The sequence below is a fragment of the Cebidichthys violaceus genome, unplaced genomic scaffold, assembly GCF_023349555.1.
Source record: "Cebidichthys violaceus isolate CVI_PGR_0920_01 unplaced genomic scaffold, fCebVio1.0.p SCAF_16, whole genome shotgun sequence".
Lineage (NCBI taxonomy): Eukaryota > Metazoa > Chordata > Actinopteri > Perciformes > Stichaeidae > Cebidichthys > Cebidichthys violaceus.
Genome location: NW_027176329.1, coordinates 8455274 through 8509272, shown reverse-complemented (window position 1 = coordinate 8509272; position 53999 = coordinate 8455274). Strand labels below are relative to the sequence as shown.

Sequence of the window (53999 nt, the reverse complement as noted above, 5' to 3'; positions counted from 1 at the left end):
GGAGTCTGGGAGCTCACTTAACTGTCAGTTCTTTGTTCAGGTAAACTTTTAGGTCTTTTTAGATGGAAAAATTAAAATGTATAAGTGTAAAAAAACAGGTGATAACGTGTAAGAAACAGATGATCAATAATCTAATTTGGCTCCATCTGGTAAATAGTACCACTCTATTCTGCAGAAATCCATTCTGTCAGTTTGAGTATCATGCTTTAAAACCACGTGGCGTCTTTGTTAGATGCTCTAAAAGTGCTTAAAAAGTTTTCAAACTCTGCTAAAACTAAAGCCTACTTCCTGTAGCTTATAAATACATTTCATAGTTTTAATTACATATTGGAACATGACAAGTTGTCACGCTATACAAGCCCTATCGGGAAAATGTTGTATCTCACTAAAACTATTTAATGGGATTGTTGGTAAAATTGGGGTGTGTCAGTGGTTAAAATAAGTCCACAAAATGGTCCAGCCTGACTACATGTTGCACGTCTTTGTGGTTATGTGTCTTTACTTCTGCAGGTACAAGGAAATGTTAGCACTAGAAATAGAACAGTAGAACAAGCACGACAAGTCTCCAAAGTGAAGGCTGGTTTAGGATGAAAGATACAATTTAAATTGGGCAGTTTCCCATCAATCACGCAGTATAGTGGTTTAAGGTCAGGGGTTTTGTAATCAGCGAGTCCTCATAAGTACAGTTTATTCAACCAAATACCTGTATGTATGTGTGCATAGCTGCATGTTAATAACTGTGTTTGCTGTCTGTTGTAAGAATAGTACTTAGGAGAGACGGACACCAAAAAAACACAAAGAAAATGTCCAGTAAGTGTAAGATTCCTTTCTGCATTCCTGACAGTTTCATCTTCAGTGTCTGCGGTGAAGCTCAGGTGAGTTTCAGATGGTTTACCCGCCGTTTAATAACTTCAAAAAGCACAATGGAAAACCGGCCAAACATCGAAACTCATTACATTCACAAGAACAGGATTCGGCCTGCTCCACCCAAATGCTCTGGACTGTTACTTTGTTTAGTTAGTACAATTCCCCGCTCTATTTGACCCATATTACCATCAGCTGTGAGCTGGAATGTAGGACATGTGTGTACCTGTGAGGTGATCGGCGTTTAAATAGCCCTTAAGTGTTTGTGCTGTCAGAGACGGCCAGTAAACCAGTTCAGTGCTTGTTACTATCCTTAGATACAGTAGCTGCTCACTGCCTTTGACAGGTTTTTGTGAGCTGACTCTACCAGTCCAACTGGCTACCTTCCTGCTGTCTTTCCCATGGCCAGCACGCCACGGCTCAACCTGTTGTTCAATGACGGATCATTTTCAGGTTCGTCACGTACCAAAGACTTACCGGACTCATACGCACAGGGCACATGCGTGATGCAAGCACACTACCGTCATCACACACACACACGAAAACACACGCGTAGACGGGCGCATGTAGTTTGACCTGTCTGTATCTGAGTCAACATAAATATTAATACATGGTTGAGTGAGTCACTTTGTGCTTATAATGTCTCTAAATTGGTCTCAGCCTATGAACTACAAATAATTATTGCATGGTGATAATAATTAAATTCCAGTTACTAACAATAAATAAAAATGACAATTTTACTTCATGTATCTGCAATAAATAGGAAAATAATATATATTTTATTACACTTGACAGCCCAAACGTGTTTGTTATTGACTCCAGAGGTTCAGTTCAGAAGTTTGCAATGGAATAAAGTCAACCATCACTGAGACAGAAACGGATACAGGTGGAGAGTATTCCCTTATGCAATCCCTGATTAAATATCTCTCTACGTCGCTTCGTTTTCTACACACATTCTACACATGCCTCTCAGTCTCATTTGGCAAATATTCAGATTTCACCCTGAGGAAATCCCTCAGTCAAAACTGAAACATGTTCAATGAGACATACGTCTTTGCATGAATGTTTTTTTTATCTGGTATGGTTGAAGTTACTGATCAACTTTCAGAGAGACTAACTGTGGTTTGTGGAGAGGAAAGCAGATTGGCAGATTATGGACGGAGGCAGAGTAAAACTGAGAGGTGATGTGAAAAGATAACATCCTGTGATTGTGATGCTGTTTAGACCAGAGGAAGTTATCTCCATGCGGGCTGTGGGGGAGGAGGACAGCAGGACGTGTTGAAATAATTCATCAATTATTTTAATTAATTCATAAGGTAAAAAATGTCAAACACGGCAAAGATGAACCGATTCCAGCTTCTAAATGTAAGGATCTGCATCTTTTTTTTCTAATGAAATTGAATATCTTTGGGGTTTATAGTGTTGGCTTGAAAATACTAGTCATCATCTTTGGAAATAATCAGATGGGCAATTTTCAGATATTTCACTCATCAAGCAATTAATATAGTTATCATAAAAGATACAACCAATTAACTCACAATGAAAATAATCATTAGTTGCAGCACTAGAACGTTAATCTAAAGGGTCATCTGGATCTGCATTGTGTGTGTATTCATGTGTTTATTTATCCATTGCACTCATGCTCACCTGTGTGTGCAGGATCAAGTACAATGAAGGACAGCATTCTGTGTGTGGTGGAGAGAGGAAATGACTCGGCAGAGTTTCGACTGGGATGGGAGACATGAGGAGAGGGAGTCCCTCAGGTATGCAGGTTATCAGTTGCTGAAGGAGAGAGAGAGAAACTCACATTCCTTTTGCCACAACAACTTTCACTCTAAACTTTGGAGGAGAAAGACAAAAGGCATTACCTGATTCCTCCCCCTCTCTTCTGTCTTTTTCCATTTTGCTCTCAGACTCAGGCCGTGTCTTCACAGAAACCATTGGATAATCCAAAGGCACACCGAGACAGAACAGCCTAACGTCCTGTCCTCAGCTTCAACTTTAGAAACTTGGCTTTAACACAATAGATAGTTGAGATTTAGATTGTCCCTTTTGTGATGTATTTTAAACCTAATGAGAATAATGCACAATATGTCCCAATCCTCTACAAAACTCTAATTATGAATCAGTGAATTAATAAGTGGTGACTGCTTAAACGTTTGTGCACACATGAACTGTATTGTAAACATGTGATTGTGTTTTAAGGAAGTGCACCTTGAGAATGTTGTTATTTCAAGAGGTTTGTATTACTGAGATTTTTCAGTTTCACATAATGTCTGTGTTGGGTTTATATTTTATCTTTTTATAATAAGGCTGTGGACAAATTTATAACTTGTATCACTTACAAGCCATCAAAAAGAATAATTTACACAACGCCATGTTGAGAAAAAAAGAATTTGGCTTCTCATGACACATGCTTTGTCTTTATAGCTCTAGACCATCAAGACAAGCTGCAGGGCATGTGGACCTATATTCATATAACGTGGTGAAGAAGTATTCAGATCTTTTACTAAAGTAAAAGTAGAAATACAAGGATGCACAAATACTCTGTTACAACTAAACATCATGTATTGCAAATGTTACTAAAGTTAAAGTGCAACATTATCAGCAAAATGTCCATACATATAAATAAAGCAAACAAAAAGGCCCTTTTATATTATTGTATTGATATTGATGAATGGCTCTTTACTCTTGTAGCTGGTCCAGGTGGAGCTTAATAGTACTTTCCACCACTTCCATTATTATAATGACCATTTATTATTCCTTTATTATACCTTTATTATTATTCATGAACGTATTATCAAATGACTGTAGATATTACAAATTATTAGAGCGTGAGAGACCTGTGTATGGATGAATAAGATACAAAAATTTGTAAAAAGATGAGTAAATGTATTTTTTCTCAACCTGGCAACCTAAAAGTTACATTAAACATATGTAAATTATTTTTTAACAGTTCATTTATTAGACAATGACACCCCATAAGCGTAATACAAACCCTATTTAACATTTTATAATTGTTTCTTAGTTATCAATAAATCATACTCACAACTGAGTCTTCTTTTAAACATATACCATCTGTGTGTCTGGATATATGTTACTCTATAAATACTAGATGATGCAGCATGTGTTGAAGCCGTGATAACTGAATGTCCTGGTAATGTGTCATTCAGACGGACTAAAAACTACATGAAACTGACCCCATGCAGAGTTGGACTTGAAAGTACAGTGCCAGGACCAGCAGGTAGAGTCACGCGTGACAAGTAGCCCGGCAGGTGAAACCGGTGCCAGGCCAAACTGCTTCCCCTCACTCAATGTGAACTTACAACAGCAACAATTGCACGTCTAGTGCAGTAAAGTTATTTCAGGAGTCTCCTGACTTCTTCCGGTCGAACGCTCCCTCTGGTCATGTCCGCAAAGGGTCTCAATTAAAACCTTGCAATGGAATGTTTTGTTTAATTACATGGTATTAATAGCCACCGATCAAAACAGGCTGCATGCAACTCAGCGGCCCGTTTTGGTCGGTGGCTATTAATACCATGTAATTAAATAAACTATTGCATTGCATTCCTTTGCGGAACAACGTAGCTACAAGTCATTGTGGGCCTAAAGAACTGGGCGTCCAAAAATTGGAACATAATTTGGCTCTCTGGCTTGGGTTGGGTTCAGGTGATACAAAGGGCCCTTTTTTTTAATCTGTCACTGAAGAGGCGCAAGCTCCCATGGGGTATGTTGCCACGCAACCACAAGCCCCTCCTACCATCATAGTACATTCACCTGAGCAAGAGAGCTCACGTGACAGACCCTGAGAGTTCATCCAATCAGGAGTGAGGACAGGTGCTCGGAGAGGAGAGTTTCGGAGGCGGAAACCTGCTGGTTCAGTGGAAGAAAGCCGCTCCTTATAAAAGTGTCATTTGTATTGTTCTAAAGAATTGCATAAGAAGAGTAGAGGTATCCGACGAGAGGAACCGGAGAGAAATGAAATAATTTGGAAGTGGGAGATGCAAGGTAGTATGTAATATGGATACTGCTGCTACGGTCTCTTGAAGGACTGCTGTCACACCAGTGCTCCACCACTGAAGAAGAAGACACCGACTTGTTTTGTGAATTTACATCTCAGAACAATCAAAAGTGTGACACTTACACTTTGCTGCGGGTCGTTTTGAGTGTCCACACACTACACTACACTACAGTAGCTCAGGTAAGAGTTCATGAGAGCCTTGTTTTGCGCATTGTTCACCTGTGATTCACGGCTTGGGTTTGCTCCTCTGTTCTCACGACTCATTAAACCAGTTTTACAGAGAAAGTAACACTGGTTATTCTCAGGATTAGCTGGTAAGAAGTTGTCTCACCAGTGGAAAATTGCAGCTAGAGGAGAAATTAAATCGCATTCCATTTTAAAATCATGATATTCAAACAGAAAATAGGATTTGTGATGAGAGGATGAAGATGTGGAGCTTGACGAATGTAAGCACAATAATGTGTCAGTGCGATATTTTATGAAATCAAAGACATGAAAGTATTGCAGACACCATTTTTAAAGGGATAATTTGATGTTTTACTAGAAATGAGAAAGTCCAGAACATGAAGACCTCACAGATGAGATCACATGACTTAAAATAATGCTGATGCCGAGGAGAAGATCTCAGCTGCATTACTGACGCTATGTGTTTCCTGTTCCAGCGCCCTCCCTCCAGTCAAAGATGACAGACAGGGCCCCATGGTGGAAGGCTTTCCTGCCAAAGAAGAAGAGCGGAGGCTCCAAGGACACCAGTTCATCCCACAGCTTTGACGTTGACTTTGACCCTTTTGCACAACAAACTGAGAAGCAAAAAGACCCCGCAGCCTCCAAGACCAGCGGCGACCAGTCCCTGTCAGAGTCCAACAAGAGCTCCAGCATCCTCCGTGATGACACCTATGACGACTCCCGTCTGGAGTCTGTCTTCAACGAGCAGACGTGTCGCAGGAACATGAAGGTGTCACGTTCAGGCCGGTTCAAAGAGAAGCGGAGGGTGCGCTCAAGCCTCCCTATACAGGACAAAGAGACAGAGAATGTGGCATCAGGGAGGGAGGACATGCGGTGACGGTGAGGAGGAGCAGATGATCAAAGACTGCTTTGTTTTGAAAGATGCTTGAAGAAAAGGAGAGGGCTTTGAGCTCATGAAGATGCTTCATTTTTTTGAGGCATACCAAGAGGTCTGCTGTATGTTGGTGATGATGAAGATGACAAGGAGCATTCAACTTTTAGCACAATACTACAAGAATGAGGTTATGTGGTGCATGAAATACTGGAAATTTGGACATTTTTGTTGATAGACTTTTGCCAGAAGGCCACAGGAACAATGATAAATGACCTGAAATTAATTATATTTGTTCTTTAGGGTGGTTACCGAACCATTTTTCAAACAATATCCCATAATCACAGCTCAAAAGAAGATATACAGTATTATTGCTGTAAACACTTAAGAGCCTAATATGTAGTTAATGTCTTACAGTGGCCTTGTTTCAGTCACGTACTGTCTCATCAATGGACAACTCCTAAAATTACCCACAACCTTTTAAGAAAACACAAACCTCGAATGCAATTTTCTGTGTGATATGCTCCTGGAAAATATTGTCCATAAGATGTTAACATTATTTCTATAATAATAATATTATATGTTTGCTAATGAAGGATATGTATAATGCTCCTTATACAAAAAAAAGGTGATTCTAAAGGGTTAGAAGGATGTTTATGAAGGTGTAAAAGATTTCATAATTATGTGTGAAAAGAAATCAGTCAGCGGAAGAAATCAAATGATGCTTCTGAGCAACTTTTAGTCAGATGCACTTGGCAGCACAATGCATAAAATACATTGAATGAAGGAAGAAATCCAGGATGTTTTATGACATAATGGGTCCAGCTGAAGTAAGACGCTATTATGTTGTGATATCCAGCTGAATGAGCTATGGCCATGGAGCCAAAGAAGTAGGATCCAGATGTAGTTTGCTTTGCAGGACTACTTTATTTAGGACCACCTGTGAATACTTAAATGAAGGCAAAATATGAGAAATAAATCTGATAACTGCATGAATGTGTGTATGTGCATGTGCTTTATTATCATATTCAATCACAATCCAATGGCTCAACTTGGACAGTGCAATGTTAACTTAGTGTTGTCCCTCTTGGGACAGTGTCTTAATAAACACTGATAGAAGAAAGAGTAGCAGTTACATTAGAAGAAAGTCTCATGAACAAGAAAAAGTGCACTTCACTCCTCTTGGCAGCTGCATTGTTGCCTCATCAGCGATTTTCTGAAAGAGGCGATATGTGATTACCACATTGTCTGAAAAAGGCAAACACAAGGAATGAATGCCATGCATATGAAGTGTCTGCAGCGTCAAAAGGTTCAGGCTTAAGTTCTAATGCTCTGCCACTTAAAAGGGAGGAGCACGCCTGTATCACTGCATTCCTTGGTCACTGTTGAGGTTCAAGGTGTGTGTGTGTTGATGTAGAAGGGTTATGACTGGATGCGTCATTAAAAGTCACTTCGTGATTCTCAGATGTAAGTCATTGATATCTAATTATCAGCTCGTTAAGTGAAACAGATTATTCGATATTAAATGCACACCTTTGAACTAGGATGGCTTGTATTGTCATATTTGCAACACAAGGGGGCGAAAATGTGCAATCGTCGAAAAATAGAGTTGAGTGGAACCAAAATATTCTGAGTTGGAAAATAAATCCATCGAGTTCAGAAAAGTCATGGTTGCAGACCTCCTCACCTCTCAGTCCGAGCAAATTAGCATGCCTATTCATACAGTTGGTTCCATTCCACACTGGTGTAGTTCAAGGTGAAGGAAAGTTTCTTGGCAACTGCATGAGTTGAATTGAGGCGACGACACCGAGCCTAGTGTCCTTACTCCCCCCCCCTCTCTCTCTATTGGTCCCGTGTTGAGTGTGGGGCGGTGAGGTGTGGCCTTGCACTGTTCGCCTCCTGCAGGGCGCTCACAAGGGAATAAACAGCCAGAGTCAGATAGAAACCGTTGTGCGCGATCGCTATTTCATGCTTTTTTCATTACTCAATGGGCACCAACGTGAAGTAAAATGAAAAGTTTGTGGAACTTTTAGTTATTGTCAGTTAAAACGCCGGATACGTGTTGTCGACTATAAATAAATAACGCCGTGGAGAGCGCACTATGAGGCCAGTGTGCTGTGGTCTATCTCACTGAAGCTCTCTCTGCTAACAGGTGAATCTCGGATATTTCGTTAAGGTAAGACAACGCTGCTGTCCGTTATTAATGCACAGTTGTATGTGACAGGTGGCAATTCTTAATTCTGCAAATTCGAATGTGTTATAAGGGAAAGACAAGGGTTCTTACAATAACTGTTTATTCAATCGTCTTGTCTTATTACTGTCTACCCAAAGGGTGATTTTAGTGGATAGGTTTGAGACTCGTTTGTTCCTTTTGAAAAACAAATGTGTTATCTTAGTGTTGTTATTTATGCGTGGGGGGCAATTAACTCTCTGTTACACGTCCAACCTGTTATAAAACTCCAGAAATAGAAATCCAATTTATTTATTTAGAATTTGACTGGTGCAACATTAAAAGTAGGCTACTGTCAACACATCAATCACAGACATAGACTACATGAAAACCCATTGATTTACAACATTACACCCTCTCCATTCATACATACAAGATGACCGTTTCATCCTCAAGTCAGTCAGGACAGCCTCAGCTGGTGCTCCATGCCCTCAATCCTTTTGCATGTCATTCACATAAAAAAGTATAGAACTCGCTAGTTAAGGCTGCAGCAGCTGCCACTTCCAGCTGCTTGTGTGTGTGTCATCAGATCTTCCTTGTTTTTTGAAGACAGCATGAAGAACAAGACTTCCTAGAGGTCAAAGAAAAGAGGAGCATTTCCACTGAATGTCCCACGTGTTCCAATAGGGCTCAGCTGACCAGCGTCCAGCTTTGTCCCCTTTAAAGACCTACACTATAGCAGAGTCACAGAGGCTGCTTGACACAGATATGAAGATAGAAATAGCAACGGAGGACAGTCTGCCAGTTGCATAGACGGGAGGCATAACTTGTGCGTGCACACAGAGGGACATAGAGGTTTAACCAAAACAAACTTCTGTTCTGTGTTTTGTTAAATTGCTCAGGAGCAACATGTGCAAATTCCACAAAGAACCGAACGTGCACAGACCTCGCTGTGTTTTCAGTCTTTCAGAGACATGCAAGACAGCTCGTCAAGAATTTATGATGTCAGAAAAGTGTGGAGATCTCAGTGACTGTCGCTGTGGATCATTTACTCGCTGAGTTGCCAACAGCATGTGGAGATTGAAAGACGGTGATATAATCTGGGACATAAACTGTTCCTGGACAGTTGCTGTTTGGCCACTGGCGCTTATCACTTCGAACAATGAGTGTGCACGCCTTTTTCCTGTGGAGTTCCCTCAATGTGTTTTCCATTCACTTACTGCAGCGAAGGCCTTCAGTCACTGAGCGACTGAAGGCTAGGGGTCCATTACTTTTCACACAACGCTCTCCATTGTTCCTCTCGCAAGTCCTGCAACATTGGCATTGTGGGAAGAGCAGGAGGACAGGGGCGGGGGGGAGGATGTGTCAGATTTCTCTAGAGAGGATGGAGCGCTTGCTGTTTCCTGTTTTGCGCTCTATACGCTGGTGAAAGCTCTTCCTTTTCAGGGAAGAGAGCAGGAGGTCATCGAGTGTTCCCCCTTTACACAGTAGCAGCTTCTGAAATAAACGTCCTATAGAGGTGGTCATTGGCCGCAGTGCGCGGATAGGATGGCGTCTTGTTTTCCGTCATAGGGTGTGCATTGTCTTCTGCAGGTATCTGAGGCCTCATCATGCCAGTCCCCCCACCGCCTCCCCCTCCGCCTCCCCTGGCTCCGCCTCCTCCACCGCCACCCAGCGCTGCCCTGCCACCGGTAAGACTGTCTCTCTCTAACATTCTCTCAAGCAATTGCAAACACTCACTCGTGTCCTTCTCACTGACCATCAACCATCACCTGTAGGTTATTTACATTATTGATTAAGGTAATACACACACACACACACACACACACACACACACACACACACACACACACACACACACACACACACACGCACACACACACACAGTAGGGCAGACAGCAGACTCTCAGTAGCAGGAGAGTGTTATGTTTCCACAGCAGGCGTTCAGTGTCCTCATGTTAAATGAGTCGCCACTGCCAGCAAACAAGGACACACCAATATGCTGAATGCTTTCACTGCATCTTCTTTCTTTCTTTTTTTTGTTTGTATCTTTTCATCAGAGGAGCTGAGGTGAAGTTGAGAAGATGGTGTTGACGCCATACAGTTGTTCTCCCCCACTTTTATTATGTAAAAAGATCACATCAAGTAAAACTTAAAACTCTTGAAAATACACAGTGCAAGTATTTATTATTTATTCTCTGTCGATTTTTTGGGGGGATTCAATGTTAATAATTTGTTGGAAAATAGTAAAAACTTTAAGAAAATAAATGGAAAAAATAGTCCATGGTGTCAAACATCTTGCTTTGGCTGATCGTCTGTCCAAAACCCAAAGGAATTCAATTTACAATCTTCTTTATGAGTGCCATAAATTATTTAAATAATTGATTATTAAAATAGTCTGTACTACAATTAGTATCCTGAAGTGGACCCTTACTGTAAGACAGAACACATATTGGGCAAAACACTTGTCACTGCTACATAAAAGCTCTTTTTGTCACTGTGTGACAGTGTCCGTCGGAGCCTAAGCTCCAGTCTTGTGGAGGAGGAGGAGGAGGAGGAGGAGGAGGAGGAGGAAGGAATGCCCTGTTGGCCGACATCCAGAAAGGAGCCAGGCTCAAGAAAGTCACACAGGTCAACGACCGCAGTGCCCCCGCCGTCGATAGTAAGAGCAACATCGTTACCACGCCACAAACATGCACACAGACGCTCTCAGTTAAGACACTAAACGATACTCACATGCATCTGGTGTCACCGACTTCTAGTAATTCTCGATGTGGAGCTCAGAGGAAGGTGATTTAATGGTGTATGTTTGTGTGTTAAGGTGCTGCGGTGTATACGGGTAAAAAGAGAGGAGGGGTGCAGGTTGTATTTAATGTAGTTCATTGGGAGCATGTTTCTCTTTGACCTATATTTAAGAATAGACACACACCAAGTGGACTTTTCAGGAAGGAATGTCCTACAGCAGATAAAGATGCAGGCAGAATGGGAAACTGCTACAATGTATACAGGGGCAAACACAATAGGCAACACATGCATTGAATCTATACAAGATTTATATAATAATGTTTACGTATGTGCTTTATATAGCCTTCAGTATTGTCTAGTCTGTGTGCATTCGACTGCATGTTTCACCTGTTTGCAAGACAAATTTTCAGATTTTTTTTTTTGCAAAGGTCATTAAATGTAACATTAAATCTGAGTAATTAGTTAAACTTACATGTAAATAGTAGCTTACAGTACATTGTCAGTTACACTGAGCCAGGCCAGTTGAAACAGACTGCTCTGTTTTGTGAAAAGGTGTGTAATTGGCCCTCAGGGAGATCATATGATTTGGGTGGTGCAAAATATACTCATGTTCGTGCCTGAACTATTGCATCTTCATGTTGTCGTTTCAGAATTAAGAACAAAATTCCCACGATTATAACACCTGCAGAGCACATAAAGTCTTGTAAAACAATAACCTTTTGTAATAATGTGATAAATATATAATGATTAAAAGACACCAAAAGGACAGTGATGTCATTGTCATTAATCATTAGTAATGTATGTGTACTTGTGTTGTTCCCCAGAGCCCAAGGCTAGCACTGGAGATGTATCCAGCAGTGTTGCTGCTTCTCAGGGCTCATCAGGAGGGACGGCACCCATGGGACCCTCACTGGGTGGGCTGTTTGCTGGAGGGTTCCCCACTCTCAGGCCTATAGGACAAAGAGACCAAGCGGGCAAGACCCCAGGTGGGTGCAAAATGTCTTGCTCTGACTAAATCTAAATATTGTTATACACTATACTGACCACTCAAATGATTCTCTTTTTGTATGTGTATGTGTGTGTGTGTGTGTTTGTCAAAGTGTCCCGATCAAGCTCCTCGGCCTCCATGAAGCCTCTGTGGAACCCCCCCACGCCAGCAGACACGAGCAGCGTCTCCGAGCCTCACAGGACGGCGGAGCTCCGAGGCTCCGTCCACCGTCCGCTCGCGCCCTCGTCCTCTGCACCTCCCTCCCCCTCTCACAGTGGCAAGCACCCACCTTCTTTCCCCGCTTCCTCTCCCCCACCGCCTCCACCCGCCCCGCCCTCTGGTCCTCCCCCGCCTCCCCCACCCCAGGCCTTCCAAGAGCGACCGGCAAACAGGCCTCCGCCTCTCCCCTCCTGCCCTCCTCCTCCACCCCCGACCCAAGTCACCAAGCCCACCTGGCTCCCCATCCAGCACTCCTACCACACCATCATCTCCCAGCCCTCTACTCCTCCTCCGCCTCCTCCACCTTTCCAGCCTCCCTCTGCTGTTCCAGGAGATCGTTCCTCCGGTTGTTTCTACCCTCTGCCCCCCTCCCCAGTCCACTCTGAACCTTCAAGGTTCACCATCCTGCGGGACAACCCACTGGGACCTCCTCCCCCACCTCCTGCTCCACCTCTACCAGCTTCTTTCAGCCCCAGCTGCCCGTCCACGCTCCCCCCTCCCCCTCCCAAGGTGGCAGCAGTGCCCTCCCCAGCCATGCGCTCTCTGCCTCCCTCGTACCCCTGCAACGCTCCGACCCGACGTCCGCCTGCTGTGCCCAGAAGTGCAGGTAGGAGCACACCAAGATGATGAATTGTCCTTTTTATCACCCATGATCTTTCTGAAGAGGTAGATGAAAAAAATAACCTGCTGGCATATTTGTTTGAAGTGAGCTTTTCGAGGCAGTGGTTATTGAGATGGTTTTCACTCATGTTCAAACACAATGTACAGCCATAAGAATGGTCCGTAGGATGGAGCCAACTTAATAAACTGATGATGTAAATAGGCACAAACAAATGGATCTAGAGTAGACAATGGATTTTTTTCATCTCATTTACAAGTTAGGAAGGCACCCTAAAACAGTTGTTTTTGGGAACCCTAAGGGTGGCACAAGTTAAATCTTAGGCGTTGGAAGACGATTTTCATTTAAGGAGGAAAGATTTGGATAATTCTTTATTTTTAATTGTTTTACTTCTATCAAATATTTGCTTTGTTTTTTTGTGGAATACTGTTTTCTGAAAATATGAAAATAACTCTTGGTAGAACTGTTCATAACTCATATGTAACCTCAAGAGAGGTTTAAGTAGACATACATAACTGTCTTTTATAGGGTCACAAGACAAAACAGGTTGGAAACCACTGCTGTAAAATAGTCAGATGAAATACCGTCTGGAGAGGACTTAACCCTGGAATTTTTTTTTCAATTCAACAAAAATACAACAAAGTTTCATCCAAATCAAGCTGCAACAACCTATACAAAATAAAATGTACATATGAAATACAGAAGTCACATATACGATATGTATCTAATATTGTTAGAAATCTGTGGCTATACTCATGTAATACAAACCACAAATATTCATTCACAATGTATTTGTACATTCAACAACATGTTTATGGGGAGAAAAATACCAGTAGAAATATTTGTAGTAACTGTTAGTGGTGTGTCGGAAACTTGTATGAAACTTCCAAACGAGTATAGGTTGTAAACTGCGGCAGCTCTTGCAGCTAGTTATTAAAGCCAACAGGGTTTGTTTTGTGTCAGCAGCATTTACAAGTCAATGCTTATTTGTTTTCAGAGAGACAATGTGTGAATATGATCTTCCTGTCTTAGTTATGATAAAAGAGCACATTGGATTTGGATGTATTTTATTGATGTCTGACACCCCTCTGACTCCTCTGATGTTGTCACCCATGGTAACAGGTGTGGGTCGGCTGGCTCCTCCCCCAGCTCCCCCTGCACGTTCCCCCTCTACGGAGCTGTCCAGCCGCATTCCTCCCCCCCCACCACCACCTCCCCTGCCTCCATTTAGTCTCAGGAATGGACACCTGCACAGCCTGGGTGAGTGTGTCTTATGGTTATATATCTGTTTATCTTACATTTTAGAGGCCTTTTAGTGGATGTTCTTGTCCAGAGTGGCTTGATATAATAGTAAAAGTACAATAATGTAAATTTATTACATTTTATTAATTTAATTCATTAGAATTAGGGCTATCACATTATCAGATTTTTACCGCATGATTAGAGTGGCCAAAAGAATTCACAGCAGCGATATTAGTGCGATTTCTACAGTCTAATCCGTCTTAAACTTTGTCTATTGTGCATTTAGTCTAATTTTAGGCAAATAAAGAGGTGCTGGATTATGTACATGTTATTATCTTATTAGTATTATTAACATGATAACTATATTTTATTTTTCATCATTAGAAGTAAATCAGAGCTTCTTTGTGTTTGCAAAATAATATCTTGTATTATTATTATTATTATAAAGTAATTTCTCCTATTGATGATGAGAGACACTCCTGCATGTGGACAATATGAACTGCTGTTCTTAAAGTAACGACGGGTTAAGAATACCTTTCACACGCACTGAGCAGTAGAAAGTACAACTAACTTGGAAAGATGAAATAAAGTTTTCACTCTATTGTTTTAGTGCCTCACAACGATTTGTATTATACCATTATGTTGTTTTATCTACTTTTATTTAATGGGATTTATATCTTGTTGGTTTGAATATCATAGGAGCAATGTAATTTGATTGTATTGATGAAAAGTGTAACTCTTGGGGTCAAAGTGCTGTAGAGTGAAGGAGACTAGACAAAGGTGGTTTTAGGATGAAAAGGTGAGAAGTGGAGTTTATTTTTGAAAAGGCAGATTACGGAGGTAGAGTTTGGATAACCTTCTATTTGAAAATGAGAACAAAATGGCAGCCATTGATTGTATCTTTACTGTATTTTTAGGAGATGATTTTGAATCCAAGTTCCAGTTCCACCCCATAGAGGACTTCCCTCCTCCCGATGAATTCAAGCCTTTTCCTCGGATCTACCCCAGCAAAGAAAACAGAGGTTACACTCACTATTTCACTTCTTCACCCATGACTTCAGTGTCATCTATTGAGTCTGTCTTCCTCTTCGTCTCTCCTACAGTGAACCCCAAACCACCTGGGATTAGGACACACCTCAGATGAGTCAAGGCCTTACCCTGTCCTTCATCCCCCCTACACACATATCAGGCAGTTAGACTCAACCCTCCTCCTCCTCATGACAATAACATAACTGTCATGGGCTTATTTGGTTGCAGGCTCTGTGTGTATGTGTTGTTTGTGTTTAGTGTGTGTGTGTGTGTGTGTGTGTGTATGTTAGTGTCAAACAGGGTCCCGCCTTATACTGACTATGTGACCTCTGACTTTTTCCAGTGTGGAATGTTTTGAATGTGTTTGAGGAGGAGGGCTCTCCCTACTCATAAGTTACATTCACACACACACACACACACACACACACACACACACACACACACACACACACACACACACACACACAGTCTTCCAGCAGTTATATTTAACATGACACTTGACGCAGTTTGTAAGCATTTCACAGAACACACAGATAGTAAAGCTCTGTGGTCCAGCAGCAACTACTGTACAAGTAGTTCCTTAAGTGCTTGTATACATTTTTGACAATGACCGTCTGTATATAGCCACTGTTAGCAGACTGTAAACCTCATCTTAAACTGAATGTGAATACTGAGATATGCTAACCTTGAGGGTTCATATAATGGTGCGCTCCTGTTTGAGTAATTATTTTTATAAGAAACAAATGCATCTCTAAAAAGAGCTGTTGAAGAGAATATACTGATATTTTAGAAGTATGGATGAGTTTTAAGTTACACTGAGGTGTTATGAATAATTAATGAATGAGGTTTTCTTTCTCACTGTATTAACACATACTAACACCTGTGAAGACAGTGCCACCTGCTGGTTCAATGTGTACAGTATTACAAGGTGTGACCACCAAATAAACCACAGTATTTTGTTAAGTTGACTTTATTGATGACATTGGTTTTAAAATACATAAAAAAAAATCAACCCTCACCAGAATGCGTTTACATTAAAGAGGCTATAGAAACTGAACCGTCTAGATTCCAGTGTGTGAAACATCACCTTGTCCTTTCAGATACGTATTCCATGGATTGTAGCTCGTAGAGAGAATTATTCAGTTAGATAACTGAACTGTCCATGACACAGTAGGCTAAATTTGTGAAAGAAAGAGAGAACACGTATGTTGCTTATGAACAGGGCTGAACAAAATACCCTCTCAGCATCGACACTGCTGTGTCTGCATGTGCAATGCACCTTTCTCACAGTTGTTCTCACATGACACACAGCTGTCTCTAATAATAATAATGATATTGGCTGCATTCCATTTAGGTTTACCAGCGCCAGGGCCTGAGTACTGTGTATGCTGGCTTACTGGAAGAACAGAATATGAAACAGAGTGATTATATTCTTTGTTACATCTGCTTTTCCTGCTATGTAAAGTCATCGCTGCCCTATAAAAATACCCATTTAACTGCTTGATAGGAAATAAAAAATACCAAAGTTCACATTTTCATGACTTAATTTAAACTCACAATCTTATTATACAGATAGATTGGTTTGTTTATCAATCAGAAAAAAATATAGCACTACTTATTGTCTAATAGACCCCTAAAAAGGTAAACTACATTGATCTGGTTATATTTTGTTCAGGAAATAAAGACCAATAAGGGTAATTTCACAGCCAAATTTGGCTATTGGTATCTTCTCACATTGCCTGCCCACAGTATGCAACTATAAGCAGAGATGTTTAAAGACAAAATACAATTTTTGTTAAACTTAAATTTTGGTGGCTGCGTCCATTTTCTTTGTATAAAAGGTGCCATATTTCTAAAGCTTGATTTTGAAGTAATCCAGTATTTCAGATTAGATTCACTTTTTTGGTAATCCAATGGATTACGTTACTAATGACAGGAATTGCCATATAATTTGTATTCAGTAACTGACGACATTTCAAAGTAATTTAAACTAACCATGTATGAAAGACAGAGTAGAGTGTGCTCTTGTAGAAGAAAACACAATAATGCAAAAAAGTAAAACATCACTGGGACTGAGTGGTTGGCCTCAAAGCTTCACACCAGATCAAAACACTGCCTCTATAAAAGTGAAATAATTTGTTGACAATAAAACTCTGTGCCAAAAATTTCCACCACAAATCAATGAAAACTTGGAAGACAGCAGACGAGGGAGTGTTTCGTGGGACAGGATGAGGATTTAAAGTTCATCGTGTTTGTAAGTAAACTCTCTGGAGGATATGAAGCCGTCTTTGTTCTCATCCTCTTTGGCAAAGATGTCTTCCATCATGTTCTCATGTAGAGTGTCATTGGGAGCGTAGCCGTGACGCTCAAACTCTTTCCTCAGATACACTTTCACCTGGAAGATCGAGAGTGAGAGACGGGCGATTGATGAGGCAGAGACAGGTTGATGTTGCTTCTACATCTTATTTCTTATTGATTTTCGATGATCGACAGTTGACCCCGTTGGTGAAAAGCTAATTAAGTTAGGAAAGGGCCCCATATATCAGGTCTGCTTATTATTTCTGACTTAACTTAGATGTCATCTTTATTGAAAGTTGTTCCACAACTGTTTAACCCATCTTTCTCGTTGATGGAGGGCCACACACACTCAGTGCCAGTTGTTTATAGCAGTGGTTAAATATGAAGGGTCTTGAGGTGATTAACTAGTTATGATAGAAAAATTAAATAGATAAAAACCATCAAAATAACACAATCTGAGATTGGAACTGCTCCTGGGACTGTGAATACGCATTGTTTAGCTCTATAGGGTCATAAACCAAAAATGTTGGGAAGGTTGGCGATGGCTAATTCATCTACTTGTGTTTTCTGAACACTCTTGTGTATACCTCGTGCTTGGAGAGCCTCCAGTCATCGTTGAGGTCCATCTCCTGGAAGGACTCATGTGACCTCGGTCCATTTCTGATCTCAAGCACCTCGATGACGAAGGTCAGTGTGCTCTCAGGTGGGATCTTACCTGACAACACCACAGAGCAAGAGGTCAGCTAAACCTGAGACTGGCTATCACCTAAGGTTTCTGTGAGAGTACTTCAGCATGAAGAAAGTCATTTTGGTTTGGTTAGTACTGCAGAAATGATGTCCCGTGTGAGTGAATGCAGCAACACATTCAGAGTTAAATTGTGAGTAAATAAGTTAGAAAACATCTGGAAAATGTTAATGAGAAGCAAACGTAGGTTGCATTAATCGTGACATTTTTGTTTTCGTCGTCGTGGTAAAAGTTAGTTAGGCACAGAAGAGATAGATGTTCTTGTTAGGGTGGTGTGTGCTTACCAGGACAAAGCATAGCATTGTTCACATGTTCCATGTTGAGAAAAAGTGGACTAATATCACCAAATGAAACCTTCATTCAGTGTGGGAGTCCTAGAGAGCCATTCAAAACAAGACAGACAAGTATAATATACATACATGCATGCATAATACACGGGATAATATTTAATATATTCTCAACACCTCAAGCACTTTTAAGAAGACAGTGCTGTGTATCCGTACAGTAGCGTGCAGTGATGTTTGCATGCACATGCACTAAGCCACAGTACCTCTCCCTTCCGTCCCATAGGCCAGGGCTGGAGGTACGACGAGTTTCCTCTTCTCTCCAGAGCACATGTCCTGCAGGCCTTTATCCCAGCCTTTGATCACTTCTCTGATGCCCAGTGTGAACCACACCGCCTGCTTGTCACCTTCAGCTCGACTGGTGGACAAACACAAACATGGAGTGGAGTGTTACAGGTCTGCAAAGGGAGGGACTGTGAGACCCCCCTTTAGAGACAATAACAGGTAACAATATAGGAAAGTAGAGTCAATACCTCTTTGTTACCGGGCTATCTCTGGCTGTAATTTCAAAAGGTAATGAAAATATGTAATCATTCATTATATTGAATTTAACTTTGTAGTGCAAAACCACTTTTTTCATTAAATGTTGTCCAGATTGAAAACTACACCCTAGACAACATGGATATACATCACAAAATGTGGATGTGGTTTAATGGGATTATTTCCTGGCTGAAAGTTTACATTTTTTCCATTAAAGGACAATGCGTTTTGAGATCAATCGCAGAAAGAAAAGGAATAAAGTAAGAAGAAAAATCAAGAATTCTTGCTGAAAATTTCTCACATTACTGATTTTAAATCTCAGATATTAAAAAAGGTCAGTTCACCCAAATCACAAAACATATTTTCTCACTAAAATCACATTATCCCTGCAGAGATATGCTGCCTGTTTGTGGTTCGTGGTGCTTTGAGACTAACTTAACACCATGTTTGAAAAGCTGTGCTTTGCTGCTGATGTACTGTTGGTTTCAGAGACAAAAACTTTAGCACATCAAACTAAAACACCATGGAAGGGAAAACATTTGTATTCCTCTTATTCTTGCTGAACTGACCCTTTAAAGTGTTTTATCACGTGACCCTGATAAAGGAGGCGTCACCAAGGAGATTTAACACGCGTGCACTTCGAATGGAGTAACTTTGCTGATCCGGAGAAAAGGAAAACTAGCATTTTAAGTTTTTACAGTTCATTTCTATGCACAATTGTTTATCAAAATTAAATAAAAAAGTAAATTGGTTTCATCTAAACGAGGTAAAACAAAATGCCAACTTCCGTTATTAACTGCTCAGGAACCACCAGGTGTGAGCATTATAAAGACGGTCGTGTCAGTCATGAAACATACCTGGAGTGAAACATGGTCCCATTCTCAAAGTACCCATCATGATGCACCAGCAGGATGTCTCCGTACTTGGATTTTCGATGACAGAGAAAAGGTCTGTGCAGGACTTCTATCTGCACCTCCGCTTCGGGCAGCTTCCCCCCGCTGACAGACAGCAGCAGGGAGGAGCAGAGCCAGCTCAGCACGGTCAGCAGCATGTCGCCACACTCAAACCTCCAGGAGAAACGGCAGGAAAAGCAGCTCGCGAAAATAGTTTCAAGAACAAGCGGCGACGCGCGTGCAGTCGGTCCTCTACGTGGCAGTGACGTTTCATCATACAGTTTGTTGCAGGAAGTCTTTTTTTCTGGTTGGTTAATTTTTCCTCCAAAAAAACCACGCCCACAGTCGATCCCGCTCACCACTGAAAGATCCACTTTGAAGGCCCAATCTTTATTAGTGTTCAGTGATTTATGAACTTTACAGTCATGCAGGCAGATTATACACTAATCACACTACTGAATCCACTGTGGAGTCATTCTGGTGTAACTGAGCAGTTTTCTTCATGCTGCTGCGACAATCAGAGGTATTTTAGTTTTTGCATTATGACATTCGTTTTTCCTCCTGTCAGGTATTTGAACATTCACTTCCTAAAGGCCATACTTCTACAGCACTGGTTAAAGCAGTCCGCTGTGCACGAGTACACGTTTACATGCAATATCACAGCATTGCACTTCATAAATACATGTTTCCTAATACAATGCACAGGAATAAACACATTTACACACCCCCTGATTTGCATACTACAGTATATATATCGTATCAATAATATATTTGCCTCTTTTGGAATGGGCTATTTTTTCTCTCTCATTACAAAAGAAGTACAGAATACATAATTTTTCTGCATTAACAGTCAGTAAGTCATACACATTGTAACTATTTCATATGATACAATCATTAAATTATTAAAGTATTCCCCACAATCACCAGTGTCCATAACAGTACTGCAGCCGATGGAGTAACAGTAACAGGGAGCTGCTTGCTCCCTGAGGCCAGTAACAGAATTGAACCTCCAGGAGGGAGACAGTCGATTCAAAGCCGACTCTCATGACTTTTCATGGCTCAGAGCGGGCACAAGAGCGCTCCCTCAGTCCTTCAGTTATTTTTTAAAGGGGTGAGAATTCAGTACAAACCCGAAGTATAACCCCTGTGATCAGAAAGACAATTTGCAAAGTTGCAATCTGACCTTTTTTTTTTACTTTCCAGTTCAGGTGAAATACTTGCAACCAGTGGAATCAATGAGGCAAGAGTCGGTGCATCTGAGCTGCCCAAAGGACCTGCAGAAAGACACGGGAAATTATTATAACAAGTAAATGATTGCGCAAAGTGTATCCACTCCAAATCCATGGGAATAGTTCAACATTTAGCTTAAATACTTGAAACAGGAGGAAATAGTTAGCCTGGCTCTTTCCCAAAGGTAAAAAAAACCCTGCCTACCCACACCTCTAAAGCTAACTAATTAACATGCTATATTTTGTTTGTTTAATTTGTTTAATCAGTTGGGGTTATACAGGGAGTTGCATTAACAAATATTTTCTTGGCAGGGAGCACTGAATTCCAAGAAGTCACAGGATATATATATATATATATATATATATATATATATATATAGAGAGAGAGAGAGCGAGAGAGAGAGAGAGAGAGAGAGAGATATTGTATGGATTAAACAAAGAAGATATGACATGTTAAGTGAGCTTTAGAGGTGCTGGTAGGCATTTTTAAACCTTGAGACAGTACCAGGCTACTGTAGCTGTTTTCCCTTCAAAAACTTTAAAAAAACAGTGGTATCAATCTTCTCAACTCTCAGCAAGAAAGCCAGTATCTACTTTCTCCCCAAATATTGATCTAATCCTTCAAGTATAAAGCATGCAGAGCTGTGTCATTAACTAAAGCAATGTGCAGCAAGTGGTGCCAAGAAAATGCACCATCATCTCTGGATGCTTTCAGTGACACCACCGTAAGAGTACGGTAGCTCATTCAAATGACCTTTACAATCCTTGGATGGGTGCAGTATAAATGTGCTGCTGATTAAAAAGGAACTGCATTGTGCTGTCTTGGCATAGATTCAAAGATCCATAGTAGCAATGTGTCCCCAAATAAATGGAATAATAAATGGACACACTGAACGCTTCACATACCCAGGGAGATAGGACTTGCAGGTCTGATAACCAAAGTCTTTTCCATCACACTCCTCAATGCCGTCATGTCGGTAGCCATCTCCACAGTAGGCCCACTTACAGTCTGAAGTGGTGAAAGGAAAGGAGATTAGAGCGAAGTGGTGGCAGTTGGGAGAGAGCAAGGGAAAGGAGACAGACAACGTTACTGATTGCTTTGGCACTCCCGTGTGTTTCAGCGATGCCAATACAGCATTTTGCTGCTAATTTAATTGGACAGAGGAGAAGAAGGAAGTGAGAGGACGGCAGGAAAAGAGTGGGCGAGATTAATGAAAGACCATGGAAAGGTTTCACAGTGCCTACTGCTTTTATCCTGTGGGTTCAGACTCTGTGGTGCACGGTAGCTCTGCGGGGCATCTCACGAGCAGCTGGGTTGGTAACAGCATGGTGGCGTTTGTGCAGCAAAAAGCCTGACCTTAACCTATTTGAGGAATGCTTTTTTGAACTAACATAAATAGTTTATTGTTTTTTAAAATCTTAATTCCTGTTACACTGTATTACAATATCCTACGTAAAGAGGTGTTAGAATCACTGTCTGTAAATCATTCTTTACTCACTTTTTTTCTGTACCTTTACATTATGTGTGCATGTGTTCAACTCAGCCAGAGATGCATGTAACTCACCGAGACAAGCATCGGTGACAATCTGGTTTCCGTCATCGCACTCCTCTCCGTGCTGGGCCTGCACCTTTCCGTCTCCACACACGCCTGATCTGTCCGGGACTTTCTCTGTGGACTGGAACGGCTGGAAGGGCTGGACAAGTGGTAAAGAAATCTTGGCCTTAGTGTCAAGGCTTTGAGGCTAAAACAAGGCTTTATTAGGTGGAGTCATTACCTGTATGGGCCTCCATCCCTCTTTATCTTTGAAGTAGAGCATCCTCTGATCCTTCCTGAATGCTATTGCGTTGTCTAGACGTAGACGGTCCATCTCCTCCTCACTGTTTACCACAAATATCTGCACAGATACACACAGGAGAAAGCGAAAGCTGATGAGTAATTATTGATTCAGTGTGAACAACATGGATTCAGTTTGGATGGAAATATTGTAAGGAAGCTGTTTTATGTCAGTGGCGTCTTACTGCAGGGACTTTATTGAGGCCACCTCGCTGAGTGTAGCTTCCAAAAGGAGCATTATTTGCTCCAAGAGTAGAATCGCAGTCACAGCGACCCGGTGGACCTGGAGGACCCGTCTCTCCCTTTTCCCCAACTAGATAGAGACCTGCAAACAAATAAAAAAGCATGACAAAGATAAGGGTTTAACACACATATGACTACACTTTGATATTCTACAAGTGCTACCCCCCTTCATTCTTCTCTCTCTCAGGTGTTACTGATCTGATGATTAGTGGGCAGCCCTGGCCCCCAAATTTAAGGAAGGTGAGAAGAGAAGGACAAAGCTGTCTTCTGTTCTGTCTGTCGGTGTAGTGTATTTTATTTTGCTCCTTGTTTTGTGTTTATTTCTTTCAAGGATGGGGGTGTGGTAGTCCAGTTTTTGTGGCTTTGTTAATTAGTTCTTACACTGTTTTGAGGGTTGGGGGGTCTCTTATGGCCCCTGGTGTGGCTGGTACAGTTTTTCACCAATTTTTTTTTAATACACTGTAATTTGAGGCTGATTGTGCATGAGTGTTGTGAGTTATTGTACCTGAGGCAGGTGGACCGGGTGGCCCTGGATGGCCATTTTGACCTGACGGTCCTTGGGGGCCCATGACTCCAGGGGCTCCACCATGGCCCTTTGTGCCCTGTGCAAATCCAGGCAACATCCCAATATTATAAAATAAACACACACACACACACACACACACACACTGAAGGTGGCCTACATGACACTGGCACACTGTGTGTGTGCATACAGTAGTGTAGGCTGAGAAGATCTAAGATGCCAAACATCTTAGCCCACAGAGTGTCAGAGCACCACACCAGGGTTAAGTGATGCTGTCAGGATGTGCATCATTCTTCCTTGTCTTTTCTCACCTGCTTGCCTCTCTTCCCCGGCCGTCCAGTAGGTCCTCTCTTCCCCGTGAGTCCTGGCTCTCCCTTTGGTCCCTGCTCCCCCTGGGAAAGGAGTTGAGGAATTATCAGTTTAAATTAGATTCTTTAATGTCGTCATTATTGATTCATTCTTACCTTCTGTCCAAGCATCCCAGGCAAACCAATGGAACCCTAAATAGAGACGAGATGAGAGCTTGATGTGAGGAAAGACATTATCTCAGCAGAGCATGCACTTATTGATTGTTTAATCTCACTCTGCTTCTAAGATAGGGGGCTCAAGAGAGCTTGAAATGTTGAAAGAAAGTGTCACTACTTTCTATTCTAACCAGTAATTGAGCAAACTGTTGAGTTTTTCACTTTTTTTCAAGTCCATTATAACACAGTATGGTGTGAATTGCTCATAGTCAAAGCCAAGCATAAATGGGTATAAAGAATTACACAACACAATCATTTTTGTGGACTTGCAATAAATGAAGAAAATGAAAATGACATTTCTCTACCAACCTTATCACCTTTTGGTCCTGATGCTCCAGGGTCACCATAAAACCCCTTTTGCAATAGAACAGAGATTAAAAAAATTAATAACGGAGTTCATATTTTTGTAGTGACAAACGGTTGCACCGTGAGAAGTAATTCAGAACTAACCTTCTCTCCTTTGTAACCAGGCAAACCCTGAAAAGATACATAGGAATATAACAGCAGATAATAATATAAATGACTAAGATCGTTCTTCTTTTCTTTCCAAACATACACATAATTGTGTGTATTATTGTTGTAAAGATGTGACTAACCTTTGTCCCTGGTGGTCCCCTCAGTCCTGGTAATCCCATGAGACCTGGATCCCCTTTCTCACCCTAAAACCCCCACACATACATGACGGTTCATATTGTATTTGTGATATGCCTTAAACATGTGTGTAAAACCTCAAGACGGTACCTGGAGTGATTCCATGAGACTTACCTCGGGTCCCTCTGGACCAGGCCATCCTGGCAGTCCTGGTTTCCCTGGGAGGCCTGGAGCCCCCGTACGACCCTGCAGGAACACAAACACAATCAGTACCAGCACTTAGTGGAACTATTGATGCAGATTCAGCTCCCTCTTGCTGAAAAAGTGACAGGAAGCTGAAGGAATCTCTTGCTTTAGATTGCATTAAGGATTTAGTTTATTGTTCTCTTAAGTAAAAGTATTAGAAGTATTTAGAATATTACTTAAATAATTAATTCAACAGAGTTAGATGAGACTCTTGTGACTATATGGGATATAGACTGCTACAGCAGCTGGTTATATCTTATCAAGTCTTTATACAATTTGTAAAAATGTGTAAAAATGACAAGTTGTAGTTTTGCGTTGGGAATTACGTGCCAAACTATTTCTTGGCTGGGCTTAGTCTCAGTTGGTTACCTTGTAACTTTCGTTCTTGACATCTAGCTCTTGGGAAGAAAACAAATACAATGTCGAACTATTCCTTTAAATTTGGACTTATTTCTGCTTTTCTGCTAGATATTCTGATGATCTACAGCTTTTAATGTTTGTTAAGTTGCTCGTTTCATGGTCCTGTTTTCCATTACGAAGAGCTACTGACTTTTATAAAGACTAACCAGGTTAAATAGCTTAAGAAACAAATAAGTATGTCAAACTGCCTGCAAAGCTTTAACAATGCCACTGAGATTATCTTGCTCTTTCGCCAGTTGGGAGAGCCAAATGTTTTACAGCACAGCCTCACATCTCGGTGACACCTGGACGACTATCCCAGCGCTGCTGCAATGCTAGAGCAGCATGCTCTCATTTAGCTGCGCGTCATTAAAACAGCAGAATGTAGAGACACCGCGGACCTGCCGCTGTGTGGAGTGATTTATCACAGAGAGCAAAAGCACTTAGGGAGATTAAAGTGCAGAAGTGGAGTGCTGGAGAGCCTGGATCAGCAGGACTGGAGTCCAGTACAAGGGCTAATGGAGCCAGGCCAAAGAAAGGAGAAGAGAGAGAGAAGCAAGAAGCAGAGGTAAAGGAAAGAAGAGGGGGATGACAGAGAGGTGAGGAGCCGGAGGATGACTGGAGACATCCAGGGATGTGATCAAGCTTTGCTGTGCGGTTCCAGCGGCTACTGAGACTAATGCAGCATGACCCATTTAGCGGCTGCATGAGGATATTCTGAGCACATCAATAGACAAATCACATCACAGAGATTGAGGATGCATGGAGGGGACAAGGGAGAGAAAGATCCAGATCACATTATTCCAAGGGCATGCAAGATGGACTAGAGAGAGATGAGCGAGAGAACGAGACATGCAGGAGGGGAGGAGCGGCTCACCTTTGACCCCGGACGTCCAATTTCTCCCTGGAGGACAAATGAGGGAAGAGGAGATGTAGCAGTCATTAGAGCAGAGAGGGACACAAGGACACACGCACAAATATGTCTATAGCAAAAAATATTAGAGATATATTTCAAGACCTATAAAGACAAAAACACACACCTTCTCCCCTTTTGGTCCTCTTATGCCGGGTAATCCACCCTGACCCTGAAAAATGACACCGCATTTATATCCAGCTCACATATTCTAAAAGAGCGTGGTACATTTGTAGAAAAATCAATACTATAAAGGTCATTTTGTTTCATTTCCATTTAACAATACGGCTGATTACACAGCCTGATGGATATCCTATGATTTAATCTGACTGAAGAGTGGTGCAGCCGCTGTGAGGTTTCCAACACTGAGTAGTATTTTTTTAAAAGGGCTTTACCTCTGGGCCCTGGGGTCCTGGAGGTCCTGGAGATCCTGGAGGTCCAGGTGAACATCCAGGTATCACAGGTTTTTGTTTTTCCTGTACCTCTCCACCAAAAACACTTGGCTCTAACACGCTAATACCGTCCTTCAATCAAAGATACACAAAAATCCAAGAGAATAGGGTTTTAGTCAGAGACCTGCTGTGAGTGGACAAATGTGTGTAAATAAGGTGTATTTATGCAAGCAGGTGTGTGTGTGTGTGTGTGTGTGTGTGTGTGTGTGTGTGTGTGTGTTTGTGAATGCTTACAGGGCTGCCCCGCTTCCACAGCTGAGGTGGCGGAGGGAAGAGTGGCGGCGGAGGCGGTGACATGAGACAGCAGGGGTCAAATGTCAACGGCTCATCCAGAAACCTGAGAGCTGAGGGAAAGACATGATGGGCATGATGTTAAAAAAGCCCATGCAACATGTGTTCCTTCCGTTGTGAGTCTTACAGTTCACTCACACAACTCACTTGAGTGGGCTGAGAGGACGCTGTCCATGTAAGAGTGACGGGCCCACGCAGCACACAGAAGAACGTGGAAAGACACGGCAAGTTTGACCAGATCCATCCTGACGGTTTACTCTACCTAAAGCACTGAACACAACACACACACACACACACACACACACACACACACACACACACACACACACACACACACTCTATTTTTGCTGAGCTTAATACAGTTATAATGCAGCTGTCACTTTTTCTTACTTCCTCTGAGGGTGTCACTATTTTATCAGCCCCTTAACTTTAGACCTCTCTCTCTCTCTCTCTCTCTCTCTCTCTCTCTCTCTCTCTCTCTCTCCTCATAAACTTGTTGCAGCTCCACACTGCAGCAGATGCAGCCACCGCTGTAATTCCAGCCGTGCACCAACCCCCTACAGCCTTGTGCCAGGATTAGACCGGGGGTGGGGTGGGGTGTGTGTCACTCAGGCTTATTATGACTTCTGCCACTTTATGACATAAGTCATAGTAACATGCTACGGCTAGCACAGATTCATGCACACAAACATTACAGTATGTTCATATTTCCTTGGATGCAGGAAGAAAACCTTCAATCAACAACAATTATAATCGTGTGTTGAGCTACATTGATGGAAATATGCAGCACCGGGTTCAATCAGCTAATTCATACCTTCATTATTGCTCAACATTTTCCCTTCTATTTTTTTTTCTTAATAGAGACCTGATGGTCCAGATGCGTTAAATGAAAGCAATGTCATCCACATCCATGGCTTTTAATACACAAGATCCACCTTACCTTCCACTTGAAATTGTGCCGTACTTGTAGACACGCTGTCTGGCGCTCCTCCGCGTTAAATGAAATGCGCGTTGTGCAGTCCCGAGGACTGTGGCTCCTCTGCCATTTGGCGTGCTGTGGACAATCTGGACCGCTAATAAATCTGATCCACTTATCGACCCGCTTCTTTCCCTCCACCGTTCAATAACAACACAATTGAGGAGAGAGGACCTTTTTTTTTTTCCTCCCCTCGCTAAATGGCCAGCAGAGGCCACTGAGTGGAGCCAACACCGCGGTGGCAGCTCAAGTCCCTGCGGGTCTGGATCAGAGGCTCATTAACGCTTGTGTCTTCTGGATCGACTTCAGGGCAGATGTCTGAATGCCTGATGGCACTAACAGTATAAGTCGGCATGCAACACTCGCTTGGCACGTTTTATGTCCTCAGTGCTGAAGGTCTCTTCAGCAGTGAAATGGCGCCACCTGCTGGATGTTTTTGTTCAAGGAATGAATAATAGTTAAAATCACTATTCAATATCCTTACATAACTTCACTCCCCACTATTGACGTATTTTGACATGTTTATGTCTGACAACAAAGGTGAGAGACATCTGCTGTGCAAATATAGAGATGACATAAGGTGTATTTAAACTTCACTCCATGCCTAACAAATCTCACTGTCTTGTTAAATGTGTTCATTCAAACGCCTACTTAATTATATTTCATTATAACTGTACTAATGTTTATTAGCATCATGTTCTTGATGTTGTCCCCATACTTTACTGTATTGTGTTAAATACTAAAGACATGTACAATTATGTGGCATTACTGACTAAACACATTGAGTAAATTAAATGAATACAATATGACCTAAATACGTCATTTTAAAGTGGAATGAAACAATAAATGTGGAAAAAAATGACCCACTGAAATAATTCGCAAAAGAAGAACATTTTTATTGCCACGTCCGTTGACTCAAAGTATAAAAACCGTAACTCAGTTTAAAGACCATCATATAAATGTAAGCACTTATTAAACAGGCCATTATTAGACCAAGTTAAAATATTTGTTAGTGTGCTATACTTTAACCATACAAAAGCACCACTGCTTTTCCAGTAAATGACAAATTAGTTTGACCTCATTGTTCTTAAGTCATAAAGACACACATTCATTTAGAAAAAGAAGGAATACAATACACTCATTTTAAAGTGCAACTTCATAACATTAAAAGCGATTCCATTGTTTTAAAGAAAGGAGGAGGGGATAAGACAGACAGTCCAGCACCATTTAACAAAAAAGAAAACTACACAACAGAATGAGACTAAACAAGTACTTAACATAATAAAATAGTTTCTGTGAAAACAGTGGGGAAATAATTAGGTAAACAACTCTGTTTTGAGCAAATGAAAATGGATGGCTGTCTCTTTAAGAAGCCTTGACTGAGAAATATCTGGAAAAGCCACAACTTGCAAGAAGGCTGACTCATACGATAATTAAAGACAGTCTCCTACACACAGAAACAGTGTTGCAGCAATGTGGTAGCCTATATATACTTTTAAAAGTATTGCAAATTGTGAACTCAAAATTAAAACAAAGAATGCACTGTTTTCTTTCCTAAATGTACAGTGTAATGCTTCTGTCCACTGCGTGCGTTTTGTGTTTTCAGTATATTAGGAGGTGGCGTCCTTTAAATAGGCTATAAGATCATGTCTTTCATTTTTCCTTTTGATCCCACTGAAGACCATCTTGGTACCAGGAATGTACTTCTTAGGATTTTGAAGGTAGATATTCAGAGTTTCCTCATTCCATGTAATACCTAAAACACACACACACACACACACACACACACACACACACACACACACACACACACACACACACACACACACACACACACATTAAAGGCTTGCAATATATTTTCATGAACTCATTTGTGTAAATAAATGACAAATGCATTCTCTCTAACTGATGACTGTGTTTAGGTTTTCATTGCCTTCTGTTAGAGCAGAGCTCAGAGGCAGAGAGCCTGCCTGTTCAGACCCGCTGCTCTGTCCGACAGGTAGAGGAAACACAAGGACCAAGCTGCTTCTCAGCACTATATACTGTGACACAATTACTGCACACATCTAAACATGGAGATGTTATATTCATGGCAGGAAGGACAGATGGATACCATGGTAAAACCAAATTAGCATTCTCAGTTGACTGAATTTTTGGGGCGATGTGATGATCTCAGGTATTCCATTCTGCAGGCACAAGATGCATTTTATGCATAACATAAATAATCAGACTATAAATGGCGGACTGCAAACGTTTTTCCTGTGCTCTCCTTTGAGAGTAGGTTGACCATGCAACAGAGGTTACCATGATGTTCTATAACAGGTAAATGTGGACCAGGTTTTTCAGAAAAAAAGAAAAGAAAAAAGCAAGAGTTCAGTTCAAATGAGCCAATTTACTAAAACAAAAGTATTCTGTTATGAGACAGACCAAAGTAAACAGTGCCCTAGCCAGCACAAAATAATGCACATGTCCTAAAATTGTAGCTGATTGTTGCACTTTGCACATTGCAAAACCTTTTTGAAAAGAAAGAAACAAACAATGTAACATTAACAAAAAGGTATATATATGTGTGTGTGTGTGTGTGTGTGTGTGTGTGTGTGTGTGTGTGTGTGTGTGCATAAGGCCTCCGCAACTTCAGGTGTGCACCGTCTTTAAAGCAGTTTTGCCACCTATGAGTGGTGCAAGACTCTTAAACTTCATAAGAGTACACAGGGCTGCACACATACTCTTGTGTTTCTAACTGTTAGCTATATGAATCTGACTATCTGTCATAGAGATCCATACCTTTATCGATGTTGGCCTGTGTGTAGGAGAAGCCAGGTGCCTGTCCTGTCTGCCTTCCAAACAGACCCCACAGATTGGGTCCCACCTTGTGTTTTCCCCCCATCGCCACTGTGTGACACTGGGAACATTTCTTGACAAACACCTTCTTCCCTTTTTCGATGTCCCCCATGACACAACAGCTGTGAGGAGAGGAGCTGATGGCAGTGAAAGGGTGCTATAGTCGGTCACAGCCTATTAAGCTGCAGGAGTGAGTGGAAAAATACAAAACAAAACGAAACAGAACGTAAGAGTAGAAATAAGTAAACGGTCTGGAAGTATTTCAGACGTGATATAACACAGGACACACGAGTAGTTAAGTAACCCCACCCTTCCGGATTGAAGAAGTCCTGAAACACGGGTTATTATGTAGGCTACAGAAAGAACTGGAGAGGTTTAAAAACAGACCTATAAAAAATTGTTTGTTATGTGACGTTAGGCTAAAGCTGAAACTGAACAACAACTGTTTGTTTACTAGCGTGGTGTTTTTCCACCGCAGGAAGCCACTGAAAACACAACAAGACTAATAGGACCAAAAGATAAGCCTTACCGTGGGCTACCTGACGGGTAGTTCAAGTACCTCCAGGTAAAACTCTCTTCCACGTTTCAAAAGTCTTGGACTTGTTTGTTGTTGGTGTGTGCTAGCGTGAATTAAGCTTCCAGCTGTAAAAGCTTGCGGGTTTCAGGGACACGGCTGGATGTGAGTCTCAAAGCATTATCTTTCAAATTTAGGAAAAGGGAGCGGTTGGGTCGGGTTGAATAAGATGTGATAAAACACATTGCGCAACGCGGTGAGGACGACGCAGCTACAGAATGCGGGTCACACCCACACTGGCTCCCTAAAGCAGGTGAGGTATGTTTACAATGTGTGTGAATACATTTACTGATGTAGCAAATTAAATGAGATGGTTCACTGATACCAACCCAAGTTAGAATGGGTCACTTTTACTTTTTGAGGGAATTATTTGGATTATGAATGAGCGAAATGATTGTGGTTTGAAGCAGGAGAACAAGTTTCTCCACATGTTGTCTTTGTGTCACTGAGCTTTAACTGGCTCTCTGCATGCTGTGTAGACATTAACCGCCTCCTAAAGGTAGCCCTATACATATCCTAAAATTGTCATATTAAAAATATTAGCACGATTATGACTTTTAAGGAGCATAAACAAAATCCAATTGTGTCTTAGATACAGTTGTAAACTGATTTATCGATCAAACTGATTTAGCACTGGTAATTAGGACATAAGAGCTCTGAACATGCTCCTTCATCACTATGTGCTGTAGAGCCTTTTTTTCACAGCAGCATTTTAACATGTCACAGTGGTCAAAGCACAGGTGTCAATAATCAAATTAACGATTCCTGAATTGATTGTCACGACATTATTGGGACACTTAGAACGGAACAGAGCCATCGTTAATGTTATTAGCAACACCTGTGCTTTTCCTATCAAGTCAAAATGACTGCTGTAAAAAAGGCACTATAGCTCTTTTCATTGCCATTCAAGCATGAATGTGGTTGCCAGGGGAAAAGCTTTGGTCCAGCTTTACTTCCTGTGTTTTATACTGCATTAATTAACAAACATGGCAGGAGAAAAAAGCAAAGCGGCCCATATATAATGTTTATATTGTTAAGTTTGAAAAGGTCTAAAGGCAACCTACTAATGGTGCCTCTGTTCCATTTAGGTGTGTCTTAGTGAGCGTTATTAGTGAGCCAGCATAACACCCGGGCCTAGAACGGACACACCTAAATGAAATGCAGTCATCATTATGTTTTTAAGTGCTTTGCTCATCCGTGAAGAAGGAGAGCAGATACGATTCAAGTATTTTATCGAAGTAAGAGCAGGGATTGAAAATGTGTCATGTTGTGATACTTAGACACTTGATGAGTAGCCTTTGTTGTTATAACACATATCAGTGTCACTATTGAGGTCAGTCGACCGGACAATGAAAGAGGCGTTCCCTGGGCACGTGCATCTCTCTCTCTCTCTCTCTCTCTCTCTCTCTCTCTCTCTCTCTCTCTCTCTCTCTCTCTCGCTCGCTCGCTCGCTCGCTCGCTCTCTCTCTCTCTCTCTCTCTCTGTCTGTCTCTCTCTCGCTCTCTCTCTCTCTCTCTCTCGCTCTCTCACTCTCTCTCTCTCTCTTTACCTCTACAAAGATAGAGGACATTATTTTGAAACCCATCAAACTGTATATATTTTATGCTTCCCTTTGGTCCTTTGAAGAGCGTGTGATTTGTACCCTCTGTGTTGGTTTGGGGGGAACTGTGGAGCAAGTTCAAGGTGGAGACTTTGAGTTGGTGTTTGTCTCCCTCTCTTGGTAGTGAGAATGTGTTATACTATCTTTATGGTTTGAGTATACCACTTACACTTTATGGCTTCTCCTAGCAGTTAGATCTGTGGTTGTGTGTAGAGAATTGTGTCTTCATCTACAGCTTTTTTTTAAAAGAGAAAAATATTATGCAGTTTGCTGAATATAAATACTATAACAGAAAAAGTAACACTTTTGTGGAAGTATCATTCTAAAAATGTAAATCTAAATAAATGTATTTTTTTTAAATCTCTTACAAAAATGAAAAGAATATGTTCATTTTGTTAGATCCTGAGCCACCCCACTCATCTAAGTGCTTTTCACATATAATTATTAATTATATATCATTTTTCTACAGCAGGAGTTTGAAGATAAGGAGTGTCCTCTCTGGTTCTTTTGGTACTTTAAGGACCAGAAGCCTTATACAAACACCGTCCACCAATATGAGACAAAAATAGTTTTTTCAAAAGTCAAACCCAATAAAAGAGCAAAAAATAAAACCCAAACCACTTTCACAATAATATAACTTTATTAAAATGGCATGCATAAATTTAAATATTTTAACTTAATTATTTATTCTTGCACATTTGAATGTTTTTGTCTTCCCAGTAAAAACACTGTTTTTTACATGCTATAGTAGACCTCTGTGTTGGCCTTTCTTATCCTCTTTCATCCTCTGAAGGACTTGTCTTGTATCTCCATCTCTTCTGAGCTGGTTGTAAAGTCAAAATCTTTAGACCTGTGGGAAGAGAATACATAGTTGGCATTATTCATAACAAACAAAACTCATAGACATGTATGGATGTTAAATTGAATTGGAAATAAAGGGTGAAGAGTTGCCTACCAGTGCAAGTCAGTGTTTAATAACTTCTCATTGACCAGAGTCCTAAGAAGCCTCCTATACGAACTGCTTCTCCCAAATCTCTGAGGCAGCACTGGGTTTTGTGCTTCTCTGACTTTAGGGCCCTCGGCAAACATTTGAATCACCCCCCAGGACCGACCAAACCTCTGAGGCATGTTGGGAGTCGAATTTGGGGACTTGTCGTCAACAGGAACACTCTCCCGTCCGAAGCGCATGGGCATGTTGGCGTGCAGGTGGAGAGGCTTGGCGGTGGGCGGGTACAGCTTGATGATGTGCGGGAGGCTGATTTTGTTGGTTCTGGGGGCCACGAGTACGTTGAAGCTCTCGAGATCCAAACTCCTGCGGATTTCACTCTTTTTTGGAAACAAAACATGTTGAAGTCCAGATCAGACTAACTTAAGAATATTGTCACGTGTTCCTTACTGGACCTGAAACTATTAGTCGATTAATCCATAAGTCAATTAGTCAACATAATCAGTTCACCTTTTCTTTTCAAAAAAAATGCCAATTGTTTGCTGGTTCCATCCTCACAAATATGATGATTTGGTAAAGTATATGATTTAGTAAATGATTATGATGCAAAAGCTGAGGTGTTTAGTTGGTTGGACAAAACAAGCAATTTAAATAAGTCGTCTTAGGCTCACCTTGAACTTGTTGAAAAACTGACTGATCAATTTATCAAGAGAACAGTCGAAAGATGAATCGATAAACAAATCAATTGTTCGTTGCAGCTTTAGTTTTATATTCTTCTTTAAGTTTGGCCACATCATTTCATGTTATTTCATTCAGCAATCATTTTGTACATTCACAAACTATCAAAATACCCTCCAGTAAAAAGGATTTATTTGACTGACGTTGTCACTTAACATTTTATTATAATTTTATTTGCCAATGATGAAATAAAAACCAATGATGTTTTCACAGTTGCTCTATAATAATGTGTAAATGTGATACCACTGAATAGCAGTTGTTATGTTTCTTAATAATAACCCAAAAAGTTGGTAATTTTCCGTATTTGTCTAATACACTTCCTTTTAAAAAGATGTATGGCCTCATGAAAAATATTTTTAGTAAATTATAATTGGTTATATATATATATATATATTTTTGTTGACAGATGCAGTGCACAAAACAAGGATAGTAGTGCTGAAGCTAACTTGTTTTGTCTATAAAATGTCAACAAATTGTGAAAAAGTCCATCTTCAGTTTGCTTGTTTTATCCGACCAGAAGCCCCAAACCCCAAAATATTCAATTTACAAACAAAAATGACAAAGAAAAGTATAAAATCCTTACTTTTAAAAAGCTTACTCAGCAATTGTTTGGCATTTTTGCTTGAAAAATTACAATTATCAATTGACAAAATCAATAAATCGACAAGTCTTGTCAGCTGTGAAGGAAACCCTAACACGACGAATCCCGCTTCCCAATGGAATAAGAATCTCTAGTTGAATAGTCCTTACCTGTTGGTGTGGCTGTTTCTTGACAGTGTGTCCTCCATCATTGCTGCTCAGCAAAGTCTTATCACTGTTGATTGATTTCCCATAGACCTGCAAGTGAGACGCCGCCTCCCCTCCAAGACCCCCCAGCATCAGGAGCACTGACAGAAACACAGCGGTCAACATGTTAACGGCAGGAGACATGTTCTCTCAGGACAGCACCAGGACACATTTTATTTCCTGTTGACCACACTGTTATTAAAGACCCCTGAAAACATACGTCAGCTGGCTCGCATGTGATAGACACACCTACACACACACACATACAAACTAACACATACACTTATACCTTCAACCAGTAATTCAAGCTGAACAAATTCCTATCTCAATAATTATCAAGCTCTGAGAAATATATTTGAAAAGGCATGTATGCCCTAATTGGGCTGATGAATGAACCAGTTGGTATTTTTGCCAGAGGAGATCATAACTAAACTAAAAACAGAGGTTCTATAGAAATACTGAATGGCAGACCAATGCTCATGTGCTATAACTAGTATTGTTCAATTCCATAGAGGCTGCATTTTCTTTTTATGGCAGGCTTTGCTAATTATATCCTGCTGGCAATGTCATTCAGGAACACTTTTTTTTTTTATCTTGAAAGCATTGAAATTAGCTGATGTGACACTTTTTTTTTTATCTTGAAAGCATTGAAATTAGCTGATGTGATTTTTTTTGTTTAGAGTTTTGCAGTCTTTCTTTCTTGTTCTTAATCGTACTCCTAGTTGTTTGATGCATTCAATTATGTCATGTGTTGTCCCTTAAATTTATTAAAAATAAATGAAAATATCTCAAAAATGATCTGACAATCTTGCTATACATAATTTATTTGAAACATATTGTAAATTGGCCCGTTAACACCTTCATTATCCTTATCATTGACATCATTGCTTGTTTTGGACACAGTTAATGAAGAGCTGCACATGCAGCAATGGTTTGGCAATGGTTACAATGGGAAGAGGAGCACATACTGGTTGAAGGCCTTGTATAATACTCTGACCTGAAACAAAGATAAAAACAAAATTAAATGTTAGAAATGTATTTAGGGAAATCCAGTGTTTTTCCAGAATGACAATAATACTTACAGGACAAAGATATTGTATATTTTTGTTATTGTCAATTAATCCCACAATAAGACCATAAATTAACAATACATTTTTCTATCTCTCAATACTTTCTGACCGAAGCCTGTGTGTCTCAGCCCTAAGCTGCGACCACTGAAAATGTATCAAAATATATACTGTGTATATATATATATATATATATATATATATATATAAAATATAATATAATATTTACTGTTAAAAGTGGCTATGTAATTTGTATTAAAAAAACAAGTGATTTGAGATAATAGTTTGTTTGGCTTTTACTCTCCAATTTGGTGCGCTAACATTGACGGTAACAGAGTCAAAGTTCTTGTACACATATCGGCTAATAAAGCTAATTCTGATTAAGTAAAAACTTAACATAGAATTTAAAAAACAGATTACAAAAGAAGGGTCAAAATAGATGCAGCAGAGGCCGAGGTATCCAGTACCCTGAATCCTTCAGTCCCACAATGGTAAATGCTAAATGGACTTGTACTTGTGCAGCGCTTTTCTAGTCTTTCTGACCACTCAAAGCGCTTTCACACTACGTCACTATGTCATCAGTCACCCGTTCACACCCATTCATACACTGATGGCAGGAAACTACCATGCAAGGTTAGGGTTAGACCCTCCATGACTGGTGAACACCTACATCAACTCCATCTCCCCAGATTGTAATGCAGGCTTTCTATTAGATATGGTATTATATATTATATATACAAGTTTTCTATTATATATATTATATTATATTTTATATAAGTTATATACTGTATATAAGCTTTCTATTACATATATTATATATTTGAAGTACAAGCCAAACCTAAGACGACACCATCAGGGTGGTTTTCTCATGCTTGACAATTCGCCACAGAAGACATTAAATGTCACATTAAACCTTCTTCAAAAGGTACTCAAATGGGCTCCTATCCTGTTTTGAAGTTATTTGTTGTTGGTCTTACTTTGGCGCAAACCTGAGACAAACCTAATAACAGGCGGTATCCCGCTTTGCTAGAACTGCAATTCATCTATTGGAACTATTGTATCTAGCAACCGTTGGACTACTCAGCTTTGACAAGTATTTAGCAACACAGGAGTGGGGACGACGTCACTCACCATTCCTGTTTCTGCCCGTGTCAATAGTGTATTTAGATGCACAAATGACTCAGACAGAATTTGAGGAATGTCTGGTGTGAGACGCAGGCGGATAATGACAACTCTGCTTTAATTTGATCCATGCGTCATGACCCTGACATTGTTTCCATTTGCCATGTTGCCATGTCAAGTCCTACCCTCAACACAGTGGTTTGAAGCATCTCAGTGGAAAAGTATCTCAATCACGGAGAGAAGCATCTGGTTTCAGTGATTCAATATCAACCCTAAAATGTTTTTTATGGCTAAGGTTTCGGTCTATCTTTCAGTATTATCATTTACCTCCCACCTCTCCCCAGCCCTTCTCTTTGTGCTCTCCCTCCCTGACCCCAGCCCCCGGCTTGCAGACTATGGGGTTCTGGATTTACGATCCTGTCTCTGACACTTATCCAGAGTCTTATCCACAGAGGGCTTCCTATACCTCGAGCTCTCCCTTTGTTCTTTCACCGAGCTCTCCGAGCACTCCCCCAAGGACCTTGTTCTCCGCCACTGTAATTCTCTCTTCTTAATGTTTATAATGTGCATCCCTTGCCACCCTGGCGGCCTTTTCATCTTTCCATTTTCTTGCCTTTGGGCCTACTCTCCCTCCCCTCTTCTCTGCTTCTACATGGAAACAGGCACAGCTTCCTTGATAGAAATACTGCCCTGCAGGTTTGATTTAATACACCTTGAAGATCCCATTTACAGTATAACATGCTTTTGACTTATTGTGCACCCATGTTTCATCTCATTTGTATGAGACGAAGAATTTCTTGAAAAAGTTCATCCGTCTGTCTTATAATTTTTTGTGAAGTCCTGGACAACTGATCAAGAAGAAGAGGAAGACTGTCAGAGAGACACAAATGAAAATAGGCTGAAGAAGAGACAGAAACAGGAAGCAGATTGAAACCGGCCACAATGACACCATTGATCCTCGTCTGTCTGTCTCTCTGTATGGTATCTGGCAGCCTTCCCAGAATTCCTGTCCAGGACCGGGACACCCTCGGATTCCCGGGATGATTTGTGTGAATGTGCTGTTATCCCTCTGTTGAGCTGATTTATGAAGAGTTTTATCTTCCCCCTCACTTAGACATCAGGCGGGTCATCATCACAACACTTTACATGCCCGTACACTCAGCAAGGAGACACATTCATCAAGTCCTTGTGACGGGTTATAGTTTTATCAATGATCAAATCCATTTCTGCGGGATCACTGCATTATGATGTATGGCACACCAGTCAGACAGACACACAGCCTCATACCGCTGTTCGTGCAGCCGCTGTAATTTTGTGCTGTGTTGTCGTGGAGGGATGATGATGGATTTGTGTCTCTCACGAGACCACATCCAATAAGAGAAGTGACAGAGTGAAAACTTTGAGCCTACGGGAGGTTCAGGTAACAGACATGGAGAAAGACAGGAAGTGGGGTGTCTTTCTTTCCTCAGAATGTCAGAAAGTTTTATGTTAAAGTATTTAACCTACCGCACATGCAGAGGCCTGAGCATTTCCTGCCCCTCACTGAAAGCATCTCAGGAAAAGACAATAAATTATCCTGATTAGTTTCCATTTTAAAACAGGTAGTAAAACTGTGCAACACCTAATAAGACATAATATTACTCTAAAGACATTATTTTTGTTATTGGCAACAAGTCCCAAGAAAAGAACAACATGAACAATGTGTTAATCTGCAAGTTTTCATTTCACCCAGTCTGTTCGTGGCTCTGTCAGACCCAGAGTGGTTAGTACTGAAGGGATGAATCCAAAAGGCCTAATAATTGGATTAAACAGCTGGGGACTGTAGTTTTTATCAAACATTACTCCAACAGGAGAAAATAATGTGTTTGTTTGGAACTATTTTGGATTTGGTACCATAAAACAGCTCCACAACGGTAGGGTTGTCTCAAAATAAACTATGATGCCCATGTTCTTCATAAAGAAGAAACATGTCAAGAAGTGCTTGTTTCGCTGAAGTCAATTTAAATGTTTACTACAATGGAGCTCTATGGCACAGAAGAATAAGTTGTATTATATGGCTACAAAACATGTTAGTTAGGATTAATTCATTGTTGGTTTTGGTTGATTAAAGGCTTCACACTTGAGACCATTTTGAATCATTGCAAGCGAATTAACCCCTCTCAAAGTGTCTTGAATAATACTCTGAAACAAGGACATTTTTCTTTGTTCCTGAAAAGCTAAAATTACTTTTTACCAGACATCATCAATTTCTAATTTGCTGATTTGTTGCTGCCTACATGTCACCATGATACAGCTCTGTATGCAGAAAATAGAGGTATGCACATATTTCTGTGATCCTACTTAACTCAATATGATTTCATATGATTTGGATTTATAGTCAACTATGCCTTTAGTCAGCTAATCAGAATACAAAACATATGTTGTGTTCAGGTGCTGAGTCAAATAAAATTACGTTTTTGTTAGCTTTGATGAAAAGCCAGTTTGGGATTGAAAGATACTCTTTCCATCAAAGAAAGGGAGCTTTCAGCAGTCCTGAGAGTGGGGAGGCAAAAACCTTTATTCAATTGAATCTGAGACGATACTAATTCTCTCTGACTTTGATTTTTTTTAGCTCTTTATTTGTGCCACTTTCGTTCAACATTAAAAACGGACGAGAATCGTTTGGTTTTGCTGCTTTTTTGCCCATAGTTTACTTAAAAATTGAGCGTGTTTTACCTGTGAGTTCTCAGTTGTCAAAGTTTACACACACAACCACTAGATGGCCCTCTAGGTTTGGATGATTAAATCCGGGGTTCAGAATTTATAGATTTGTTTGTAAGAGCCTCTTTTCTGTTGTGTTTCTTGAACCTTTTATTTCCCGTGAAGCAGTTATTCAATTTCAAGTCAGTGTAATTCCTTTTGTCAAGGAAATTCATCTTTTGTTGTATTTAGTGCAGAATAGTCTGAGTCTTTAAACAACATGGTGCTCATTGTGAAACGTGTCGTCCACAAGGTGGCACTCTAACACACTTGTTCTCCGATTGTAGAGGAGGAGGAGCCCCTAAGAAGAGGCGGGGAGTCAGAGGAGGAGGCCGACCTAGGAGAAAGAAGGAGTATCCCTCAAAAAGGGGAGGTGCTTTCAGTCATGTTTACAAGGGGAGGCGCTGAAAGCACTGGCCAATCAGAGACTTGTTAAAATTCACCAATCAGAGATGGAGAAGTAAAAGCCAGTAGAGGCAGGCAGGAAACTGAGTAAAATGACTGTTGATGAGAGAGGGGAGGTGGAGGATGGGAAGGATGAGGGGAGGAAAAGGGGCCCTGTGAGAGGTGTGTGTGTTTGTGTGTGTGTGTGTGTGTGTGTGTGTGTGTGTGTGTGTGTGAGTGTGTGTGTGAGTGTGAGAAGCTTGGTAGAAAAATCTGCTACAGCATATGTTTTGCTTATTTTTTTATTATAAGATATATTCCTTTTCCCAAAACTATAAACGCTAAAGGTCCGTTCAAGTGTAGATAGATAAATAACGCGTTTGGGTGGAGAAGATGATCGATTGAGCTGCAGCTGCAAAATACTGTGATGAAAGAAATAGAGGTGAAAGATGTGTATTATGACAAATCAAAACTGCGAGAAGGATTGTCTGATAATATCATGGAACAAGATGCCAGCAGATACTTTTCTGCTGTTTTGGTGGGAATCTCTTTTGTTAATTTTGGTGTTTTCCTTTCTGTTACCTTATTTAAATGTTTACGCGGCCATTATCTGTTGACTGAGAGTCATGATCCCTGGACTCTAGAAACATCTTTAAACCCCGGTGCATAAATCCCAAAGACACTTGTGTCAGTGAGAAAATAAGCTTGCATTGCTCAAGTAAAGGCTTAGATTGTGTACGTAGTATTAATGAAAAATATAATAGTGAAGGGGGAAAGGGAATAAGAAGCAGAAAATGAAGTTGTGAGTAAAGAAAGTGTTTCTCCTGACCTCTGGGCCTTCTCTCTGCTCCCTGTTGGCCTGGCCGTTTGACCGCTGCTCAGCAGGTCAGTGGAGGTGAAAAGTCATCTTAGACACCCACACGGAGAGCTACACGATGACCTCCAACCTCTCTCCACCATGCAGCTGAACCCTGTGCAGCACTTAAAGCAAAGCAGGGAGAAAAGGGAAGAGGAAGAAAGTAAACAGTGCATTATGTCTCATTCAAGCCACTTGTAATTTGCCACATGGAATAAATCAGACTGAAGTAAAAAATAGAGCCCAAGAATTAAAAAAAGGGTTTTGTCCACTGTAACCACAATGATGGAGATGGGACTGTTCAACATTATCACTAATTGATAACATGAGACTTTCATACACTGAGTCAGAGACAGGAAGCATGCGCTGCCTTGATTCATTTACTGCTCACTTTATGTTGCATGCTAGATGGGGGATAACATGAGAGGAAAAAATACCAGACTTTGATTAATCATTGCTGTTTTGATAATTTCTCACTGTGTCTTTGTGCTGTGCTTATCTGCAGAGTTGTAGAAGTCAGACTTGGCAGGTCAAAGAAAAGGGCTCGGTTGAAAATAAACACGAGGAGCCTTATAGAGTGCAAGGAAACACTTTTCAATTGCCTCATAAGATACTTCATTAAGATATGGAACTTTATTATAAGAAAATTGTGTTGTTATTACACAAATAGGGTGCAGGGAAATCTATGAAAAATATCTTGAACATAATGAGCTTTGGTTAGTTCACCAACTAAGGCTGAATAAGACAATCGTAATGTTAAGTAATGCAAAATGTGTGTATAGTTTGCATTATACGTAAGTTATACCAGTGTGTATGTGGACATACTATCTATGTTGAAGTGGTGAGAAAGTCACACAAAACCCTTAATTAAATCAGATATAATATAACAGCCTTCTAAAAGTCCTCCATTCAAAAACGGCTTCAGTTCAAGTATTGAAGTGCCTGCACTTAGCTGCTTTCAGTTATAGTATAAACACTCATGTTTCCTTTCCAGGAAGCTTTCAACCTCTGATGCATTAAACAACATAAATTAAGAGCATACAGTAGTTATGCTTTATTAAGTGTGCTATTATGCTGTGATGTTAGTGTGTGATTATATGTAATTTCTATGTTAAATTAAGAAATGCTATTTGTGACATGTGCTTTTAAATTTCAAATTTGTGTATCTGGCTTCAAAAGAAAGTGGTTGGTGGGTTGTTTATCTACCTCTGTCAAAACCTTGGCTCATAGAAAAAATATTAAATATTGAATATTAAACAACAGGGCCTATTTACATTCTCAGGGAAAATTGAGCTGAGTTGGAAGAGATTGATTAACTTTCCTGGATTTTTCATGGTAACGGTGCAACATGCGTTATTCATTAGTTCATACAAAAACCTGAGGACTACATATTTTTCTGATGTAGCTTTGATAATATTTAAAAACAAATATGACTCATCCACAATTGTTTTTGCATGGTATACAGAAGCTAGAAAAGTTAAATGTGTTTTAATTTTAATAGTGATTAATTTATCTTTATCAAATTCATCACCATGATTATATTGAAACTCATTTATCCATCTCTTTTTAAGAGAAAAGCAAATAAATTGCTTTGAAACAGAGGAGGAAAAGAATAGTGTTTGACAAAACGGAATGAGTGTGTACAGCACTCAATAGGATACTGCACATATTAAGTTTCTATTTATTTCCACATATGCACAAGCTCTGTAACTATTCAGTGTGTGTGTGTGTGTGTGTGTGTGTGCGTGTGTGCGTGTGTGTGACCCGTTATGTGTGAATAAGATACTGTTATCCTCTGATGGTTTGTGATGGTTCTCTTGTAAAAGCATCCCTACTTTCCCCTCATTTCCCCTCCCTTTCCCACTCTCCCTGTGCCATTCCCGGCAGCTAGAATTGGAGTGTACAAAATGTGCGTGTGTCTGATCCACACACAGGAAACTTGATCTGGACCATAGCTTTCAGCACAGCCTGTAGATCCCCAGAGTTTTGAAAGAAGACAGAATGAAAGAGAGGGAGACAGGGAGAGAGTCCTATTTGACCTCAGCAGAGCTTTTCACACGCACACATACACACGCACACACACACACACACACACACACACACACACACACACACACACACACACACACACACACACACACACACACAGTGTAGTGTAGCACTGAGTGGTGGGGACAGCTGTGGGATAGTGACATCATCTTTAGTTGCCGGCTGGTGTACTTGATCTAGGCTGAGGGGAAGATTGAAACCGAAACACCAGACTGCTCTCTGGACCCACATCCTCTGCCAGAAAAACCCTGTGTGTGTGTGTGTCTATGTGTGTGTGTTTGTGTGCTCGAATGCACGCATTTGTGTGTGTAGAAGTTTAAGAGCACCAATGAAACCACAGCATTGGACCATTCTCCACTTTCTCTCTTTCTTTCTGTCTCTCGATGTCTCTCTCCCTTCCTGCTGATTGATGCGTTGTATATATTCTTCGGGGTAATCAGATCCTTTTCTTCCAGAGGTTTCTGTAAATACAGTCTGCTTGAAATGACAGTCGACCAGGCAGCCAGGCTGACTGTCTCTGACGGGGATTTAGCCAACGCTCCGAAAGCCTGGCATTGTGCTTTGGAGGCCCCCGAGGGCACGAATGATGCCTCCCTATGATGAGGCTGACGCACGCTAACTGTGATTAGGGCATGTGTGTGTGTGTGTGTGTGTGTGTGTGTGTGTATGTGTGTATGTGTGTGTAAGGGGGAGAGGGGTCATCTAAGTTCTTTGTTAGCGAAGATGTGTATATTCATTAGACATCTGACTTGATCTGAGCAGTAAATTAGCTGTTACATGGAAATGAGTGGAGCAGCGAGGTGGTGCACTGATGTGACTTTTTGCGGTTCGGTGAAGATGACACAAGAGGGAGCACACACACCCACACCCACCCACCCACCCACACACACACACACACACACACACACACACACACGCACACACACACACACTGGGAGCTGTCAGATACCTACATAGTCAGATCATCACCATAATCTCCCATTGCCTTCACTACCTAAATCATCTATTGCTCTCAGAATATGTGAACAAACAGCCAAACCAGCAAGCAAGAGGCATGTGTGCATGCATATGTCTGTGTGTGTGTGTGTGTGTGCGTGTCTGTGTGTGTGTGGTTTTAGTCATTTAGCCTGAGCATGGGAAAAATGCAGCTTTAAACAGCAAAACAAGGAACCGATACCACAAATAACGAAATCCACAAAACCCCTTAAACAAAACAACATGTTTTGGGGTGGCACAAAGACAAATGCAACAAACTCACACACAGAAGGAGGATTAGCTATTAGTGACTATAAAGTAACTAATAAATAACATGAGCTGACTAAATTCAACTCTGCAGACAAAGGAGAGCAACAACCAGTGGAATAATGAAGTCACATAATAATGTGTCTTTGCCCCATGATGATCATTAACTACACGTCTTGGTTTGCCCACTTTTTATGTTTTTCTCCATTACGGCAAACTAGGTAATTATTGTGACAAAACAGCCTCAACTCAAGGTGCACTTAATAGATTTCGTTGAGCTATCAACCATGTCACATGGTCTTAATCAGTGGGCCTTTTTAATAAAAAAAACCCCCAAAACAATAAAAGTGCTATGTGGTAGGAATCACAATAGTCACTGAGCTCCCATGTCAACAGATCAATCTCCATGACAATTAAAAAAAATGCTGTAATACAGTTGAAGGCTCCAGAAAGGCTAGTAAGTGAACCATGAGTTGAGTTTGTTTGGTCAAACTACAAGTTCAAGAAATAACTTTTATGTGTATAATGATGGAAAAAATCTGATAACTATATTTTGTATTTTTAAAACAGGAAATATAACCACATTTCAAACAGTAAACTTCAATGGAAATTAATACAAATTTACACAAAATATGAAAAATCAAACTTAAATATATAAAAATGCAGGGTACAACATTTGCAAGCTACATGATCTGTACTACAATCTTGTTACTTATCAGCCAACACATACCCTTATATCTATATATACATATGTTCAAAAGTATTTGGGCACCTCTGTTCAAATACTTTTGGTCAGGAGCTGTTTGCCAATGTTTGGTTCCGACCCCTTAATTCCAAATATGACAAATTGCAACGGTACAGCAAACAATAATATTTTATATGTTTGCAGTTCTGTGTCAAAAGTTTGGAGAAGGTTTTTTTGTTGTTTCAACATAACAATGACACAGATTGCCACAGATAAAGGTTAAAAAATTGAAAACTGAAGTGTTAGAACTTGACTTGCCTGCACAGAGTCATGGAATAAAACCCTATCCAACACCTGAGGGGTGAATTGGACTGCCCGTCCTCACTAATGGTCTCGTGGCATAAATGGAGCAAATCCTTGCAACCAGCCTCCAACATCTTGTTGAAACCCTTCCAAGGCCCCGTCCACATTCTTAGTTTTAGTGCCCACATAATTTTAGTCAATATAAGTAAAAACTGGACTCTTCAGTCAACAGTTATCTATATGTTTATTTTGCTTTGGCAACAGTGTTTCGAAAACTTTATGCCAATAAAGCCCATTGGAAGTGAACTGAATTGACACATTGAGAAACAAGAGAGTGAGAGACAAAGAGACAGAGAGAGAGAGAGAAGCTAATGAAAGCGAGCAGAGGGCTACCACCCACTGGAGTAGACAGCATTCACTGTCTCATTCTGCAGAAAGTCAGCATGGACACAAAAGGTACAAATACCATCTGGGCTAGGAGGCTACGCTACATCCAGAGACAATAGGGGCTCAGTCACGCTGCCTAGCCCAGCCACGGCCATCTGCTCTTGGTGAGAGTGAGTGGGAGAGGGGACCCCCTGTACCTCCAGGACCCCCGCAGGTCCCGGAATACAGCAGGATGGTAGACTGAAATGAAATCAGCATAATATTAGAATCAGGGTATGAAAATATGAATGAAGACGATCCGCTTCTCAACACGGCCACAATAGAGGTGGTGACTGAATGAGGCGTGTGAGGCTTCGTAAGCCTCCGACACTGGGAATGAGAACACGTGTGGTGGTTTTCTGACCAACAATGGTTGATAGGAGAGAGCAACTGTTACAACAGCGGGAGGAGAGGATGGTTCGGAAGGGAGAGTGGATGCATGCAAACATCTATACATACACCATGTAAGAACAGATGCACACACACACACACACACACTGCACAACAGCGGCTATTCATCCTGCAGTGGAAAATTAAACAAAGACACCAAGAGCCGAAGCCTTTGACTTTAGTTTCATCTCGTGTGTGACTGCTCAGAAAAGTTAATCTGGGATCGTTTGAGCTCAGAAGTGTGGTAGATTAAAGGAGATACAGATCCCTCTCCAGCTATGACCAGTCTATACTTTGGCACGGTGAATATTCATGCCGTGAAGTCATGTCACGCCATAGCATGACAGTGAAGCAGACAGAGGGAGAGAGCATCTCAAGAATCTAAGTTTGGGATTTGCAACTGGGGCATTGAACCCACATGGAGCCAAGCAAACCCACACTGACACACACAAGCAGATTTATATATATATATATATATATATATATATATATATATATATATATATATATAATATAATATAATATTTACTGTTAAAAGTGGCTATGTAATTTGTATTAAAAAAACAAGTGATTTGAGATAATAGTTTGTTTGGCTTTTACTCTCCAATTTGGTGCGCTAACATTGACGGTACCAGAGTCAAAGTTCTTGTACACATATCGGCTAATAAAGCTAATTCTGATTAAGTAAAAACTTAACATAGAATTTAAAAAACATATATATATATATTACAATATATATATATATACACAGTATGTGCCACACATGCACATTACAAACATGCAATCATGCAATCCATGAACACCCATACCATCTATCTGCTAGCATCAAACCAGGGAATTTGACATTTACATATCATGTCTCCCACTTATTGCTCAATGAGCCTCTTTGACTTTTTTATAGGTCGCTGTCTATGTTTAGCACGTTTAATTTCTGTAACAGTGACAAAAGTTTTATCTTAAACCTGCAATAGCTGATTTTTTTGGCCACCTGGGGGCAGCAGAAACAAGTAAAAACGACATTGACATGCCACCTTTAAGCTTGTTAGCAAACAGTTGCTTATTTAAACAACCAGCAGACACCGAGCATCATTTATTTATTTAAATAAAAATAAATTAAATTGTTGTTGGTTAATTGGTGGTGCAGTGCTTAGGATTGAAGAAGGGTCAGAACTTTCTCTGTGGAGTTTGTTTGTTCTCCCCGTGTTGGGAAAGAAAGGACGGTGTCGGTTCACAAAAATTAAATTTCCATACAGGGTCGGTCAATCGACTCTGTGTCAGCTCGATGTGCAAATGCTGTTTGCAAACGTGTTTGTCATATCTACTTCATAAGGTGATAATATGTTGATGATAATATGTCGATGTTGTGCTTACAGTTTGTTGTTCTGCAACAAAAAAAAATAAAACAGGTAACTGATTTACAGATTTTGGTCATTTATCACAACAATCTAGCCCTAGTTAAATACGTAGACAAACACCAACACTTGCCTGTCATCAGCAGCTTTTGTTAAACTGTATCAGAAGTAATGACAACATGTCAGCATCTGCTCTTCACAGATTCTTTTATGTCAACATCATCAGCTTAAAGCTTTTGTGTATCAACTTGTCTGTGCATCCTCTCTGATCTCACTGTCACTGAGTGTTTACACTCGGCGGTTTGTGCAGACAGGTTAGCAAATGTTTTAGGCCTGCATTTAAAAGTGATTTTGTGAGGATTGTTTACTTACATAGGTGCAAGTGTGAATGCTTGCAACTGTGCTGTCTGCCTTGAATTTATGAGTGTGCAGCTCAAAGGGAAACACCTGAATTAACTCAGAGACGCTCGATGTCAAGCCAGCCACTGATGAGAGATCCCGCGTCAGAAATATGCCTCGCACTAATGAACGGTTTTGTTCTCAAACGCAACCAGACACAGAAAGTGTGGAAATCCCCCTCAGTTGCTGACAGACAGTTGTCAGAGGCCTCAGATTAATGAAGGAGTCTCTCAGTGAGCCGGGTCCTAAAGGCCGACACAGCTCACCCCCGGGGCTCAGGTGACCTTTAAGCGGTTAGAGGTTTAATGGGAACACAGGACTTGTTAAAGCTGACAAATAGATATTGTAGCAAGCAAGCTTTGATGTTTTAAAAAAAAGAATATTCATATAAAGAAACATTCATATAAATAGAGTTCCATCAGTCACAGCTGATGTTAGTTGAATGCAAAAGTTTGTGTTGCTTAGAGGAGGATTGTGGTTTGTCGGATTATTATTTATCATCATAAATCATCATATCTGATTCAGCATGGGCCTCACATCTGTATGTGTATTGGCCTGATGAGATGAAGGAGAGTACAGTACAATAAGACTTACAGTACAATGACTACAAGGGTCAGATGGTTGATGTCTGATGATAGATAGTAGATGTTACGGAATTTCTTAGTTCACCAGGAAGCAATCTCCGGAACCCATCGACTATTGGTCTTATGAAAATTTAGCACAAGACGTCATTGTTTACAGTTGAATGAGACGTGAAAATGGAGTTGGAGATGAGAAATGATGTATACGGCTAATCTGTCAAAATAGTTTGTTGCACTTATTGTATTTGTTTGTTTCTACACTGTACTTTTGCTCTGGTTCATGCTCTTAGATGCTTGTGTAAGCAAGGAGATGCACTTATGACTTCTGGTGACTAGGAGTTCTTTTGAATACCTATGTTGAATACACTTATTGTAAGTCGCTTTGGATAAAAGTGTCTGCTAAAACAATAAAAATGACTGTAATGTAACTAAAAAAAGAGCATGAATAGCTAAATGGTTGCCCAAAGATAGCTGGTGAGTATCGAGATTGCCCCTTTTGCTCTCCACACGGATTTAAACCCGCTCAAATCTGTTGTGTGTGTTTTTGTGTGTGTGTTTGTGTGTGTATCTGTCCGTCTGTCTGTCCACAGCTAATCTTGCATACTACTGAACCCATCAGCCTGATTTTGTGCTAATTTATGACTGTATGCTTAAGAACCTCTCATGGTTGCAGCAAGTGATCAACAACTGCTTCAGCGGCAAAATTAATTACTGGCACTCGACTACGCAAAAAACAACACTTGCATTCAATTGAGCCAAATACGTTGGTTATTTATTTGGTGAGTATCTGATAAGTCTTGTCCCATCGGAAAAGGCAACATCTGTGTTCCAAATCATGTCCTGGTGATTTACATTGAATGTCATTGTTACCAAAGAGTCTGGAATTTCATTCCTGCTTGTAAAAGTGAAGACGGGAATAGATGGAAGCATTCGAGGAGAACCTTTCCAACGAGTAGCCAGTAGAAACCTACTTACAACTATACAATAAACTCTTTGAGAAGCAGTTCGGGAGAGCTAAAACCAGCAAGCTACTGTATTTGGCCATTGTGATGACAGTTGTGGGTTCATATTCAATCTGCAGGCAAAAAGGATTGAATTTGCAGAATATATTGAAACCATGTGCTCTATGGACAGACTGACTGTGCAGCAACAATATTCAGGATGCTTTACTTCATGAAACGTATCTTCCTCTAACTCTTTCTCTCTTTCTGTCTTGTATGTGTGTGTGTGTGTGTGTGTGTGTGTGTGTGTTTGTGTGTGTGTGTGTGTGTGTGTGTGTGTGTGTGTGTGTGTGTGTGTGTGTGTGTGTTTGTGTGTGTGTATGTACCTGCAGGGCAGAAAGAGGTTTGTGACAGGCTTTGAAAGGTACCTCATGGTGGGAGACCTCCCAGCTGTCAAACAAACCAAGGAAACAAGAAATAAAGAAGTTCAGTATGAGGAGAGTGACTGACTTGGCTGAGCAGATTGGGATGGGTACATACAAATGACTGAAAGGCAAAACATTATAATAATAAATCACCCTCAGTCGCTCCCTGTTTTCCTTTTCCCTCTTTCACACTTTTCATTTTTTTAACCTCCCTTTTGCAGTATAATTTCTCACTTAGCTCTCTCATCTCTCAACACCCGGCCCTCACCTGGGAGAATTGCAAAATAGCAGCACCCGGCTTCTTCGCACAGGCAAATCTAAATACACATTAAGTGCTTTGAGTGGCGCAAACTTGCCTGAGCATGAGAGAAGGCAATCTGTGTGTGTGGAAAGAGCTGCTGCCAAGTATGTAAGTAGTGACTTGCAGTCAGAGGAAAATGTACAGAGACAGAAGAGTCGAGAACAGGAGGAAAAGAAATCTGGGGAAAAAGACTTAAAGTAGAAAGTAATACAGTGTGTAGGGAGTTGTAAGAAAGAGTGGGAGATCTGTGTGTGTGTGTGTGTGTGTGTGTGTGTGTGTGTGTGTGTGTGTGTGTATTTCCTTGGTGAAAGGCTGTTGACGGTTTAGTTGGAGTGTGCTGTCAGGGCCTGTCACCTTGACAACCAGGCCTGTATTTCACTCACTCGCTAAAGAGAGAGACCGAGAGAGGGCCCCTGGCTTCTAACCCCCCTGTCAACCCCATGTATACACTCACACACACACTCCCTGACACACCACACACACACACTCTTTTAGACACAAACACACACATATAGCAAATTCATCCTCCCTATTCATTTAGCTCACCCAGTGCTCGATTCACTCCACAGAAGTTACACAACCTGTTTACGTCGCAATATGAGAGTCTGGAGCAGCAGCTCACCTGGCATGTAAGGTGAAAACAACAGTTGTATAAGGTCATGGGAAGCATCGTGTTTCTGGGAGTGTTTGCGTGTTGTGAGGTTCACAGGTGTGTTTGGCCTCATCTGTGTAAAAGCACGTGCTGGCCGAGCCATTTTCTACTTCAAATCTGTCACCACAACTCGACAGAAAGAAGTTGAGATCACAGCGGCAGCCAAAGCAACGTCACCGTGCACAATAGACGGGATGGGCAGATGAATGAATAAGGGACGCTCTGAAAAGTAGACGAGTGGGTAGCTTGAAAGACGGATGGCCTAATGGACGGATGATTTAAGTGACAAGAGAAATGACAGATGCTGCCGGATAAATGGATGGATTGACAGATAGATGGAAGGGCGGACAGATGAATAGAGACGCAAAGTGACAAAAAAGCAAAGACAGAAAAAATGAGCACAACAGATATAGATGATCTCTCAGGTAACAGCAGAGAGAAGACATTGTGTTTAGCTGGTGAGTGATGAAAAGGATGACCACCAAATCTGACCAATACTACAGATTTATTTGTACACATTTGGCAGCTAAACCTGAAGTGAGAACCAGCATCTAAACTAGTCCTGGCTCTCTGTTGGAGAGTGGACTTCCGATTTACTCCGCTTGACTGGAGGGGCAGAAAGGATGGGTGGGACGAGGGGGGAGGCCTGGCATTCCCCTGCTTCTTCTCAATAGAGCCATCTGATGCTGAAAAGGGTAGATCCTCTCACTCCCTGCCTCGCACCGTCACATCTATCAATGCTGTGGCTGAAAGGCGGGACGAGAGAGCAAACGAAGAGCTGTCAGGGAAACACATGCACACTTCCCATCAAACACACACACACACACACACACACACACACACACACACACACACACACACAGACAAACACACGGGTTGAAAGGAGGGGTGGGAAAGTTTGACTAATACATCTGTACTTCATAATTATGTTGCGTGCCTCCAACACTCATGAGGCTTTTGTCAGTGTCTTGCTGTGAGTGTTGACGTCTTGCTATTTATGTCCCTGGTGTTGCCCATTTGTTTTTGCTGCTGTCTCGGTTTACTGTCTTTTGTCATTTGAGACAAACTGTCTTGTAGAGGCTGTGATATTAATCAGTCGTTGGGCATATTTATTGTGGATCCAGCACACAACACGGGCATCAAGCAGTACTTCATTTTTGGCTTGTAACTGTCAACACTTCTACTCAGTGATATAATTAAAAGACAGGCTGCAGCTTCAGGATGACTGGAACGTTTTTGTTTCCTCTGGCAAGCAATCTTTCAGTGCAAGTCCTTCCACATGTAAATTGTTTGCAAAAGATACGATTTAAAAAGAAAAAAGACGAAAGTGATCTTGAAATGCCTAAAATTTGATTTCATCAATTTCACTCTCTACTTTGTGGACAGACATCATGAATTTTGTTTTAAAATAGCCTATCTTAGTTTAGCTGTGATTTACATAAAGCTTATTTCCAACATTCAGGTAAAGGCTTGCACATGTATAGCTTCAGCAGCTATGCCATAGCTGATATAGAAAACCGTGAAAATGTAATGATCTCAAAGCTGTATTTGTCTTTCAAGGAGTAGTTTGACATTTCGGAAAATACGCTTATTCTCTTTCTTCCAAAAAGTTAGATGAGAATTCAATACCACACTCATGTCTGTCCGGGAAAAAGTCTGGCTCCTTCCAAAGGTAACAAAATCCCAAACCAGATCAGGGACTACCTCATCATCATCGTGAGGTTGTCAGGCAACCAGGCAATTCAAGGAAATGACTCCCAGCCAAGACATAACCTTTCGCAAAAAATGGAGAATTTATAGTTGAGTGTGACGTTGTTTGGATGAGCGAATCTGAAAAGAGCTTCAAGCAGTAATAATTGGCCCGTTGTGAACAGGCACGTTTTTAAAAAATGTAATAATCTTAAAAATAGGAGGTATAAATTAGAAAATTGATTGATAACAATTGATAAAACATTTTTTTTTTCAAGAGCCTTTTTTTGTGGTGCATGCATGAAAAAAACATCCTAATGAAGCACTAATGTACCAGAAAATATAGTGCAGTGAATAATTGTACTTTAAAAGTCAGAGGTCTTGAAAATGTGTAGTGATATCATATCAAAAAACACTTTGCTATTGTTTGTTAATTTGCACTATTAAATGATAACTCAACTTCTGTACCAACAAAACTTTTGTGGGAGCGATGCAGTTTTTCCTTCTGTCAGGGGTTCACAGCATTATTCTAAATTGAAATCTGCCAAAGACTTATATTTCAGTTTAGCTGTAATTTTGTCTTGATGCAGAGACTGGTTCATTATTTGCAAAGTGTGCAATACTGTTATAGCTAAAGTTATCATTTTTCATCTGACGACAGAGAAACATATTTTTTCTCTCTCTGCTCGTTGATAGATGTGGCTCAGCCAGGACTTTTCACTTGTCAGTCAGTGAGTTTGATGTTGAAATTGTTACAAATGTACACATGCAAAAAATCATCTCCTCCTTTTTCTTTTTTTCTTTTCACACACAAAACAGACAAACACACACACCACACCCAGAAGAAAAGTAGTTGCTTTGGACTTGTTGAATTGTGTGGCTATAGTGAAGCTTTGTGAGTTTCTCTCATGTCACTCTGCACCTCACAGCTGTGGGACAAGAAGTGTTGAAAACTTAAAGATACAGTATAACCTG

General features: G+C 40.7%; 6 protein-coding genes across 7 annotated transcripts; 2 read left to right on the top strand and 4 right to left on the bottom strand.

Annotated features, from left to right (window-relative positions):
• The first annotated feature begins 5550 nt into the window (after window positions 1–5550).
• LOC137872383 (proline-rich protein 15-like) lies at window positions 5551–6938 on the top strand. Its single transcript, XM_068710588.1, has one exon. It carries the CDS (start codon window positions 5568–5570, stop codon window positions 5946–5948), a length of 381 nt encoding a protein of 126 aa, XP_068566689.1. The 5' UTR covers window positions 5551–5567; the 3' UTR covers window positions 5949–6938.
• Window positions 6939–7870: 932 nt separating this feature from the next.
• Window positions 7871–15917, top strand: wipf3 (WAS/WASL interacting protein family member 3). Of its 2 annotated transcripts, XM_068711010.1 has the most exons (8): window positions 7871–8118; window positions 9706–9803; window positions 10621–10774; window positions 11682–11843; window positions 11958–12671; window positions 13806–13943; window positions 14843–14947; window positions 15029–15917. In XM_068711010.1, exons 2-8 carry the CDS (start codon window positions 9723–9725, stop codon window positions 15067–15069), a joined length of 1395 nt encoding a protein of 464 aa, XP_068567111.1. In that variant the 5' UTR covers window positions 7871–8118; window positions 9706–9722; the 3' UTR covers window positions 15070–15917. The 2 variants fall into 2 exon arrangements, with proteins under 2 accessions (XP_068567111.1, XP_068567110.1); XM_068711009.1 differs by having other exon boundaries at window positions 14843–15917.
• Window positions 15918–15927: 10 nt separating this feature from the next.
• Window positions 15928–19981, bottom strand: LOC137872673 (peptidyl-prolyl cis-trans isomerase FKBP14-like). Its single transcript, XM_068711011.1, has 4 exons — window positions 19679–19981; window positions 18548–18699; window positions 17840–17967; window positions 15928–17349 (listed from the first exon to the last, which is right to left on the bottom strand). Exons 1-4 carry the CDS (start codon window positions 19870–19872, stop codon window positions 17191–17193), a joined length of 633 nt encoding a protein of 210 aa, XP_068567112.1. The 5' UTR covers window positions 19873–19981; the 3' UTR covers window positions 15928–17190.
• A 121-nt stretch (window positions 19982–20102) lies between these two features.
• Window positions 20103–28235, bottom strand: wu:fc38h03 (acetylcholinesterase collagenic tail peptide). The gene is made up of 18 exons (XM_068710587.1): window positions 27901–28235; window positions 27108–27230; window positions 26904–27013; window positions 26613–26741; window positions 26345–26389; window positions 26182–26208; window positions 24834–24905; window positions 24665–24727; window positions 24519–24545; window positions 24378–24422; window positions 24009–24044; window positions 23856–23936; window positions 23527–23623; window positions 22964–23103; window positions 22720–22839; window positions 22509–22638; window positions 21850–21952; window positions 20103–20988 (listed from the first exon to the last, which is right to left on the bottom strand). The coding sequence occupies exons 2-18, from the start codon at window positions 27202–27204 to the stop codon at window positions 20919–20921; spliced, it is 1392 nt and encodes a 463-aa protein (XP_068566688.1). The 5' UTR covers window positions 27205–27230; window positions 27901–28235; the 3' UTR covers window positions 20103–20918.
• A 576-nt stretch (window positions 28236–28811) lies between these two features.
• On the bottom strand, window positions 28812–31397 carry cycsa (cytochrome c, somatic a). The gene is made up of 3 exons (XM_068711008.1): window positions 31307–31397; window positions 30721–30959; window positions 28812–29692 (listed from the first exon to the last, which is right to left on the bottom strand). The coding sequence occupies exons 2-3, from the start codon at window positions 30887–30889 to the stop codon at window positions 29547–29549; spliced, it is 315 nt and encodes a 104-aa protein (XP_068567109.1). The 5' UTR covers window positions 30890–30959; window positions 31307–31397; the 3' UTR covers window positions 28812–29546.
• A 2266-nt stretch (window positions 31398–33663) lies between these two features.
• Window positions 33664–35583, bottom strand: npvf (neuropeptide VF precursor). Its single transcript, XM_068711007.1, has 3 exons — window positions 35386–35583; window positions 33907–34277; window positions 33664–33801 (listed from the first exon to the last, which is right to left on the bottom strand). Exons 1-3 carry the CDS (start codon window positions 35563–35565, stop codon window positions 33732–33734), a joined length of 621 nt encoding a protein of 206 aa, XP_068567108.1. The 5' UTR covers window positions 35566–35583; the 3' UTR covers window positions 33664–33731.
• Between the last annotated feature and the right edge of the window lie 18416 nt (window positions 35584–53999).

Bases quoted from the DNA above. Each gene is read 5' to 3' on its own strand.
- cycsa (XM_068711008.1), bottom strand. From the start codon at position 30,889: ATGGGGGACATCGAAAAAGGGAAGAAGGTGTTTGTCAAGAAATGTTCC. The intron at 29,693-30,720 runs GTATGGATCTCT...TGTGTGTTTTAG, and splicing joins ACAGGCCAACATCGATAAAG to GTATTACATGGAATGAGGAA.
- wu:fc38h03 (XM_068710587.1), bottom strand. From the start codon at position 27,204: ATGGATCTGGTCAAACTTGCCGTGTCTTTCCACGTTCTTCTGTGTGCT. The intron at 26,742-26,903 runs GTAAGCATTCAC...CTTTGATTGAAG, and splicing joins TGTGGAAGCGGGGCAGCCCT to GACGGTATTAGCGTGTTAGA. The intron at 24,546-24,664 runs GTTAGTCACATC...GTATCTTTTCAG, and splicing joins GGGGACCACCAGGGACAAAG to GGTTTGCCTGGTTACAAAGG.
- LOC137872673 (XM_068711011.1), bottom strand. From the start codon at position 19,872: ATGCTGCTGACCGTGCTGAGCTGGCTCTGCTCCTCCCTGCTGCTGTCT. The intron at 18,700-19,678 runs GTATGTTTCATG...TTTGTCCACCAG, and splicing joins GGGACCATGTTTCACTCCAG to TCGAGCTGAAGGTGACAAGC. The intron at 17,968-18,547 runs GTACTGTGGCTT...TGGTGTTGTCAG, and splicing joins CTATGGGACGGAAGGGAGAG to GTAAGATCCCACCTGAGAGC.
- wipf3 (XM_068711009.1), top strand. From the start codon at position 9,723: ATGCCAGTCCCCCCACCGCCTCCCCCTCCGCCTCCCCTGGCTCCGCCT. The intron at 10,775-11,681 runs GTAAGAGCAACA...GTTGTTCCCCAG, and splicing joins CAGTGCCCCCGCCGTCGATA to AGCCCAAGGCTAGCACTGGA. The intron at 11,844-11,957 runs GTGGGTGCAAAA...TGTTTGTCAAAG, and splicing joins CCAAGCGGGCAAGACCCCAG to TGTCCCGATCAAGCTCCTCG.
- npvf (XM_068711007.1), bottom strand. From the start codon at position 35,565: ATGTCTCCTGCCGTTAACATGTTGACCGCTGTGTTTCTGTCAGTGCTC. The intron at 34,278-35,385 runs GTAAGGACTATT...TTTCCAAAAAAG, and splicing joins AGAAACAGCCACACCAACAG to AGTGAAATCCGCAGGAGTTT. The intron at 33,802-33,906 runs GTAGGCAACTCT...CTCTTCCCACAG, and splicing joins TTAAACACTGACTTGCACTG to GTCTAAAGATTTTGACTTTA.
- LOC137872383 (XM_068710588.1), top strand. From the start codon at position 5,568: ATGACAGACAGGGCCCCATGGTGGAAGGCTTTCCTGCCAAAGAAGAAG.